Source organism: Ochotona princeps, chromosome 22, assembly GCF_030435755.1.
Source record: "Ochotona princeps isolate mOchPri1 chromosome 22, mOchPri1.hap1, whole genome shotgun sequence".
NCBI classification, from domain to species: Eukaryota; Metazoa; Chordata; class Mammalia; order Lagomorpha; family Ochotonidae; genus Ochotona; species Ochotona princeps.
The window spans coordinates 20,901,995-20,971,907 of NC_080853.1; the positions used below are offsets into that span (position 1 = coordinate 20,901,995).

Sequence of the window (69,913 nt, forward strand, 5' to 3'; positions counted from 1 at the left end):
ATATTCCTCGGCCCAGCTCCACAGAGGAGGTGATACCATTATTATGTCCAGTGTACAGATGAGAAAACCGAGACATAGAGGTCTCAGTTTCTGTTGCACCACACTGCCCTGGTAGAAGATGGCAGAGCCAGTGTTTGAGCCTGGGGAGGATGCCAGACATGCCTTATTATCGCTCCCACCCCATCCATAGCCTAAGGGGAAAGGAAGAAGCATGTGGGGAACTCCTGGGAGCATGCCCAAAGGGGAGGGCACGTGCATGGCTGCGGAAGCACAAAGGGACCCAGAAAAGTGAACTGGTTGGGAGAATCATCTTAAAGGACACCTTGAGAGTTACGTATTGATGGATGAGTAAGAGTTCGCCAGCAGGTGTGGTGAGAGCAGTGCTCTTGGCAGAGAGCAGGGAGCAACAAAGGCGGGGCAGGGTGGAGGGGGATCAGAGACCTAGGTAGGAGGTACGAGGGTGGAGACTTGCCAGTGTGCAGGGTGGGCAGGGCTATGCCCTGAGTGCTGTGGCATCCTCTCCAGTGCCCATATTTGGCCTTGGCATGGGGCAGGCACCCTGTTCAGAAGCAGTCCTCTTCCCTGCATGCTGCCCTGTCCACGACAGAGCCATGCACACATGTGAGGCATTAAATATACCCTGGGCCAGTGGTGTATTGGTGCTGTGAGGTCCTGGGACAAAAGCTGCCAAAGGGGCCTATCCTCACCCCTACAGATCCACCTGCCACCCTCTACTCCACCAAGAGAGCTGCTAATGCAAAGCCAACAAGGAAGTAGGGTCTGGGGACTGGGACCTCGCAGATAAAGCCCTTGGGACATAGTTAGGGTTGGGCCAATCACTGGGGTGCAAGTCCAGACCCTAACTGGACCCCACATAAAGATCACACAGCCTTCCTACAAGTCTACAGAAGGGGATCAGGACTGTGTGCAATCATCTGCAGGTCGAATGCGCAACCCCCCTGCACACCATGGGCCCCTTCCACTGGTCCTCGCATTTCTCTCTACTGTGCCTGTAGCAAGGATAGGCGCCACCATAGCCCTGCCTTCGCTCAGCAAAACAACTTCCATGGCCGGAGCTCAGCAGGGATTCCTAGAGATGGGAGATGAATAGGAGGGTGGGAGGGAGAAAGGGCCTGTATGGTGTCTAGCCCCCTGGGTTGGAGCCTGGAGCAGGGGTGGGAGAGTCACGATGGACTGGATGCTCATGGGGGGGATCTGAGCTGCAGAGCAAGCACCAGCATGAAAAGGGCTTTGCATCAGATAATGGGTAAAGTGTCTTGTTATTCCATTAACTGCGTAGCCACGCTGCTGCAGAGGGAGTGAACTGGAAAGCCACAGGGTGGGCCAGGGCTGAGGCTGCTGGCTGCCAATCAGCAGGGAGGCCTGGAGGATGGGCAGGGGTCACAGGGATCACGGGGAGCAAAGTTCCAAGCAGGGACCCAGATGGGATAAAATCTGTGCTCGCTTTGGCAGCACGTATACTAAAATTGGAACAATACAGAGAAGATTAGCATGGTCTCTGTGCAAGGATGACACACCTAGGTGGGATAAAATCGAGAAGCACAAGAGCCTGTGGGGTGTGGATTCCCAGGGCTTAAGGGCTCTGTGGGCCACCATGGTACTCAGGCTGCTGAATGAAAGCTGGGTGCTGAGCCAGTTGGATGCGGCTTCGAATCCCAACTCCACCATTTCCGAGGCAGGGAGTTGTACAGGCATTTATCCTGGCCAGGCCTTCCAAATAGGATGCTACATCTCACACATGGAGGTGTTGCCTTGGTCCCCTTGCAGAGCCCATGGTGACCATGTTCTGTGCAGACACCTGCCAGGTCCTGGATTCCAGTGGACAGTGGTCACAAGCATGGCAGTGACCACATGAGATTGTGTCTGTTGGCCAAGGGAGTATCTGACTTGGCACCCTGTGCCCAGCGAGTACTCAAGGCACCCTGCCCAATGCTGCGTCCCACTCAAAGCAACTAAAGCAACTGGTGCTGCAGATCATAGGGTGGAGTCGGGTCTATTTTTTGTTTGTTGTTGTTGTTTTCTTTCTGGTTGGGGCTGGTGACTACTGAGTAGAGAATGGTCGCCCATCCAGCTGCATGGGCTCAGGCAACCCATCCTGTGGTCCCTTTCCACCTCTGACAACTAGGCAGTCAGAATGGACCCAGCCTCCCCAGGCCTGCAGGACCATCTCAAGGGTCAGATCAGTCTCCATCACCACCTCCCATCGTGGCTGCCTTGGATGGATTCCCCATCCTTGTGCCAGCTGAGGCAGGGAACCTGTGGGAGTTCCACATCCACCATGGAGCCACTGGTCCCCATGAGGAAGTCTAGGCCATACCTTTCCTGCTGGGACACAGCCCAGGTGGAATCCCCCTTCTGTCCTCACTCAACTCGGAAATGAGTTAAGGAAGTCCCATTAACACTTTTCCTCCCCACCCTTACCCTCTGACCCAGTGCTACACAGCAGGTGAATGAGGGGAAGCCCGTTGGAGCTAATAGTTAACCTGCCTCTCTCCTGGAAAGCTCACCCAAGGAGTTGCAAGCCAGTGGGTATCCCTGCTTCTGGCTTCCTGCTGGTCTCGGCCCCAGGACTCTGGTTTTGTGCTTAACCTCAAGGCTGTCGGTGCCTTACTCAAAGCCAAGTTCAGACAAGAGGCAATCAGGGGCTTAAGTGGCTGCCAGAGAAGCCAGTCGGCTGATTATTAAATATTAAGTGGCAAGAGCTGAGGAACGAGCGATTGCAAATGAGACCCCGAAGCAGATGTGGCCAACAGCCTGGACCAGCGCTCACAGTTAGGATCAACAAGGGATTTCAAGTCACTGAGCTGGGCTGCTGGCAGCTGCTCTGCCATTACTGGGCACCTGCTGGGTGCCAGGCCCTGGATTGGATGCGGCAGGTAGACGGATTGACCAGACGTGCTGTCAGCTTCCAGGTATTTCCTGTCTGGTGAACGAGACAAAGTCAGCAAAACCTCTTGGCCCCAGGTGATCCCAGTGATGTGGGCCTGGGGAAAACCTGGGAGGGCTCTGGAATCACAGCTTCTGCAGAGAAATGAGCTGACTTTAAAGTGATGCTGTTCGTCATTCAACAAATATTTGTTCAACATGTACCGTGTGCCAAACGCTGTAGGTTCTGGAAAGTAAAATACTCAATAAGTTGAATTTTTTTTTTCCTCTGGTGATGTTTACACTCAAGTGGGAATCTGGATTCCACGGAGGAATAAAGCTTGTACCGTGAAGAAGAGGCCAAAAGGAAAGAGTTCATGCAGAGATTAGGAGTTGTGGAGAAGTAAAGTAGCTTCCAGGTGAGTAGGCAGGTGGGCGTGGCTGCACATGTGTGCAGGGAGGGATGAGGGGGTGGCTGGCAGTCAGGGCCTATACTAATGTAATCAGAGTTGAGATGACTCTTGGGGTATTTCAAAGCACCCTGGAATGACCTCCCTCAAGCACAGTCCATGACTCCCCAGGACCCCGTGGAGAAGACGTAACTGCCATGCTAAGAAGCACAGCCCAGTGAGGACGACTGCCAGGCTAGCTGCCCGCCCCCAGGCTCTGAAGCACTGAACCCGCCCCTCCCATCTCACACACCTGCAGCCTGTTACACTCTCTCCACTACTCCCTTCTGGGCTGGAAACATAGCCCAGAAACATAGGCCCTTTGTCTTTGCAGGAACTTGTTCCCCACAGAAGGCACTGGGAGAGTAACATGAGATCCAGGCTGGGCAGGCAAAAAGTGCCTGCCAAGCGTCAAGGGAAGGCTCCAAGTCCAAGGCCTCCAGGAATGTCCCAGCTGGGCTTGGCATCTGTCTGTGCTGTTCTGCCTGGAGCCAGAGAGAGGTGGGATGAACTTTCAGGGCCATTCCTTGGCGGACATTCTACACAGAGACAAGGGAAACGGAAAGACGGAAAGCACTGTGATGGCAGACACTAAGCTCCCAGGAGGGCCGCAGCCCTTGCACATGGCTCTAAGTCTAGAAATGCATTCAGCTGAGTTTAGAGTCTAGAATCTAGGGTCCAGTGCCCAAATTCCAAGCTTCCACTATCCTAAGATTCTAAGACTTGTACAGCACCCAAATCCCAAGCTTCCACAATCCTAAGATTTTAAGACTCTGACTTGATTTAGGGAAGGAAAACATCATAGCCACTGCCCCAAAAAAACCCCATGCCTATGGAGAGAACTCACAGCCACAATGCCAAAGTTACGTAGGCTCAGTTTCCCTTTTGGCCTTGACGTTGTCTTCACCATCTTCAGTGGCTGCGTTGCTGCACCCCCACACAGGCCTCTGCTCCAGGCCTGGCAGCCGCCCATTTGCCATCTGCATGGAACCCGGTGATTAGCACAGCTGAGCAGGAGAGGAGGGGCGTGAAGCCCGTGCTGCCTGCTAGTCAGACGGCCTAAAGTCCTCCAGGCTGCAGGAGTCCATCCCAGCACCACCACCACCCCCCACACACACTGTGGCCCTGCCCCCATTGAAAGGACACAGCAGAGGACAGAAGACACACCCATGGCCACTGAGAGGCACCCTCAGCGAGATTCACAAAGGAGGACTCCCACACAGACACACAGAGCTACAGAGACATGCACGCCACACACACACATCACACTTGGTGTGCTTCACTCACACACAGAAACAGGGACCCACATGACCCTAGGGTGACATGCATCTGAACACCCTAGACATGCAAAAACACAGACACATACACACATGGGTATAAGACAAGTAGAACTATGCAGATCCACTCTCAGAGTGGCAGGACCCACAATCCCCTGGGGGACATCAACACTGAGCTGGGAGCATGTCCTCCTGGCGAGAGGTAGCAGAAGGCAGACTCTTCCTTCCCAATGGGACAGCATTCAGGACTTGTGATGCACACAGCTTGGCATGGCTCTTGGGAGAGTCCAGGGCCACAACACAGCAGAGAGGGAAGTAGGGGCTTTGAGAACTAAGAAGCAACCAAAATTAGATTTAGGAAACCATTCTGAGAACTGCACACACACACACACGCACACACACACAATGGGTTGCCCAGAAAGGTGGTAAGCTCCCCATCTCCGAAGGAAATCTAGTGCAACAGAAATGGTAATTTAAGTGTGTGTGTGTGTGTGTGTAAGAGAGAGAGAGAGAAAGAGAGCAAGAAAGAACACTCCCTTTTGCTGTTCACTTCCACAGATATTCCAACAATCAGGGCTGGACTGGGGCTGGAGCTAAGAGCCAAAAATACAATCTAGGTCTCCCACTTGGGTGACAGAAACCCAACCACTTGGGCCATCACTGCTACCTCCCAGGTCCACCATGGTGGGAAGCTGTAATCCAGAATCAGAGCCAGGAACAAAGTCAGGCACTCGGGTACAGACACAAGTGTCCTGGCCACTGGGTTAACCACCTGCTCCCAGCAAAGGGTCTGTGCCAGGAGAAGGAGGACAGGTATGGGGGCATCAGAGACCCTGGAGCTCAAAGTCAGTCCCTATGATTTCTGATTCTATCCTCTCTTTAGGACTTCCAAACAGTGGCCTTGTCAGTTTCTGAATCCCATTCCCTATTAGTAAGAGTGTTTTTAACACCTCCCCATGCATGCATATTTATTAATTTACAAATGTACTTGCATTATGCACTGCTTGGACTGACGGGTTATGTACTTCATAGAACATATACAAAAACAGAAAGACTTCAAACAGTGGAATAAAAACACACAGCTCACTATCATACAGGATGGGTAGGATTGGAGGGGAAGGGGTGTGACATGTCTTGACACCCCACGTGTGACAAATTTTGGACTTGTTATTGCTATGAATCTTCATCCTGTTCTGGTTCCTCCCTTCCCCCTTTTTCCAGATAAGAAACAGAATATCCTTCACCCTCATTCGTGTCGTCAAATTCTACAACTGGATTTTGGACCCAAGCGGGCTAGAGCCCATTGCCTTACTGTGATGTCCTCCAGACCGTCAGGAAATGGGGTGGGGTTTGTCTATAAGGCTAAAGAAAGATGCATGGAGTTTTGGTGCCCTCCATTGCAAGGTTGGGGTGGCCTGACTGAATGGAGGAGCTAGGGGAGGGGGAAGCTGAATGGTAGGTGTGACTCCTGCCCACGAACTGTCCTGTTGCTCTTCAAGACCACCCTAGCCCCCTCTCCAACCTCGTAACCCCCTCCTCTCCTCTCTCTCACTCTGCCTTTCAAATATAAACAAGTAAATATAAACAAGTAAATACATAAGTTTTTTAAAGATGCGGGTGCACCACCTTGCTTTTCCGCTTAGTGTGTCACCAGCTCAGTTCCCCCTCCACCTTCACAGAGCCTCTGTCCAACTGCATGAAGGGCACTGGGGAGTGAAGCAAGGGAGCAAGTTCCTGCCAGGCGAAGCTTGTGTCTGAGCACAGGATGGCCACAGGACCTGGGCAAATTGCCTTCCCCCCTTTCTCTCTGCCCCTGGTGGAGGACGAGGCTTCCTGCTCACAGGAAGTGAAAGCAAAGTGGTGCGAGCTGCTTGGGCTTTGCTTGAAGGCCACGCACTCTGCTGCCTGGGGATGGACACTTGCCCCTGGGAGCAGGAAGGAGGCCAGCTGGAGCCTCAGCCTCCCTGCTTGGCAAGGCAGCTGGCAGTTCACTGAGGACACCTGTTCCTAGAAGATACTCAAGCCAAGCCAGTCCCTGGGGCACAAAGGAGTCTGAACCCCACAGAGGCGCTACCAGTGCCCTGGTGGACAGAGCTGCTTCCTGCTCTCTACTTGCTGCTCAGTTCCCTGGTTCAATTTGTCTGCACCTACTTCCCAGGGCTCTGCTCTGGGTAGGCATAACTCCAGGTGCTGGAGAAGCAAGAGCCACCACCCCCCACCCCAGAGAGTAGGAGAGGCCTGGGTGCCCAGTGAATAGATCACACTGGCGTGCCACCTGCAGCAGCAGAGGGGCGAAGAGATGGGAAGAGATGCGACAGTTTTAGATAGGTAGTCAGGACAGATTTCGCTGAGGAGGCCCCAGGGAGCGGAGGAGACCTGAAGGTGAACCCGCAGCCTACTGGGGGAGAGGAATCAGTAAGTGCAGGAGTCCTGTGGTAGGTGTATGCTGCACGTGTTCATGAAATCTTGAGAGGACGAGTCTGACTGGAGGGCAGGGAAGGAGGGTGGAGGGTGGACATGAGCCAAGGAGGGATCAGAGGTGGGGAGGGGGAGACCACATTGAGGTTGCTATGGGCTGTACCAAGAACTTGGGATTTTCATCCCAAGTGATGAGGTGGGAGTCTGTGGGAAGATGGGGGCTGAAGGAAGGACAAGGCGAGGTGTCAGGCAGGAAGGGGGCGGTGCTACACTTAAGCAGGTGAGCTGTCATGAAGGGGCATGGACTGTAGGTGGCAAGGAGAGGTGGGATCTTGTTTCCTGCGAAAGCAGAGCCAAGAGGAGTGGCTGACAGGACCATGGGCAGGCAAGAAGAGAAAGACCTCAGCCCAGGAGGGGAGATGAGTGCCAAGCTGAGGTGGGGACCCTGGGACAGAAGCAGCCAACCATTTCTGGCAACCCAAAAGGGTACAGCAGTTAATGTAACGATCTTGGTGTGCCATGCATGGATTTTTCCCTTGTGTATGGTCCATGACCTTTCTGAAGACTTCTTGTAAGTTTGTAATTTTCTCTCTCTGTCTCATTGATTAATCTTTGCCCTTAACCTGTTTTCAGATAAGGAAACTGGGCCTGCCCACACCCCAAGATCACACAGCTAGCAAGGCACACAGCCTGAAATGGAAGGCATCACCCCAGTGCCTGAGCTCCATGGTCCCTTCTGAGCTGAAAAGTGAATCCACTGCCTGTTCATGATTTCATTCCCCACATCCTTGTGTGCCAGTGACCGGTGAGCAGGCCCAGGGCTTGGCACCACTGAAGGCCCTGGCAATCAGGCCAGTCGCTTGGGGCAGGTAGAGAATGAGAAAGTACCATGAGATGTTTGAGTTCAGAGAAGAAGTTAGAAATTGCCAGAGCAAGTGCTAGGGAAGAGAATGCCTGGAATCAGAGCTGTGTGCTCTTGGCTAACCTACTTTGTCCTCATTTTTCTCATCTCTGAAATGGAGATAAGAACTGTGTCCCGCCCCATAGGGGTGAGGAGTTATGAGGGAGTCTGTGGAAATCCCTCAGGACCTGGAAAAGGGTGTCTGCACTTGAACTGTGATCTGTGTTCTGCTTAGGGAATCAGCCCTCAGCCCTGGTCTCCCAGTGCTTCCTGAGACAAGGAGTGCTTTGCCCTGGTAGCATCCCCCCAGCAGGGGACCCCTACCCCAAGTGAGCAGCGGAGGGCATCACAGCTGAGCACACCTGGGCTCAGCTCTGCACAGAGCCAGCTCCCCAGAGCCGGGGAACAGTGTTTAGGGGATGACAGCAGGTCCCACCCATGACGAGCAGAGCCAGGCAAGCTGCCTGCCTGTCTGCAGCTTCGCTTGTCCCGAGAAGCGCTAATTACAGCACAGCTCCCCCAGGCCCTGCCTGGCTCACTGATCTGTCACAGCCCCTTGGCGGCAGCAGCGGTGGTGGCAGCATGGCACCAGCTGCAGCCTCAGAAGGGCACTGTCCTGCTGCCCTCTGCCTTCCTCCTCTTGGGGGATAGGAACCAGGGGCATGGACTGACAGAGGGGCTCAGGAGCCAGGCCCTCCCACCCTGACTCCAACAGGAGTCTGTTCCATGGTCCTCACTGTGTAGTCTCCAAGCCAGCAGCAGCGTGGGCCTCAACCTGGAAACGCCTTAGGAATGCAAATTCTCAGGAGCCAGACACTCCAGGGTTAAGGGCCCTGGAGTTGGCATTTTAGCCAGCTTTCAGGGAAGGGAGGATTACAGGTCTGATTCCAAGTCAGCTGGGGTGGAGGGTGGGGACACACTGAGCTGAGGGGTCACTTCCCAAAGCTCACACACATTCATTGATGACTTGCTGTTGACCAGCAGGTCCTGGGGCTGCAGCTCCAGGACAGAGCAGTGGCTAACCCTGACATCCTCCCACCCATGGATAGCAAATAGCTGGGAAATGACCCAGGCTTGGTCCCATCACCTCCAAGCCTGGATAAGTGAGACAGAACTGGGAGGAACTTGGCCTGAGGGCAGCTAGACTGAGAGAATTGGAGTACAAACCCCAGGACCTGCTTGTAGAGTTGCCCTCTGGGCCACTGGCTGCACTGACCTGGAGACAGGAAATACAATGACGATGTGTGATAGGCACAACAAGTGACACAGGCTAGGAAAGATAATAGGACCCAGTGAGGACAGCTGGAGGTGGCTCTTGGGACAGGGTAATCAGGCAAGGCCTCCCTGAGATGCTGCCGGTGAATAGCAACCTCCACTTTCCCATCTGTAAAATTGGAGATTTTCCACATGTCTGAGAAGTATACCTTGAATATGTCACAAGAACAGCTTGGGCAGCCAGCAGACACTGAACAATAGGGACTGCTGCTGGGTTTGGGGAAACTGAGTTTAAATCCCAACTGGTCTAGTCAGCATGTCCTGGGCAGCTCAGTCCATCACCCCATGGAGCCTCAATGTCCATACCCACAGAATGGGACCAGCAACCACACTGAAGGAGCAGCATACTTCGTGAGCCACAGAAATCAGCCATGGACAGCTTGGAGAACGGCTCCGCAGCTCCGTACATTCTCTCCCCTCTCAACCCCCAGCCTGCCTTCCCTCCAGCCTTGCCAGCAGCAAGCTCCTCCGAGGTACTCAGGCCCCTTGTCCAGGCTTCCCCGGGAATCCAGGCTGTTTTTATTTTGATCATTCTGGCTCCACAGCTGAGGTCTCTAACTCCAAATGGCTCCTCTTGCCCAGAAAAATAGGTCGTTGGCAACTCCAACCTCCTGCCAGGCCCCACACAAAGGCAGCCCCATGGGCCTGCCTGCTGACGCCAGCCCAGGGCCACGGGAAGAAGCAAGCGGAGCCTGGGCAGGGCTGGGTCACTGCAGGTTGGTGCGTGCCCCAGTGTGACAGCCCTAACCACATACTCTGTCTCTGGGTTTGTCTTCTTACCTGTGGGATCCCAGGGGAGTTGGTGGGGCTTCTGGGAGACAATGTGTTGGGGTCCTTCAAAAAATTCAAGGAAAATGGACAAAGATGTTGCTTTCCATTGTAAAATGTGCATCTGAGGGGGTCTGTCAAAAGCTCACAGAAAACTGCATCTAAAGCTATGCGTGGGTTTCCAAATGTTTTCCCACCAAAATATACCCATCTTGTCATTCCATTTCCTCCAGACCTTTGCAAGCAAACACCCTTGTGTCCAGAAGGGCCTGGCACCCTTAGGGGCACCACCACCCTTCCAGGGACATGGGGACAGCATCAATAAGGCACCCTGGGGAGATAGGGGTGCTGACCAGATGGGAGTCCCAAAGGTTTGGTTCTGCCTATGACAGAAAGGCCTAAACCCCAAAGACTGCCCTACAAGGGTCCTGGGGGAGTCAAGGGGCCCCTGTGGGATGGAGCCTGCCTCTTACAACCTAATTTCCTAATTTATTTTCTTTACTTGTAACATCTATTGACTTGAAAGACTTGAAACGCAGAGTTAACACCCATAAGAGAGGTGTTCCACCTGCTGGTTCACTCCCCGAAATGGCTGCAAAAGCTCAGAATCAGCCAGGCCAAAGCCAGGAGCCTGGAGCTTCTTCCACATTGGTGCAGAGGCCCAAGCATTTGAGGTCCTCCTCCACTAATTCCCCAGGCCATAAGCAGGGAGCAGGAGCAGGAGCAGCCAGGAATCAAACCAGCACCGTATGACTCTAATCTCTGTTTGAACTCAGGCAAGTAGAATGCCCTCACTGCCCACTGGTCCCTAATGACCTCTCAGCCCTCTTGGTCAGCCACAGGTGATCTTCATGTGGACAGAGGACAAGGTCCAGGGATGAAGGGGCCCTGTGGTGGAAGCCCCACTGAGAGCCTTCAGACAAAGCTGCTATTTATAACCAGCAGGTGGTTCCATTATTATCTGCCCTAATCCCCTGGCTCCTAATCCCTGGGCAGATTTCTGTGTGGATGGGGAGCAGCAGGGCCTTCTGGGAACCAGGGGCAGAAGTCTGGAAGACTTCACCTCACGAGCAGCCCATGCCCCAATCTCCCACTCCAGATATAGCAAGGGGAGTGGCGTCCACCAGAGCTTCACTGGTCACCTTCAGGGTCCTCACCTGCCCCCCTCCCCTCAGCTGCAGGGTGGGCCTCAGAGCCATGCTTCTCCTGTCCAGTGCCCTGATGCCCTGATTGTGTGTCCCTCACTCCTGGCCCCTCTTCACTCTAACATAACCCCTCTACCCCCAGACCACAAACTCCCCTGTCCCACCTCCTCCAGCACTTCCAACTCACACGCTACCTAGGAGTCTTTAATTAAAAATTTATCTCATTAATTCTTCCATCCCCTGGTTCGCTCTCCAGATGGCCACTCCAGCTAAAGCTGGTCCAGTCCAAAGCCAGGAGGGTGGGACATTACTAAGGTCTCCCACGTGGGTGGCAGGGGTCCAAATATTTGCGCCACCTTCAGCGGCTTTCCCAGACGCATGAGCAGGAAGCGGGATCAGAAGCAGAGCAGCAGTGGCAGGCTTCATCCAAACACAGCCTCTTTATTTGGGCCTTTAGGACCTCCCAGCAGGACCATCCTTCACTCCCACCTGCTGCAGAACTGGTCTTGAGGGGCATAGTGGGGGGTGGTAGGGACTTTATCTGTGGTGTCTGTCTTCCTTGAATATGCAGTTGCGATTCAGCTGCCGTTTTCTCAGGAGGATGAACTCACCTCTTCTCTCCAACCTCCATCTTCTGGAGTCCATTGATGATTTCTACACACCTGCTTCTCCGTCTCCCGACTGGATTGTAAGAACCTGGGGGACAGGGGCAGTGAAAGGGGTTGCCGTTGTCATCTTCCACTCCCACAGAAGCGAGTGTCCGCTTATGCTGCCCAGAACAGTTGTCAAGTGCCTGGGCCTCCATCAGATGCATTCCTGGCACCTGGTTCGGTGCTGGGCTCTTTCGGGTGTTGCTAAGAGTATTTGTTCATCTGATCCTCTCTGTGAGCTTTGTGTGCTCACACTCGCATTGATTTTGCTCCAAATGGGGGAGCTGAGTCATATTTGCCAGGGTTGCAGAGCGAATTCGGAAGAAGTGGACAGAGGACTTGAACCCATCACAAGATCAGGCTCAGCATTGGCCCAGGAGGTCAGCATGGAAGATGGGCCTTTGTGCAATGGTCTCTGGCCAGAGAATCAGAAATTCAACTCTTGGTCCTCCCCTAGATCTTGCTGTGTGGCCTTAGGCAAGTGTCCCCCTCTCTGGGCCGTAACCCTTGGGGTACAGAGGCAGGCCTCACTCCACACTCATTGGCATCCTCTCTACTGCCATCTGTGAAACCAAGCCTGCAGCTGGCAATCTCTTGGCTCCTTTCCAGTTCACAGACCCTCCAAGCAGCAAAGGGTCATGAACTTCCTTCTGCCCCACAATGCCAAACGCCCCGTCTGCCAGATGACCCTCTTCAGACCCAGCCAGGCTCAGTGTCCCATCCACTCAAAAGACTCAAGCCAGGGATGCTCCATCCTAGCAAAAAACAGGCTCGTGGCTCCAGGACCTCTCCCTGTCCCGCACAGCCTCCATACCCCTCACCCAGCCCCTAATAGCGTGACTTTTCGGGAACCCAGGCCTCCAGGTCCCCTACCGCCTACCCTGAATCTGCCATCATCCAGAACCCAGAGCACCTGATCAGAGGGCACCCACCTCTTTGGTAAGGGCCCGGACCGGCCTCTCTTCTTGCCTGCCCCTTCTCCCCCATCTCCTGCGCCGCTCTCCCAGGCGGCACTCGAGTCCTTCCTACACACACGCTATTTTTGTACCATCATCTCTCCTTTCCTTCCCCTTCCCCCTACACTCACTTCCTGCTTTTCCTCCACCTCGGCCAGGCTCCGAAAGATTCGGGTACCCCTGGCTCAACCCCAGCCTCACGTGGGGCCCTCAGCTTTGGGGCAATAGGGGCAGGGCCTCTTGGGGAGTGGCAAACGGCAGAACGTGTCCCCTGCCCCGCCACGGCTCCATTCCGCCGCCGCTCGGCTCACAGCCTCCCGCGGACTTCATCTGTGGTCAGAGTCCGGAGCAGGGGAGGGCGGCCGCAACTTCCCCAGTCTACCTTAAGAGCACCGCGTAGCCAGCTCAGCCAGCTCGCAAAGCCGACCTTAGAAAAACAAGTTTGCGCAAAGTGGAGGGGCCCGGCCTCTGGGCAGCCCCTCGCTGCGCCTCCCCAGCCTTCCAGCCCGGCGGGTGGTGCAGGTCCGGGGCTGGCGGGAGTGGGAGGCACGGATGGGATGGGAGGGGTGGGGGCCGGGGAATGAGCGCGCGCGGGCCTCGGCCCCTGCCATCCCTGGGCCGCCAGCGTTGGCTTGTGCGGTCCCGATCCCGCGGGCTGTGCCGGGGGCTGCAGCCCAGAGCCCGCGCGGGGGTGCCGGAGCCCAGGCGCTGCGCAGCGCGGGGGCCGCCGCTGCCCTCCGCGGCTGGGCGCGCGGCGCGCAGCCCTCGCTCGTTCCCTCCCCCGGGGCGCGCTGCTGGCGGGGGGGGCGCAGGCGGGCGATCACCGAGAAGGTGCCGGCGGGGCCCGAGCCCCGTAGCCGTGCCGGGCAGGAGAGCGGGCGGGCGGGCGGGCGGGCGGGGAGCGCGCGGGAGGGAGAGAAGGAGGGAAGGTGGGGGCGCCCCCCCACCCCCACGCGCGCTGCCGGGAGGGCGGGGGTAGCGGCCGGGACTGCGGGACCCGGAGAGAGAGAGCGAGCCGCCGGCGCCTCGAGAAGTCCGGGCGGGGCGGGTGGGCCGCGGCGGGGGCGGCCCCGCGCAGCGGGTTCGGCCGCTGCCCCGCGCCCTGCGCTCCTCGCGTCCCCTCTCCCGCGCTGTCTGTCTCGCTCTGCGCCGCCCCGCGCTCTCTCCCTCGCTGGCTCGTTTGCTCGCTCGCTCTCTTTCTCCCCCTCTCGCGCCTCTCTGTGTCTCTGGCCCTCTGCCTGGCTCCCTTGGGTCTGCTTTTCGCTCCTGCCCCTCTCGCCGGCCGTCCTGGCTTCGCTTCTCGCGCTCTTGGGGTCTCTTGCCTCTTCCCCCCGCCGCACCCCCCTCCCCGTCTCCCGATCTCTCCTGGGGAGGGCGGAAAGGTGGCTCCTCCGAAAATCGCAGCGGCGCCGGGGCTCCTAAGCCACTCCGGGCGCCTGTTCCGGGGAGGAGGGGGGGAAGCCCGGCCGGGCGGGGGGTGGGGGGGAAGGAGGGGGGAGCCTTAGTCATTTCCCTGCTCCAGCCTGTGCCCGCCGCCCGAGCGCGCACTCACGGCTGCTCTCCCTCCTCGCTCTGCAGCCGCGGCCCATGGAGCCCGCCGGCCCGGCCCCTGGCCGCCTCGGGCCACTGCTCTGCCTGCTGCTCGCCGTGTCCTGCGCCTTGTCAGGTAAGCAACCCCCCTCCAAGCTGCCCTCCGCTGCCTTCCCCAAACGGCGGCGCTCAGGCCTCCCAGACTCTGTTGCCGGGAGCCACTAGGCTTACGTCTGGCAGCACTAGTCAGGAGAAAGAACTGCTTGGAACCAGGGTTACAGGTGCAGAGAGTGAGGCCCAGAGAGGGCCAGCGACTTGCCCAAGGTCACACAGCCACAGATCGAGCTGTCCCCGTGGGCTGTGGCGGGTGCCGCACAAGGCTGGGCACTGGAACATAAGGAGGAATTGATTCACCCTGGCTCTGCCCCACCGATCTCAGAGCCGGGCTTGTGGGGGTGTCCCAGCTTCACGAGAAAACCCTCTCCTTCCACTTGTCTGACTTTGGGCTGGGAGAGTGAGGTTGGAGGCAGAGTTCTGGGAGCTGCCTGGAATGGAGCTGTTGCAGTGAGGGGAGAGTGAGCTCTCCCTCCTGTATTCAGGGTCAAGCCCTGTTTGTGTGTGCATGGGTGAGAGAGAGCCTGGCAGCAGAGGGGAGCTGCTGCGACCCCTTGAGCCCAGGGGGAACGCAACCACTTGTCCCTGTAGTGGCTGGAGCTTCTGGCTGTCTTGGCTCCCTCCACGCGGCGCTCCGGTCCCCCATTTCCCTCCTGCTTCTCCCAGGCTTGCAGGCAGCTCCCTGCAGCTGCGCTGCTGTTACCTGTGGCTCTAGCACGCCTTTTGGGTTGGCCTACATCATGCACCTGGCTGTCCCCCTGGCAGGCGGGCTCCTGTCTGTGTTCTCCAAGGGGTGAGGTCACCATTCCCAAGTCCTGCTTCTTAAAGGGGTTTTGCCAAACCCTAGGGCTCCTGGGAGGGTGTGGACTGGAGGGGTGATGAAGGGAGGCAGGGGAACATGGGGAGAAGAGTGAGGATCTTGCCCGGCTGCTCCTGGGAGCTGCAGTCCAGGTCCTTTCATCTCCCAGCCTTGAGAAAGGAGGTAGAGATGAGCTCAGTATCCACCCCACCCCCGTTGTTGGGTTTGCCGGGAGATGGTAACCATCTGATAGCAGTGAGAAGGAGAACTAGCAGAGTGGGTGGAAGCAGAAGTGGGGGCTGCGCGGCAGCCTGCCCTGCAGTTTCCCATGAAAACTCTCAGGATCCACACGCTTCCCCTCCTCCCCCCACTAGCCCAACCCCATCTCAGTTACAGTTGGGCCTTGGCCAGGCAGAAGGAAGCCCTGATAAATTCCATGTGTCTCTGGTGAGTGACATCTCGGATCCACTCCTTCCTGCCTGGGCACTGGCCCTGCACAGCCTGTACAAGTCCCCAGCCACTGCCCTGCTGGCCTTCCTGGCTTGGAGTGGCCAGGGTGCCTGTCACAAGTGCTTAATGTTTGCAGAAGCAAGGAACCGGGCCCAAGTTCATTTCTGCAAGTCTGTTCCAAACCCTTTTCCAGCCAGGCCGCTGTGATGCTGTCCCTGGCTGACTAGCACTGAGCTGGGCAGCTGGCCTCTCCCAGGGCTGCCACTGCCACCCTCCGTGTGAGCAGCTCTCCCCCTTTGCCTATAAAAACAATCTATAAAATGGTAAAGATTGGGCCATAAAACTTCCGTTCCAATCTATTCAGCATCAATAGCCTGAAAAAGTGGGAGCGGCAGAGGGGCCTGGATTAACTTGGAGATAAATAAATCTGAGGAGGTGAGAATCAGTTGCTTGGTTGAGGGTGATGGGGAAGGGATGGGTTGTGGTCCTAACTGCTGGAGCTTCCCAGCGTCCTTGAGTCTGTGTTCTCTGGAGCCCTGCCCCTCCACCCCAAGGGGGGTCATGGAATTCACCTGTTTTGGCTAAGGGACGGAACTTCAGGTCCCCAGCTCTCTGCAACTCAAGGCCTGGAATTTACAACAAAGCAGAAGAGAGCAGATAGAAACGCAAAGAGGTAGAAGAGGGAAGTTGTCCAATTTTCTAAGCAAATGGATTTGTTCGAGTGAGAAACTCAAATGTCAGATTGAAAAAGGTGGCTGTGGATTGCCTGTATTCCGCGTCTCTGGCAGCCAGGGGCGGGAAGAGGGTGGGGGTGGTGGTGGGTGTCACGTGACTGCTGTGTCTTCACATGATCACCGTCTGGGGGAGAGCTGGTCATGTGAATGATGCTGGTTGGGGTAGAAGTTTCTAAAGATTGCCTTAGGCATGAATGCTGCCAAAAGGAAATTCTAAAAAGATGCTGGTGAAGTCACTACCCCGTGTTCACCCAGCCAGCGCGAGGCCTGTTTCCTCAAACAACTGCACTGGGGAAAGAAGTGCCAGGGGCCGGGGCTGGCAGGGGGACACCTGGGCTGCAAGTATCTATCCGTAGGGCCTGCCACTGCACCTGCTTAGGGTCCCAGCCTGGGACCTCTGAGTCAAATTCTTGGTTCTTCCTTTGCTGTGGTCTGCAGGAGACTTGGCCCAGTCAAGGCTGGGAGAAGAGGGTGGCAGGCCCCCCAGCTGGAGTTACGCCCTTTGATGGAGGCAGCCTGCTGCCTACTTCGCCTTGCTTCTGGACTTTCCTAAGTGGTGATGGTAATCTCGCTTCCTCTTTCATAAGAAGAGAGGAGGGGTTTGGCTCTGCCAGGCAGAGGCTGTTGCAGGTCCCTTATAGACTGTCGTGTTCTCCCGGTACTTTCTGACTGCTCGTAATGGCTTTACGGGCTGTGTCATGGTGTGGTCATTCCTTTACTCGCTGGTCATTCAGCACGTATGAGGTCCTGATGTGACACACCTATGGAGAGAAGGGGAGATGAGCCGAGGGTCATGAGACAGTCACCTGCGTGCCAGGCCGGGTACTGGATGTGCAGTCTTCTTGCTGGAGTCTGTTCTTAGCCCCCTGGATGATAAAAAGCGAGTCCCAAAATGAGGTAGAAACTTATCCCAGGCCTTGGTGCCTGGGGGGCTGAGGGGAGAGATGGACCAATAGGATCAGGAGGACTGGAGCCAAGCTGGAGGGGTGGAAGGGAACTCCCTGCTGGCTCACGTGGAAGCTCAGGCTCCAGGCCCAAGTCTTCACCCGTCTCCCAGGCGCCTCTCAGAAAAAGCCCATCGCGGATGGAGGCAGGGCCAGGCCCTGCAGCCTCAGAGATGCCACCGCCCAGGTGCTGGGGCTCCTGTAAGAGTCCCCAATCTGGGCCACTGAGCCCCTGGAATATTCCTCTATACATCTTCTTGGTGCCCTTTGCGACAGATGGAGAGGGGGTGTGCGAGAGGAAGGGAGGCTAAAAGCGTTGTACAGATCCCACACGTCCCTGCTCACTGCTTCCAATGGCTCCGTGCGACAGGTTCTTGTCTTATTTGTGGTCTCGGACTGATGGAAGGCACCTCCTCCCTGCCTTCCTGCATGCGCTCAGACTTCTGGCTTGTCAACACGGCTACATCATGTCACTCTGCAGCTCAGAATCCTGGAGTTGTTGGCTCGCCTGCTGCCTGCTGGCCTTGGTCCTGCTGGCCAGCCATGCACAGTAGCACCTGCGAGACCCCCAGCTTTCCCCTGCCAGGCTGGGCCATTTACTGGCATGTTCCTCCTGACCATCACGTTCTGTCAGGGTGCTGCCCACTCACGTGCAGCCTGACCCAATTTGGGAAACACTCTTGTTGTGCAAGCGCATGCCCTTGGCTAAACTCTCATTCCTGTTCCTCGGCTCCTGCCATCCCTGACAGCTGGGAATGCCCTTCCCTGCCCCTCCTTTTGTGCCCGTGTCCGGATTCCGCTCATCCTTTGAAGTTCAACCCCTGTGCCTGCTGCCCCAAAGAGTTGCACTTATCTCTGTCACCTCCCCAGGCTCTTATCTGCCCATGGTTGGGGCTCCTAGTGACTTCCTCCTCACTTTGTCCCCACAGACATGTGAGTTTGGCTGTCGCGTCTGATTGTGCAATCCAGGCAGCTGTTTGGCCTCTGCATGTAGAAGCTAAAGACCCTTGGGTGTCATTCCCAGCCCTCCTGCCTCCTTGGATGATTTTATTGAACTTCTCTGTGCCTCAGTTTCCTTATCTGTAAGTCAGGAGTCCATTAGGGGTTAGATTTCAAGGCAAAGGCAGTGAACGCACACAGCATGCTTGAAGCCATGCCTTGTAGGTTGTCAGCACTTGGTCCACACCAAGCAGCATAACGTCATGCACATTTTCTTCTGTTGGAGTTTCCCAGTCTGGGATTTGAGGCTGACTCCTGTGAGGGACCTGGCACATAATGCGCCCTCAGAAAACTATATGAATCGGTAGCAACAGCCCTTCTTCAACTTGGGGTTTCGCCCCTTAGTTTTTATGCTGGGTTGGCCCCCAGCTGGTATGATTCAATTCCCTGTCCTTGGGAGTGAGTGTTGTGATCCCAGCCTGCCTCTAGGTGTCTCTATCTGGATCCATGGGTCTGGAATTATCCATTCCAGAGCCTTGGAAAGCCGAGAAAGCTGGGAGCTGCAGAGAGACAGGGACTGGTGGAGCTCATCCAGCAGCATCTCCGGGGGCTGAAGGTAGGGGACACGCAGCACCCCGTGGCCCAGGCCCGGACTTAGTAAAGCTGGGCAGCGCTGGAGGATGTAGCTATTGGAGGCAAGGATCTGGCAGGCTCCCAAATTCTGCAGGGAGTAGAAAGCACTAATGGGAACCATCATTTCTGGCTACTCTGTGGGCTCAGCACTTCGGGGGGTATGCTCCCAAGGGTCCTCATGGCCACCCTGGATGCTGTGCATAGCATGATGTGACCCGTCGACTGATGAGGAAATTGGGGCTCAGAGACACGAGGCAGTCTGTCCAAAGCGGCACAGGAATCAACAGGCTCGGCCACCAGATCTCCTCACGTTGTGTCCACTCCTGTCTTGTGTTGTGTGCCAGTGGATCCATGCATTCATTCTCATATTCTCTCTCTCTCTCTCTCTCTCTCTCTCTCTCTCTCTCTCTCTCTCTCTCTCTCGGGAGCTGGGCAGCAGGTGTTCCCACGACCCCCTGCTGAGGCAGGAAGCGAATGTTTTCCCAGCTGAAGCTGCTGCTGCTTTCTTGCTCACATCGGGCTGGGACTGGGGCCAGTCTTCTTATGGAGCCCCTGCAAGATGGATTTTCCCTGCCAGGGGTCTGAGCAGGCCTTTCAGTCCAGGGAAATGCAAAGCAGCAAAGGTGGAAGTCAGGCACGGTGGGGGGTGGCCTTGAATTGGTTCTTTGTGTCTGTAAGGTTTCCTGGTCCCTTCTCTGTGGGCACAAGGTGTTGGAGCTATGGATTAATGCCAGGAGCCTGGGCAGATCAGGTGTTCTGATCAAGAGCCTGGAGTGAGCCAAGAGCTTGGCAGCCGTAAGGGACAGTTGGAGTAGGTGGGTGGCAAGGCAGGGGCCGCCTCCAGTGTCCCTCTTCGCCAGCCTGTTGGCACTCTCAAGGGCTGGGAGACCCAGGAAGAAGGAAGCAATCAGCGGAGCACTTGGCATGCGTGCGTGCGTTCCCACTTTCTTATCTCTTTCTTTGGGGGAGATATCAAACATATGGGCCCTGAGAAGGGGTGACGTCATGTTCCCAGCCTCCACATGGACCAGCTCTGGTACCAGCCAGTCCTGCCTACCTCTTGCTCCGCCTGTGGGATGTACCAGGCACCACTTCCCCATTGCACCTCTGATGCACTACTGTTGGTGGGCACTACCCTCTGGTCCATGTGTTGTACTAAAGCGCCCCGGGCTCACCCCCAAGTGCTGAGCTGGGCTGCTCCCAAGGCTGCTTGGCTAGAGAGAGTGAAAGCCAGGATCCAGCCTCCGCTTAATCTCAGCACTTTGCTGGCCTTCTTCGAGATATTTCTTGGTGAATATTCATTCAGCAAATACTTGAGAACATGTCCCGTGGGTCGAATGTGGCTCTCAGGGTTGGGGAAAGCTGCCCTGAGCAAGCTGCAGAGACACCTGCTCTCTGGAGGGGCTGGTGTTCTACTGAGGAAGCCAAACGAATCCGAATAAACACTCAGACACAAAGTCAGGTAGAGACAGTGCCAGGAGGAAGTCAGAGCAGGATGGAGGGCACAGGGGAAGAGCTGCCCTTACATTAGGAAGGGCCGGGGGGCGGTGGCAAGGCTGCAAGCCCTTCCCATGTGTCGCTGAGATAGTGGGGAGGCCCAACATGGCTGGAGTAAAAGGAGACAGGTGGCAGTGGAGGGGAAATGGTCAGCAGAGGCCAGAACCGGACCTGGCAGGATCAAGTTTGCCGAACACTTCAGGCTGTGTGCCCAGGTCCTTATGCTTTCTCTTATTTCATTCTGTGACATCTGGAACTACTGCTGTACCCATTGGACAGATGTGGAAATGGATCCTCAAAAAGACCCAAGGACACACAACCTCTAGGCACAGAGTTAAGAGTTGAGCTCCAGCCCCCTTTTTGCTTCTACCCCGGGTCTCTTCACCCTCCTCCCCCATAGCACGTGAGCAACTCACAACTCAGGTCATCCTTGGGTTTGCTGCAAGCCTTGCAGTGGCTGTCCCTGAGAAAAAGCATTCCTAGCCAGTGGTGGCTCCTGGACCTGGCTCTCTGACGTCCTCTCTCACCATCTTCCCTTGCCTCCATGGTCTTCAGCCTCAATGAGCCACCTCCTGCGTCCTTCTCCACAGGCACCAGCTGCTTCGCATCTCGGGGTCTTTGCACTTGTTGCTGTGGCCCCTACAGCACTCCTGAGCCTTGCCCAGCCCCCTAGGATACTCTGTCATAGGACACTCTGGACACTTGGCTTCTGCTCTATTTGCCGCCTCCCCAACCCACCCCTTACTCCCTGCCAGCAGGTGGGTGCATCTGCTAGTTGAATGGAAGAATGAGGCAGGTGTGAAAAGAGCAGACTTAGAGCCAGGAGGTCATGCAGGCAGTGACCTTGATCTGAAAGTTGAACCTGAGCCCTGGCTGCCATGCATGTCTGCCTGTGTGACCTGGATCATACCCCCTGGGCCCTTGCTCCATGTGCTACCACCAGTAAGTGCCCAGTGAGGCCAGGAGAGGTGGCTAGGAAACCCCCCAGTTCCTGCTTTAAATTCTGCCAAACACATCAGAATGAATGCACATGGGGCACATTGTTAGTTGGCCGTAGTTAGAGCCAGCTTCCTCTAAGGGGGTAGTCACAGCACAAGGCTGCCACGATAGAGGGAGGTGGGGGTCAGACCTCGTTGAGCCTGGGGCTGAGCCCTGGTGGAATGAAGATGGTGGGGTCCCCAAGGAGGTTCAGGGAGGCATGGCATGCCCCAGGGCAGGGTCAGTGCCGTTTCCGTGATGGCTGAGTTGCCATCAGAGTGGGCGGCGTCTCTGCTGTATCATGTAACCCCCAGTAGAGACCTGTTCCCTTGCCCCTGCAGCTCAGCCTCCCCTTCCGACACAGGAGGCTCCATTTTGCTGTGAGTCCCTTCCCGCTCGGCCTCAAGTCAGGTTCTGGTCTTGCTCTGAATCCTGATGAGCCGAGGAACAGGTGTCTTGCCTCAGTCTTCCCACCTGCAGAATGGAAGTACTGCCTTGTTCCTCCCTGCACAGGGGACCTGTGGAGGGTTAGAATGAGGGACAGCCAAGTAAATTGCTTGTCCGGAGCAGCAAAAAGGAATCCAGGAAGGGTTTGGGTGAGGTCACAGCTGGCTGGTGCTTGTCGCCTGCTGTCTGCGGCAGAGCATGAAACCTTGAATGAACACATGTCATTTTTATGGGAGCCTTCATCTCAGCTGGGAGACCTTGGGAGTCCGGTTGCTGGACAGGAGCCTGTGCGTAGGTGTCTCCAGGCTCCTGGGTCTGTGCCCTGCCTCCCTGGGTCAGAGTCTTTGCCCTGTGCTTCTGCTATGAATGCCCAGCCGCATGGTAACAGCTGCTCAGCTCCACTCTTGACATACTTAGCCCCTGTCAACTGCAGGACAGCCCTGGTGCTGTTGGTGAGATTGTCACATGATTCCCATTCTACAGATGGGTGACAGATCCAGAGGGCTGAGAACATCTGGGGGTCCCTGCGGGGCAGAGTTAGAATCCAAACCCCCATGCACATTGCCAGGCATGTGGTCATGCCTGAGGGCCTGCTCGCAAGGGACACATGCCATTCTGGGATAGGAAGATGGGTGCTCTGTACTTAACCAGGGAATGGAGGCTACCTCTAGTGGAAGGTGATATGGAGCAAAAGAAGCTGAGTCTGAAGGAGTCAAGGGAGCAGATACTCAGGGGATGCCACGTCATACCCCAGAGGACAGGCTGTGTGGGCCTCCTAGCCCCAGGGCCCAAGCCCTGTGCCATCTTAGCTCCCTGAGGTTCCTGTGGCATGGAGGGGGCCCCCAGGGTCTTTACCTCCTGCAGAGGTGGGCCATTGTGCCCAGGTCTCAAGGTGGAAATGACCAGGATCCAGCGGGAGCTCCAACTTGCTTCTCATGCCACACTTCTCCCTATTTGTTTCAGCCTCAGTGCAGGTGGCCGTTTGTAGCGCAGCTCCAAGGTTGTTTCCACCCAAAGGTGTATCCAGCGGTGCCAGCAGAATGCCCGAGCAATGACCTGCCTTTGGAATGGGCACCCGACCAGCCTCAGGCTAGCTGCCCAGCAGCATGCTTAACCCACACACACAGCCCAGAGACCCCATCCTCATCCCAGATTGCACAGGGCCCTGGTCTTGCTCCTGCAGCTTTATCCTCACTGCTCTCCTTATCGCCTGACTCTGCCAGCCTTCCAGCCCTAACTCAGGAAGTCTTCTCAGATTCTACTCCTCCTCTGAGACCCCAGGGCTCCTCTCACAATAGTGATGGTCCCTAGCGTGATCATTGCCCCTGTCCAAGACTGCCTCACAGACAAAGCAGATCTCAAGGACTAGGGCCTGTGGCATCCAGGCAGTGCCCAGGGAAGTTTGCGAGGGCAGGGAGGGCTCAGGCCCACTGAGTCAGTGCTGTCAGAGCCCCAAGCTACCTTAAGGGGAGCCTCTGAGTTCACGGGCAGCCCACGGAGTGAATACGGCTCCTGGGACCCTCTGGCTCCCTGTCTGGATCACAGGCCCTGGTGGGCAGTCCTAGGCTGGCCCATTCACAGCTATGCCCTGTGTTTAGCACGTGGTGAGCAGGTGTTCTAGAAAGGTTAGAGTCCCCTGTGCAGAGTGGGGACTGTGCAGGGCCTTGAGTGCCAGGAGCTGACTACAGGCTTGAGTGAATTGTCTTTCCCACCCTCCCCCTCTTGCCACCGCGTGCAGGGAGACCCCACCATGATGGACAGTCTCGCAAGCAAGGATGTGTAGACATGCAGGTGCATAACAGGTCATAGCCTCCCTGCCTCCCCACCTACCATCCTGCTCTCGTCCACACATCCTTGCACTTACATTCATGGGGACAGCATGCCATCACTCACACCCCCACCAGCACACCTCCCTGAACACACACACATTCACGTGCATGCCACCCCTGCAGTCACCTTCCCCCTCAAAAACTCACACACATCTCCATGCTCACACCCTGCTGGGCATCTGTCCCTATTCCCACGCATGCCCAACTCAGATGCTCTCCCCTGTACACAGCACACAGCCTGCGTGCTTGGGCACACCTGCTGCCTTTTGGACACACCCCTGTGCTGCACCCACAGGCCCACATATGCACGTGTCCTCAGAAGTGCAGATGCTTAAGTTGTGTACATGGTTGTGCATGGACCTCAGTCACGTTCACACGTGGACTTCCACGCACTCTCAGCACTGGCACTCCTGTATCTCCTGTACACTCTGCCACCCGTTGTGTGTCCTGGTTCTCTACCCTCTAGCACTCCGGTGTCCCTGTGGCCTTCTGCACACTCCCATATGTCACTCTCTCGCCCACAGCCACCAGACTGTGATCAGATGAAACCAGAAATGGCACTTGATGGGCGGTGTCAGAGAAAGGGGTGCCAGGCTGTCTCTCTTGTTCCGGACATCTGGGGAACGCAGATATTGGGCTCCTTGAGTGTGGGGACCCCAGAGGGTCCCTCCTGCCGTGGTGTTTCTGGACAAGCTCCTGGGCCAGATAGTGTGCAGCCACCTGGGCCCAGCTGGCTGTCGGGGTGTGTCTGGGCCAGCTAGGCTCTCCCTAGCCCAGTCAGGTGGAGCCTGGAAACTTCACACCCTGGGTGTGCGGTGGCACGGCTCCTCCCTGCAGCTTCTGCTCCAAAGTTGCCTTGGGTTTTCATTAGGAAATCATCTGTGCTTATCTTCCCACTCCTTAGGAAAGCTGTTTCCCACCCCCCCTTTTTTTTTTCTAATCTCAAAGCCACATTGTGGTTTTTGTTTTGTTCTTGTTTGAAGATTCATATATTTGAAAAGCAGAGTTGCAGAGAGGAGGGAACAGAGAAGGAGAGAGATCTTCCATCTGCTGGTTTACTCCCCAAATGGCCACAATGACCAGGACTGGGCCAAGTGGTGACAACGAGCCTAAAGCTCCAGCTGGGTCTCCCATATGGGTGGCAGCAGCCCAAGCACTTGGGCCATCTTCTGCTGTTTTCCCAGGTGCATTAGCAGGGAGCTGGGCCAGAAGTGGAGCAGCTGGGACTTGCATTGTTTCCCATATAAGATGTGGGTACCACAGGGAGTGGCTTAACTTGGTGTGCCACAACACCAGACCCTGAACATGATCTTTTTTAAAAAAAATCAAAGATGTCTAATCCCCATGCTCTGTTTTCAGAAATGCTACCTTACTGCATCTCTGGGTGGTGTTTCACACAGGCTTGGCCAACTGAACAAAAGGAAAGGAGTGTTGGGGGCAGCTGGTCAGAGGGCGGGAGGTGGGGGCAGAGACACGGGCTGGTGCCGCCATCTCTGGGCAAGCTGGGGTTCCTTGTAAAGCAGTCACTTGCATGATTTCTTCCAAGTCTGTCTTCCCACTTATGTGCAGGTGCCAGGGGGACAAAGGTACAGCAGCTACTCTGTAAGCCCTCACCCAGGGCCTGGTATGCCCCGGGATACACGTGCCGGTCCCTGGCCTCCCTATGACGTGGGATCCTGGGATTTGTGTGTGCTGGCTTCTCCAGCAACAAGGTCACACACAGGCGGTTTCTATTTCCCTTAGACAGTGCACTTACGTGTCTAATTTCATTACTTTGATTTTTTCCAAAAGCAATCAATATTCACTGCAAAAACAAAAACAACAAAAAAAAAACTTTGGTGGATTCAGTGACGTAATGAGCACATATGCTTGCCCCAGTCCTGTTGCTGGGCTGAAACATCATGACCTAGAGGTGTCTGCCTTCTCATTCTAGACACTTTTCTCTGCACATGTGGTTGGTCCTGCAGCTAGTAAGGACTTCCTAAACATCTCCCAAGCAAAGTGTTAGGAGCTGGGGAAAAAGCAGCAAACAGACAGGCTGTTCATTCCAACAGTTAGCACATAGGTGACATGCATATTGCTGGTACACAGTTTTTAATACAGTGACATACTGTGAATACCCTTTCATGTTGATGCAGTTTAAAATATCTTTAAAAAATACTCAACATGGTGGGGGGGGGGAGAGAAGAGCCCCATCAATTATAGGTTCACAGCCCACAGAGAGTCACATTTTATAGCTTTGCATAGTGCCTTGCCATTGCTCATGTATAGCTTTATTTTACAGTCAATGAAAGCAGAGTTTTTCTTTCCGTTTATTTTCCTTGCACAAGTAATGCCAGCAGAAAACAACCCATAAAAGCAAAATCCCAGTTACTCTTACCACCTAAAATTAACCACCACTCATCCTTATGTGATTTTCTTGGTAAATCTGCCCTCGGTTTGAATCTGCCCCTTGCTGACCAGCTCTGGGCTGACAGTATGTTTCCAGTGCCATTCTGCCCCATGACCTTGAGTCCTTGGGCCGAGTCTTCCTCTCCCCAGGACTGTCATTGTCCAGCATCAGACACCACAGCGATAGACGTGACCGTCACACAGACTCACAACCCTGCTGTCTCTCCCTTGCGTGATAGAATATTCCCAATTTCTCAGGTTTTGTTTGTTTGTTTTTATTGGAAAGGCAGATCAGATTTATGGGGAGAGAAGGAGAGACAGAGAGAAAGATCTTCTATCCCCTGGTTCATACTCCAAATGGCCATAACAGCCAGAATTCAGCCCATCAAAAGCCAGGAGCCTGGCGCTTCTTCCAGGCCTCCCAAATGAGTGCAAGGTCCCAAGGTTTTGGACCACCCTCCACTGCTTTCCCAGGCCATAAGCAGAGAGCTGAATGGGTAGTGGAGCAGCCAGGACTCGAACCGGTGCCCATTTTAGGATACTGGTACAAGATGAGGATTTAACCACAGAACCATAGCTGTTGCTCCAGGTCCCTACTTCTTGTTTTGATGAGAACATTTCTGTGAGGAAAGCAGAATGTCTACACCCATCCCTGATGATCCAAAGGTGTGATTTTACCTTGTTTGGATTCACTCATGTTCTAACTAGCTCACATGAAAATGTTGATTGTAATGATCACTGATGATATGATATGAGATTATTTTGTTTCTATACTTTTTTTGTTATCTCTAAATGCTTTGCGATCAACGGCTTTTATTTACATAACCAAAGTATAAGTTTAAATTATAGGCTATGAGAAACAATTTTCCATATTAGCCACAGTCAGAATAGTGGCTTGGTATGATGGTCGTCATCCCAGGGAGGGAATAGGCCATGACCTACTTAACCATCCCCTATCCTTGGGCATTCAGGTTTTCCCCAGTTTTTTCAAAATTATGCAGGAAACCACGTGTGTGAAGTAACCCAGGGAAAGCAGGTTACTCCACTCCTGCAGCCCAGCCCGCCAGACGGCTTTCCGCTTCAGGGCCTGGGAAAGCCTACCTAGCTTCCCTCCACTCCAGGAGATGGTTCTGTCCCCTTGAACAGCCGCTTCGCACTGCCAGGAAGGAGAGAAAACAGGAAATGGTTTTGTTGGCGATGCTGGCCCAGTGACCCCGGATCCGGACCACAGGAGAGATTTTTAACAAGCCCAGTTCCCAGAACAGAACCTGCCGAGAGAAAGAAAAGAAAGCAGGCAAGGAAGAAAAAAAAAAAAAAAAAACCTCCCTGCTGGAAAAAACACATACCAAGATTAAAATAATATTTGGCACTTACGTCGCACTTTTAAAATTCTTCAAACGCTTTATAAACACTAGCTAATTAATTAAGCTGCCTAAATCTGGCTGCAGTTGGTGGAGAGACTGAGGAGCTGTAAGGAGCTGGAGTGGAGGGAGGCGGAGTTTGGGGGTGTGGAGGACAGCATCTACTGGATTGCAGATTTTATTGTCACCCACCGGGAGTGTGATTGCAGGCCCCGGCTTGCTCTGTCCCGCGGCTCGCGCTCCCTCTCTGACTGCTGACTCATGGCCTGGTGTGGTATTATTGATAAGGATAATAATAACCATGCTCTGCTCCAGGCCTATGCCAACTCCCAGATGTGCCAGGGTTAGCTCCATGCAACAGATGAGGAAAGTGGATCAGAGAGGGTGTTCACCCAGGGTCAAAGGGCAAATAAAACCCGTTTCATTCACTGAGCAGTGTGTCCACATGGCTTCTATTTCTTGAGGACCCAATATGTGCCAAGATGCTGCTCTGAGCAAGAATAGCAGGGGCTGACTCTGTCATGGGGTGACCCTGTCCTGCTACACGAGGAATACAGGTGTGTCACAGTAATGGGATTAGGGGGCAACTTTTTAAAACTTCATTTATTCATTAGAGCAACAGAGAGAGACACACACAGAGCTTCCATCTGCTGGTTCTTTCCTCCAAATGGCCACTATAACCAGGTCTAGGCCAGACCAAAGCCAACAGCCTGGATCTCCATCCAAATCTGCCCTGGATGGCATGGGTCCACGAACTTGGGTCATCTTCTGCTACCTTCCTAAGGAACTGGATTGGAGGTGGAGCAGCCAGGCCACAGAACCTGGGATGGTGATGTAGCAGACAGAGGCTTAAACCCCTGTGCCACATTTAAGCAGCACCTGTGTAGCAGGTGCGCCTGCATGGCTCTGTCACAGTCCTCAGGTCTGCTGGGGTGGATGCCAGCACCCCGCTTTGGATGACAGAAGGGAGACCCAGAAGATGGGCATGCTCTGCTACCTGAGGAGAGCCTGTACTGCCCAGGATTGCTGGCCCCAGCAAGTACCGTTTCAGGTTCATCCAAACCACCATGTTCAAGTGCAGGGCCTCTGCTGTCCCTGGGTGGCTGCCTGTCCCTTCAGCATGCTCCTCGCACCATCCCTCCCGACCCTGGCCACCAGCCCCACCCCTCCCGGGGCTGGCTGACACTGGCTAAGCCCCTACCCTTTGAAGGCTGGGGTTGCTTTCTAGTACCCGCTAAGGCCTTGGCAATATAGGGTTTGTTCTTGGAGACTCCATTCAGCTGCCAGGAGAACCAAGCCTTAAGGGTGAGCCTTAGCTGGGGTGGAGTGGAGCGGTGGAGGAGAGAGGCAGGACCTGTCTGGAGGCCCTGAGTGTGCCCACGCTGAAGGCAGTGTGGGTGATGGGCCTCCCTCCCCTTGAGTACTCACGTTGGCCTGAGGGATGGTGCCAGTCCACCAGGTGATAGGCACCTGCTTGGGCAGTTCTCTCCTGCCCGACTAGAGCCAGTGGGGACATCTGTACACACCTGACTACACCCAAAGTGGTCCAGGACAGGCAAGACAAGGGCACATGGTAGAGTCAGTGGAGAGATCACCTGTTCCCTTGTGTACCAGTCTACCACTCTGTCTCCCCTTCCTTCTCCCTCACCTGTCTCCCTCTCTTTGTTTCTGTGTCTCTTTGTGCCTCTATATCTGTGGGTTCCACATTACACATTCAACAAAACAACTCAAAGGGGGCCCGGCGCAGTGGCCTAGCTCGCCTTGAACGCACCAGGATCCCATATGGGAGCTGGTTCTAATCCTAGCAGCTCCACTTCCCATCCAGCTCCCTACTTGTGGCCTGGGAAAGCAGTCTAGGATGGCCTAAAGCCTTGGGACCCTGCACCCGCGTGGGAGACCTGGAGGAAGTTCCTGGTTCCCAGCTTCGGGTTGGTGCAGCACCAACATTGCGGTCACTTGGGGAGTAAATCATCCAATGGAAGATCTTCCTCTCTCCTCTCTGTATATCTGACTTTGCAATAAAAATAAAAATAAATCTTGAAAAAAAATTGAAGGTGTCGTTGGGCCAATGATGGTCATGTCTGGATGGCATTTTTCCTTGTTATTCCTCCCTAAACAGCACCATGTTACAGTTGTTTACATGACATTGACGCTGTGTTAAATATCACAAGCATGCGCTGTCACAATGGGAGGGACATGTGGCTGAGGTGTGGGCTGTGCTGGATGGCTTTGTGGATGGGCATCTGTGATGCTCTCATGGTGATGTCCCCACAGTGAGGACAAGTCTAACCCTGTGCTTCCCCGACCTTGCATCCCTGTTGTTGGGCAACATGGAGCTGTGGCCCAGGGACGATTCCAGGTTTCAGACAGGAGGTGTGGGCTTGGTACCAACGTCACACTGCTTCCTATGTGGGACCTGCCCGACCTTGCATGCGGTGTCTACAAGGGACCTGGAGTCTGTCCCCCGTGCATCCAGAGGGACAGCTGTGTCTTTCACCTGGCTTATTACCCTCGGGTCTTTCTCCCCCGACCCCTCCTTGTTTGGAATCAGGAGCCTGCCTGAGCCTCAGAGGCTGTCGCCTCGCAGCCACCGTCCACACCCCCACACCATACCCCAAGCATCTCCTGCCACCTCGTCCTGCCTGACTTCTCCCTGCATCTTCCCCTCCACTCCCACTCTGTCTACCCTGGGGTCCTGTCTCACCCACCCCGAGAGTCTTCCACCATGGGGCTTCCTTTCTGTAGCTCACCTGTAGGGCCTCCTTCCAACTACACAGCTCAGAAACCCTGGGGGCCTGGACTGGGTGCAGCTCCTATGTGTTCCTACTGTCGGGGACAGGCCTGACTTAAGAGGCCTCAGTGAGGGTTGCTGGAGATGCGGTGTGAGCCACAGCCTGCATCCATGCATTGCTTGTACGATCGTGACAGCCTCCCCCGTCATGGTTCAGGGCCAAGGGCTTTGTTTCTTTCTCCTTGTCTTTCTTTCTCTCTTCCTTCCTTCCTTCCTTCCTTCCTTCCTTCCTTCCTTCCTTCCTTCCTTCCTTCCTTCCTTCCTTCCTTTCTTTCTTTGTTTTCTTTCTCCTTATTCCACCTTCCTTCCTTCCTGTCTCTCTTCTTTCATTTACTTGAAAGCCAGAGTTACACAGTGAGAGAAATCTTGCATTCATTGTTCACACTCCAGATGGTCACAACAGTCAGAGCAGAGCCAGGCCAAAACCAGGAACCAGTAGCTTCCTCCTGGTCTCCCAGATGAGTGGCAGAAGTCCTAGGACTTGGACCGTCTTCCACTGCTTTCCCAGGCACATCAGCAGGGAGCTGGGTCAGAAGCAGAGCAGCCAGAATGTGAACCGGTGCCCACATGAGGGCTTGTATTGCAGGCACTGGCTTTACCTGCAACACCACAGTGCCAGTCCTTCTGGGATCTCGTTTTGATTTCAGAACAAGGCAGGAGGCTAGGGGGTGTCCCACCTATTTATAGATATAAAAACCGAAGCTCATAACCAGTGCAGAAACTAGGGTCCCATGGGAGTAAGGGGTAAGCCAGGGTTTCAGACTAGATCTGGTGGCTCCTAAGACTGGACCATTGTTTGTGACACTTCCTCCTCCAACCCGCAGCATGTTTGCTGTTCCTGGAGCTTGGTAGTGTTGGGCTGTGTTACTGTGTCACAGATGGGGGACCAGGGCTGTGAGGTCTGCAGGGGCCATGCTTTCCTTTGCGCAACAGCTGCCATTGTTGGGGACACTGTTGCGTGTCCTGGAAGCATCTCGGCCACCTGAGAGGTGGCCTCAGGTCTCACAGCTGTCAGCCTCCAAGCCCTGACTCAGGCCCACTTTTTCCTCTTTGTCGATACATAAAGGACATAAAGGCCACACTCAACCTTCCTGATCAGGTTCTGCTTCCTGAGCCAGGCCAGGAACAGATGCCAGTGCTTTGGGGAACCCCTGACACATCAGGCCGCTGCCCACTTCCATGCCTTGCCCAGGCTGCTCCCTCTTTTAGGAACAGGGCCTGCTTCATGCCGATTAATGCGGATTTGAATCCTACCGCCCAACTCAGACATGGCTGTAGTCTCAAGGGCTCAGCACTCAGGGTACCTCAGTTTGCTCATTTGTATCACATCTTGGCCCACAGGCCCATGAGAAGATTAACTGAGATGATAAGTGCAGTGTGCTGAGTGTGGGCTGTGTTGGTGAGTCTTACTGATGCACATGTACAAGGTCTCTGTCTCCTCCCCCGGCAGGGGCAGCAGAGGAGGAGCTACAGGTGACTCAGCCTGACAAGTCCGTGTCTGTGGCAGCTGGAGACTCGGTGACCCTGCACTGCAGCGTAAACACCCTGCTGCCCGTTGGACCCATATACTGGTTCAGAGGGGCTGGGCCAGACCGGAAGATGATCTATGACTTCAAGGGAGGCCAGTACCCCCGAGTCACAAACCTCTCAGATGCCACAAAGCGACAGAACATGGACTTTTCCATCCGCATCAGTGACATCACCACAGCAGACACCGGCACCTACTACTGCGTAAAGTTCCGGAGAGAGGGTGTAGGAGACGTGGAGTTTAAGTCTGGACCAGGCACACAGGTATCTGTTCAAGGTGAGTACAGGCTCTTGGAATTCACCCACACACATCATGTGTGCTTGTAGGGGCACGAAGTGTTTCTGCCTGCTAGGGCCTATGGTTCCTGGCCCTTGGGAGCTGCTGGGAAATTAACCACCTCTGCTTTCTGGGATCTCTGACCTTTGTTTTCACCCCACAATGGGCTCAACAGGAGATTCCCCTCCCTTCCCAAGGGGCCACAAGGCTGGGCCCTGCTGGGATGTTTGTGGAAATGCAGAGTTGTTAATCCCTACAGGGAGAGCTCGGGATAGAAGCTAGACCCAGGTTACAGGAAGTTTGTGGTGTGCAACATTTTGGGTGCTGCATCTGAGGGCAGCAGTGCTGAGCCACTGCCCCGCAGGTGCTTCTGGAAACACCTCCCCTAAAGTGTGCAAGATTTTCAGGGGCGGCGGCTAGAAAGAGTGATCACAGAGAGAGAGAGAAAGAGAGAGAGAGAGCAGCCTACACAGTGTTCCTGCACAGGGCTGGGGAGTCAAGCCTGCAAGGAAGGACTGGGACCCAGACTCGAGTACCCTGCCCCTCACTCACTGTCAGACCTAGAGCCTCTACCCCCCCACTCCCCTCTATGAACCAGAACAGGGCTTGCCTCCCCGAATGATTAGAGATGTGACATTTGCATTCCTTGCCTGTGGCCACCACGGTCTCCATGATCCTATTTCCTGTCGGAATGCTCCTTTTGTAGCCAAACCTTCCCAACCTGAGGTGTTGGGCCCCACAGTGAGGGCAGCCACCAAGCAGACTGTGAACTTCACCTGTAAGTCCCATGGCTTCTCCCCCCGCAACATCAGCCTGAGATGGTTCAAGAACGGGAATGAGCTCTCTGCCTTCCAGACCAGCGTGGAGCCCGCAGGAGAGAGTGTTTCCTACAATGTCTCCAGCACCGCCCAGGTGGTCCTGTCCTCTGGGGACGTATATTCACAGGTCATCTGTGAGGTGGCCCACGTCACACTTCAGGAGGGCCCTCCTCTTCGTGGGACTTTCAACTTGTCTGACACCATCCGAGGTAGATACCATGCCCCTGCCCATGCCCCAATCTGGTCAGCATGCCTGTTCCCTGCCGGCTTTGCTTGGGGCCTAAGATCCTGCATCCAATTCCCAGCACCCTGTCCACTGACCTTGCACCTAAGGGTGCTGGTCATTTCCTGTCCTCTCAGTGACAGCTGCCATTGAGCACCTGCCGTGTGCCAAGCACTATGCAGGTGACTCACTCGTCCTATGATAGCAGAGTGTTCTAGCAGAGCACCTGTGCAGGCCAAGGCCCTGTGCTTGTGACGTCACTGCGAGGCTCTTCCACCTGATTCCAGGATTTGAGCTTGTTGCATCACTCAGTGGCACCCTGATAGGAACTCCCTGTCTTAGCCTTCTCCATGTGTAGTGATGTCACCTGTGTGTTGAGTCCCTTCCTGTTTGCGTGCCTACTGCATGCCTGGCCCTGACCCAGGGGTGCCCTCACCTTGGCAGTGGGAGCCCAGTCACTCAGCTCCTCCTCTCCAGCATCTGTCCGTGCTGTTTCAGTTCCCCCCAGTGTGGAGGTCACACAGCAGCCCGTGGGGACAGGGGCCCAGGTGAACGTCACCTGCCACGTGGACAAGTTCTACCCCCAGCGTGTGCAGCTGACCTGGCTGGAGAATGGAAACGTGTCCCACACAGAGATGGCCTGGACGTTAGTGAAGAACAAGGACGGGACCTACAACCGCACAAGCTGGATCCTGGTGAACAACTCTGCCCACAGGGAGGACCTGGTGCTCTCCTGCCAGGTGGAACATGATGGGCAGCCAGCGGTCACCAAAAGCCACACCCTGCAGGTTTCAGCTCAGCCCAAGGAGCCCGACTCAAACCCCAATACCAGCGATGGTGAGGTCACCCCTCCAGCTGGCCTGGCTCGTCATCCCTTTTTGTTTTTCATGTTGAAAGTAGTGATCATGCATATTGTAGAATTATCTGGAAGTTTGTTAACATGAAGGAGAGTTTTAAAGTCAGCTCCCCACCTCCAAATCCCACCCTCCAAGGCTGGGCACTTGAGGTAGCTTGTGTTTGCCCTCTGGCATAAACAGTTGTGACAGTGCGGGTGGGGCATGTCCATCCTGTTCTTGGAGTTCTCCCTTATGCTTTCTCCCCTAGCAGGTGCTCCTTCCTCTGTGTCCCTAGTGCACTCTAACCTCTAACCACTCTCCTGTGTCCCACTGCAAGGCTTCCCTGCTGGGAGGAAGAGGGGTGTTCTGGTTGTTGCCATGGGCATCGTGTGCCATGGTCAGCAGAGCTGTGGAACTCACTTTCTGGCCACAGGGCAAGCCTGTTTCAAACACATACATGCAGCTCCTCTCCCAGAGAGAGAGGGTGTCACAGTGTCGTTTTATCAGTGCCACTTCCTGCAACACCTGGGTTCTCCAAGAAGTTTGTGCCAAGTGGAATGAAAAGATGAGTTTCTTTGGATGTCAGTCATGCTGAAATCCACACATGCACAGGGTCTTCCAAAGATGGTGGAAATGTAGATCATGAAAAAGTTATGCCTGGATCTCAAACAGGCTTGGCTCTAATTCCATTTTCCCATGAACTGGTGTATCGCTCCTCCTGGAAGTGAAGCAGGCAGTCAGACGCTTAATGCCACCATGCCGTGGCACAACCTTGACAGTGGACTTGGAGTGGAGACTATTTTCTACCTTAATGCATCCTCGGTGTGCTGAAGCAGCCTTCTGATGTCCCCTGGGCTGCAGAGGGAGATAGGACCCATAGGTTTTCATTCTGGCTGTGTGGCAGACTTGCTGTGTGTCCTTGGGGAAGTCAGTGCGTCTCTCTGGGTCCCTTCTGGCTCAGGGTGATGTTAAAGGAGGTAAGTTTGTGACCCTGTGGGTTCTAATTTCAGCTGGGAGCGGTCCTGCCTGTCCCCAGTTCAGCACTGTAGCTGGGGGCCCAGCACACAGTAGGCACAACACAAATACTTGCAGGAGGGGCGAAACAAGTGATTAACTGGAGAACCCACCAAGCTATCCCAATTAGGTTAGATTGTTGCCGGGCCTGGAGAACCAGAGGATGCAGCCTTGGGGAGAAAGTTGCCTAAGATCACCGCAGTAGCTCAGGGCATTGCTCCAGGCTAGGGTCCTGTGCTCTGGGGTTGACCTAGCCTCTATCTGCAACTCAGGGGTCACAGTGCAACCTCCTGTGCTGACTGCCAAACCCATACATGTGGTCCCACACAGCGCAGGGTCAGCCCCTAAGGACACCGCAGGGTCCAGTGGACAGCCACTTGGCGCCACTGCCCTCCATCCTGTCCTCTGCTACTCCAAGCCCCAACACCTGCTGACTCAGAGTTTCAGGTGGCGCTCTGTGGTTTTCTCCAGGTGAGAAGGAACAAGTTTCGGTTCCTCAGGAGGCAAATCCCTGCCCACATCCTGTGTTGGGCTTCCTCCTGAGCCCTCAGCAGTAAACCTTTGCCCTGCAGCCCATCCTCGTCCCCTGCTCGAGTGGGTGGGGCCTGCAGGCATGCAGCTGCAGACCCTGTATGCCTGTGCTTGGGTATGCAGCCCCAGCCAACAAGTGCTCACTGCTGCCTCCACTGCCTGCAAGGTGGTGGGTTACTGGGGTAGGGGTCTCAAATTCTCTGTTGTTGATGTACATGCCTGAGGTCTCTTCTCCGTGTGGTCTCCAGGCCAAAATGACAGTTGGAGCATCTTCATTGTGGTGGGTGTCGTGTGCGCCTTGCTGGTGGTCCTGCTGATGGCGGCCCTCTACCTCCTCCGGATCAAACAGAAGAAAGGTGGGTGCTCCCCTTCTGTGCCCTAAGAGTTCCCCCACCCTTCCCTGTCCTGGGCTGTCCTGGTCAGAGGCAGTGGCCACAAGCTGCTAGGAGAATCATTGACTTTCAGTAACAGAAAATCAGAAACAGCAATGCTAGGGCTGCTGTTGGCAGCCTTGCCATGTTGGTATCTGGATGGACCATCCCATCTCTGCCTCCTGGCTCCCATCCCAACCCCAAGTTGGGGAGCAGGGAGCTGCCCGGATAGCAGCCGGGGACCTGGAGGTTCTTCCTACCCAGCTCAGGGGAAGCAGAGCTGTACCAGGAGCCAGCTGCATTCGGCTCTTCTGTGCGCAGTGGTCAGGGCTGGACCCTTGGCCTGGAGGCTAGACAGGAGTAGGGCTGATGACACCGCCTTCTGCCAGGGTTGTTGGGAGGCCTCGCTGAACGTGAAACATTAGGAAAGGACCTGGCACCTGACAAGTGCTTGAAGAATGTCCACTCCTTTGAGCATTGTTTGTGAGCCCAGAAACATGACCCCGCCATCCCAAAAGCCTCTCATAGGAGCAAGGTGCATGGCCTTTGATTTCCCCAGGAGGAAGTGCCCGCCTTCAGCTCAGAACAGCTTCCCTGTGTTTATGTGCATGTGTGTGAGCCTTTGCATGCATGCCTGAGTATGGAGTTGTTGTGCAGGGTGGGGTGTTGGGGGTGGGAACAGTATCATGACAAGGCCTCTGATGTTGAAACCAGGCTAACCAGTCTTCCAGACCCCTGCATATCCTCCAGTCCATATATTCAGCCTCCATTTCATCATCTATAAAATGGATTAAGCGAGAGCTGTCTTGGAGGATCATTAGGTAATACAAATAGGTGCTTGTGAAATGATGGTCTGACCCCTCCCAGGACCTCAGTCAGTGCACGTTGTCTTGCCACTGCACTCTTGCAGGAGGCAATTTTACACCATGTGATAGAAATACATCTGAACCCAGCATATACATACATGTGCGCACACACACACACACACATACCCTATATGCAGTTGGAGCTGGTTCTTTCCATCGTATCCTGTTCTCTTTGCTGTTGAAATTGTTGCAGTGATGCATCCCTTCTGCGGCCTCCCCCCACCGCCCTGGGTCCCCTTCCCCGCTGAGCTGGCCAGCAGGACACTGCCCTGAGAACATGGCTGAGCCTTTGCTTTCTGCCTGGGAGGCTGGAGTCAGGCCTGTTTTTTTTGCAGAAGGTTCCAGCTGTCCTGGCAGACCTGCCCTAAAGTCCCTGCAGACATGCATGGGAGGGTACTCTGAGGATGCATTAGTGGTAGCACCATCATGAGACCCCAGCCATGCTTCCCAAAGTTCAGCCCCAGACCCACGCCAGGCTCCTGACACATGTCAGCTCGTTACTGAGGCTTTGGCATCAGCACCCCAGTGCTGAGCGTGAGTCTGTGCACACAGCCCGGCTCTCACATGGGGACGTGCAGTGACAGCCAGCACTCCCTCGTGCACACACTGCTTGTGGTGCTTTGCCGTACTAACACCCCCGCCTACCCCTGGAGGAGCGTACCTAATCCCAATTTATAGGCAAGAAGACTGAGGTTTGGGAAGGTTAGGAAGTCACTCAACACCTCACAGCTGGTAAGTGGTGGGGCTGAAATTCCAACTCAGGGACCTCCTTCAGGACCCTTTGCACACCGCCTCCTTCCATTCTAACCAGGCATCCCTGAACAGGGCTGCCCGACCATGTGATATGTCCTACCCAGGCTTCTCTGTAAGAAGGGTTAAGTAACATCTGTCTTGGCACTAAGTCTCTGAGCCAAACCAATGCTTGCTAGTTTGGGAAACGGTGAGAGATACATTGATGGACACCCAGCCCAAGCCTGCAAGGTCTAGATACTCAGAGAGGGGACACGACCCACCCTGGGTCACCCAGCAAGTGGACCGATGGCAGGTCCAGGGTTCACAGCTGCTCCCCTGGAGGGAAGGGCCCCACCTGGACCCTGTGCTTGCAGCAAGGTGTGTGGCTGCATGAGAGGTGTGGCTACTGCAGGCCCCTGAGTGACTCCTGGGAGTTGGGGAGCAGCAGGACCTGAAAGGCAAGAGAACCCTCCCACACTAAACTGGGTTCTGTGGGTCTGATTTCAACCATTCCTTTGCCCTCACTAAGAATGTGACGGCACAAGTATATTCCTGGGTAAGCGACTGACTCGTGTCTCTTCTCTTCCAGCCAAGGGCTCCACTTCTTCTACAAGGTAGGTGCTTTCCTCCTCACTGTTGTCATCATCCCTCCCCCTAGTGTGCTGCACATCAGCCACTGCCCCTGCTAGTGTGTGCGTGAGCCCTCCTGTTGTGCCAAGGTCTTGGCAGGATGGCCCGGGGGAACCCCTGGTAACCTCGCGCACTTCCTTGTGAGCTCAGCGGTGGGTGTTGTGTCCCCCAGGGTCAGGGGTTTCCTGTGATCCATCCCGGGGCCCCTCAGGAGCCTCTGCACCTGTCCCCTACTATAACCCAGCCCTCTTGATGTCGGGGCTCATGTCCCTTAGACTCACAGCTAGCAACAACATGGCACTGTGCCCGGAATGGTAAAGGTTGAATGAACAGCACAAATGCAACCCCTAACCACTGGAGCAACCACCTCTCCTCTGACTCCTGAAACTCCATCACTGGCAAATATCTTATTTTGTTCTGTATTTTTTTTCCTGTTGTCATCATAGAAGACTTATTTCCTTATTTGAAAGGCAAAGTTATACAGGAAGAGAGAATGAGATCCTCCATCTGCTGGTTCAGTCCCCCAGATGGTAGCATTGACCAGGGCTGGGCCAGACCAAATCCAGGAGTTTCTTCCTGGTCTCCCATGTGGGAGCAGGGACCCAAGCACTTGGGCTGTCTTCTGTTGCTTTGCCGGGCACAATATTAGGGAGCTGAATTGGAAGTGGAGCAGCCGGGACCCAGACCAGTGTCCCTATGGGATGCCGGTGTTGCAGCCGGTGGCTTTACTTGCTATGCCCCAGCACCGATCCTGTGTTGCTTCTTATCTCTTATCTCCCTGATTAGACAAGATTTTTCCGGAAGCAGCGGGCAGCATCAGTAAATCATCCTGACAGCAGCCGTCACGGGGCCGTTGGTGGAGCGCCTGCGTGTTCCCTGCCCTCCCTGTGCCTTCACTGTCAATTAGCGCCTGGGTGACTCGCATCCTTGCCAGGACCCCTGTGTGCTGGCCCTGTTGTGTGGAGCAGGGCATCTCATGCTTGGCCATGCGCAGTAGATACCAGGCGGGTTGGGTCTGACCCAGGGTGCCAGGCCCCACCCCTGAAGCTCTGTTCACTCTTCTGTTTGGGGCAAGTTTAGGAGCGGAGGCTTCGTGGCCAAACCGCAAACCTGGGCTCTTGCCCCACCGGTGGGTTACAGTCCCTGTGATGTGGTTGGGGATGTGAAGCCACAGCCCCGGTCTCCGGTGATCTCGCCCCGGCTCCACAGCCTCCTGCCACCTCTTCTGCTGCCATTTTCAGCCTGGGTTTTATTTTTCCAGAGTCAGTCTGTTGAGGGAGCCATGGGAACGCTCGCTCCCTTTCATCTCTCAGCCTGAGTGAGTTCCAGTATGCAGGCCTGGTGGTTTCCCAGCCTCAGTGTGAGCTCCCTGCAATCAGATGCTTTTCTAGAGGATGCTGGCCTGCGGGATAGGCACACACCCAGCAAGTGTGCAGGGCTGTGGACAGAAGGGTCCACTGCTGTGAGCCCCTGGAGGGGGCTCACAGCAGTGGACCCGGCTGCTTATGACTTTCTGGGTGCCCAAGGTAAAGCAGTATCTGGCCTGTCAGGGTCCACCTAACTCCGATTGCTGCCTTATCCTGGACCTGTTCAGCCATCCTACGCTTTCTTGTCAGAGATTGGCTGCATTTATTCTTGGAGTATCCAGGGCTTCCCGGATTCTTTCCCATATACAACTTGAGCCCAGCTGAGTACTTCCAGCTCTCGAGCTTGCCAGGGGGGACAGGAGACATAATAGCCCTAGCCTCCTGGCCCTTAGGGTCCAGTAGAAGATGCGATTGCCCCTTCATTCCACAGAAGCTTATAGAGCATGGGCAGTGTGCCAACCCCATGTCAGGTGTTGTGGCCTCAGTGGCCAGTGAGATGGGTCTTGTCCCTCCTCATGTGGAGCCCATGGGCCATAGGGGAGACAGGTGACAGAAGACACTTGGAAGATCCAGAAGTGATGCGATGCGGTGACCGACAGAGCCACATAACAGGATGGAGCAGAGCTGGGAGGCGGAGTGCAGCGAGCAATCCCAGAAGGCTTGCCTGAGGAAGAGGCACTTTAGAAGACAGCTGAAGGGAGGCCAGCTGCAGCTGCAGAGCTATCTGGGGCAGGAATAGACAGAGGGAGGAGCCAGAGCCCAGGGCCCGAGGCAGGGACAGTTGGACGAGAACATGAAAAAGAGGAGGCTGGGGCAGCTGGAGCCCAGAGAGGGAGGGGGCGGCGACCTTGCCATGCCGGGCCTCACCTTCAGAATAGGGATGGAATCCGTGGCAGGCATGGTGAAAGAGCCAAGCTTTCTGAGTCAAAGATACTGTAACACTACTCCCAAGGTTATGTTTGTGTTTCAGAGTTTTGTATTTATTTGAAAGTCACCACAGATGTGTGTTGGGAGGGGGGCTGGGTCTTCAAGTTGCTAATTTGCTGCCCAGGTGTCTGCAGCAGCCAGTGCTGGGCCAGACCACAGCCAGAAGCTTCATCCAGGTCTCCCACATGGGTGGCATGGGCCCAAGGACTTGGGCTATCCTCCACTGCTTTCCCAGACCACTGATGGGACTTGGACTAGCCAGGCCATGGATTGATGCCCATATGGCACCACAGTCAGCAACTCCACGCACTGTACCACAATGCCAGCACCCACTGTTTCTACATTTTCAATGTGTGGTAGGGGTGGAGACAGAGTGGCCTAGAGGAACCTGGGGAGCCAGTAGGGTTGGGGTGACAGTGGCTGCTTGGTACTGTTTGGTGGATTTGCCATGAGTGCTGGAGGGTGAGGGGAGGAGCTTTGGGGCACTCATGCACTGGCCTCAGCATGGGAGAAACAGCGGTGGTGACGCTGGCTGAGATGGAACGATGGGAGGAGGCGGATACGGCAATGTGGGTAATGGACAGTCAGAACTACAGTTTACGAAGAGGAATTAGCATTCTGAGAACGGAATCCGGCCTCTTGGGGAAGCTTTTCCAGGAAATGATCATTTACAATAGGAGCAGGAGGGCCCGGCACTGTGGTGCAGTGGGTGAAGACCTATCTGCAATGCCAGCATCCCATGTAGACGGTGGTTTGTGTCCCAGTGGCTCCATTTCCTATCCAGCTCCCTGCCGATGGCCGGGGCAAAGCAGCAGAGGATGGTTTTAGACCCCTGCTGCCCACGTGGGAGACCTGGATGAGATCTTTGGCTCCTGGTTTCTGCCTGGTCTTGTGGCCTTGTGGCCGTCTGGGGAGTGACCCAGATGATCATTTCTATTTCTCCCTGCTTTACTGCAGCTCTGGTTTTCAGATTTTTAAAGAAGTCTTTAAAAAAAAAGAAAGAGCTGAGGGAAGAGGAGAGGTAAAGCAAATGACGAGGCAGGGAGGGCTGAGTGTGTAAAGGCCCTGGGGCAGTCTGACCAGCATTCCTCCGAGTCCCCTCTCCCCGTGGGTACAGCCTGGCAGACAGCCAGCTGCAGAAGCCACAGATGAAAATGTGCAAGGAGTTGTGAGATCATCAGGAAAAGTAGCCCATCCAGGCTGGCACCGTCAGAGAAGCCTAACATTGGTCTTGGATCCTGAAGGGTTTCGCCAAGGTTTCTGGAGGGAAAATGGGACAGAGTCATCCAGAGCTGCTGTTGAAGCCTGAAGTGTATGGCATTAAGACATCCTCTGGGAATACCGGGTGGGTGGGTTAACTAGGGAAGGTCACAAGCTAGACCACCCAGGCCTTCAGAGCACGGTGATGAGTTGGACTTAAGGCTGGTAGGCTGTGGGGAGCCCTTGGCAGGACTGTGGAATCTCTGCCCAGAACCATCCCTATGCCTGGAGAGCCCTTGCTGTGGCCACGGTGGCTGAGAAGAGGCATGTCCACACGGCAGGTCTCTGAGCCAAGCCTGGTGCCAAGTCCATTAGTAACCCTGTGCCAAGCCCCACTGCTCACTCCTGACCTAAGTCAGGCTCGCATCCTGAGGTGCTCACTGGAGACTCTCTGTGACCCCTGCCCAGCTGCTTATCACCCTGACCATGAACCTTCCTGAGCCCAGCCATTACCCCTGAGCACAGAACCAGGTACACAAGTGGCTTCTTTGATTAACCAGGACACCTTGGCTTTGATCCTTTATTATGATTATGATTATTATAATTATTTTGTTATGATTTGTTTGGAAAGCAGAGTGATAGATTTTCCATCTGCTGGTTCACTCCCCAAATGATTGCAGCAACCATGGCTGAGCCAGGCTGAAGCCAGGAGCCAGGAGCTTCCCATCTGGGTCTCCCACGTCTCTGCTGCCTTCCCAGGCACAGGAGCTAGGTCAGAAATAGAGCGGCTAGGACTGGGACCAGCGTTTCATGTGAGAGTGCCAATGTCTCAGGTGGCAGTATTACCAGCTGAGCCACAATGCTGGCCCCACGCTCTTCCTTTCAGTAGCAGTAGCACATAGACGTTTATAATAGAACATTTGGAGAATAGGGGAAACCAAAATGAAGAACATACCCACGAAGATCATGATTGTTGTTAGCATTTTGCTGTTTCCTGCTGGCGTTATCCACACATTTTTCATAATTGAAATCACCTACAGAGAATGCCGCTTTTCCCACTTATCATTTTTAATGTAATCATTTGCAAGTTTTTAAAATCTCATACATTTTTAAAAATCTTTATCTGCAGGCATATCCCAGTTTCCTAAGCCAGCCCTAAGTATCAGAGCCTGAAGATGTAGCCCTCCCTCCCTTCTCCATCCCTTCCCCTCTCCCCCTCACTTCCCCAGTAACTGGGATTTCAATAGAGCAAGCTTTTGTCTCCTTCCAGTTCTGCCCAGTATCTTGCAATTACAGGTCAGACCTCAAGACCCCTCTGAGTCCTTGACTTTGGCCACTGCTTCCCCGAAGGCTTGCCCTGGCTGTGTCCCTGGCCAGCAGTGACCAAGTCTCCCAGTTAACTTTCATCACCCCTAACCTCAGCTAAACTTGAGGTTTGGAAAGATGGTGTCCCTGCCAACCCAGCAGGTCAAGAAATAACCATCACCTTGCTTACAGTCCCTCTGTAGCAACAGCCACCTCCTTGTCCAAACAATTTGCTTGTGTTTCTGTCAGGAAGCATTCAGCCCTGTCCTCCCCAGCGCTAGGAAGTGAAGCCTAAATGTTATTCTTATCAATTTGCATGAGCACTCGAGATAGTGAGGGTATTTTTATCTGCATGTCTCTTTCCTTTTTAGGTTGCATGAGCCCGAGAAGATCGCCAGAGAAATAACCCAGGTACGGTCCTCTGTGAGACACCCCTCCTGGGGACAGCCCGGTGGCGTGATGTCCTGCTGTCAGCTGGAGCTACAGATCACCGTGCTAAATTAAGACTCAGTACCCAGGGCGGGAGGGTGGCAACTGCGGACGAGCCCTTAGATTCCTCCTTCCCCAGAGTCCTCTGCCTGTCCCTACCCTCTGCTCCAGTCCCAGGGTGTCTGTGGCAGTGTCCTCTACTCCACGCTACCATTGCACAACTATAAGGGATGCTCTTCACATTCCCAGCCTGGCCCCTGGGAATGCTGTCTTCCCTGCCTCCAGGCATCTGCCCAGGCTAGCCTCTCCGCCTAGAACCCCCATCCATTCCCTTTCGTGGCCCTGCTCCAACATAGAACAGCCCAGAACAACCTGGTGCCTTTGCTTTGACAGTCTGCACTGTGTCATTGGTGACCTCACACAAGGACCGCCCCCGCCCCCCTCGCCAAGTAGGTTTTCTCCTGCACTTGCAGGCAGCGTGGCCAGGCCTGCTTCACTGTCAGACCTCAGAAGCAGAGGGCTCATGGTGTCAGGCCCTGCTCTGAAGCCGGCAGCCGGAAAGCGACAGCTGTCCTTGACACGTTTGCCCCCTCAATTGTCCTTGTTTCTGCTGCTAATGGGCTGAAGGCGCGGGGCTGGGGAGAGGTGTCTGGAGGCATTTGTTGGGGTCTAGAGGCATTTCAAGCCGGAATGCCTTGGTTTGCTCTGCTGACCTTGGCTGCAGCAGCCCAGGGACATGGGGCCTCTAGTCAAGAGGGAGGTAGTCCTTCTCCCTGGTTATTTTGCCTGTGGTCTTCCTCCTGGAACCTTCTGGGGCAAAGGAGGATGATGGAAAGAGTTGTTCCCTGACATCTGCTGAGCCCTGCTCATTGCCAGGACCTGGGCAGCAAGCAGGAGAGGCACAACCCCGTTTCTTGGGGCCTGGCGGCCTTCTGCCTGGCATACCAATGCCAGATGCCAATGCCCACCAGGTACCTGTGTCCTGTTCCTGGGACTTCCTGCACAGGAGCTTGTGCGAATGCAGATTGGATACTGAGAAGTTGTGCAGGAAGATCACCCGATAGACTTGGGGTGACATTGATCGAATCGAGCCCCTGCCCCAGGTCCCAGTGGCCTTTCCTATAAAGTAACTTCTTCCAGGCAGGGCTGTGGTGAGGCCCAAGTGAGGCATCCACGTGACACTGTGGCACTCACAAGCCCTGGGGACAGAGGTCGGCAGCTGCTATCATGTGATACCTCAAAGCTGCGAGCATGGCATCCATGCCAGGTGCAGGCGTTGAGCCACACGTGAGGGGCGTACTTGGGTTTGCTAAGTGTTCAGGGGTTGCTAATCCTTATGGAAAGCAGCGCAGTCCATGCCAGGCTCTGTTTGCAGTGTTGGGCCTGGCTTAGCTCATTGGAGTCTCAGAGCAATACTGGCAGGAGATGCTGTCATTCTCCCCACTCTTGTGGTGGGCAGACGGAGGCCTGGAGATGTTACATGAATTGCCTAAAGCCTCTGCAAGAAAGCAGGACAAGATTCAGGCCCAAGGTTCTGACTCAAGAAGTGTCATCTGTGATTGGCAGGCAATGGTCTTGGTCTCTCATGGACGCCAGGGGAAGGGGGACAGGACACCTTCAACAGACAACAGGGAGCTTGAGGGAGGGCCACGGGGAGACTGAGGCATGGTACCCCATTAATGGGGAAGCCCCTCTCTTTTCAGATCCAGGACACCAACGACATCAATGACATCACCTATGCAGACCTCAACCTGCCCAAGGGGAAGAAGACAGCTCCGCGGGCCGCCGAGCCCAACAACCATACAGAATATGCCAGCATTCAGACCGGCCCTCCGGTCACCTCGGAGGACACCCTCACTTATGCCGACCTGGACATGGTGCACCTCAACCGCACCCCAAAGCCGCCGGCCCCCAAGCCGGAGCCGTCCTTCTCTGAGTACGCCAGCGTCCAGGTGCAGAGGAAGTGAATGGGACTTCCGGCTGCTCTTGGTCCTGTCCCCAAGAGCTTTCCTGTCCCGCATGGAGCAGCCATGTTGCGGACAGCCAGCCCAGGTTCCCGGAGGGCCGGGCGGTGGGGCTCTTCTGTCCTCAGCCCTTGTCTCTGCAGGGCAGCCATGGGCCCCCATTCTTGCCACATACCGGAAACTGGAGTTGCTGAACTAGTCAATGAGATGGACCAGAGCTGGAGTTCTCCGTGCCTCTGTCCTCCAGAGCGTGTGTCTGAGTCATGGTTGTGGGGGCCCTGGACAGACCTCGTGCATCTTACAAAACCTGATCTTCCAGGGGGCGGAAATAAACACCCAGCTTCCCACCACCCTCCCCAGTGAGTGGCTCAGGGGAGCTCTTTCCTTTTAGCTCTCTTGGCCCCACCCACAGAGAAGCTGAAACAAAACTGATACTTGGTGGGGTTGCTGCCCCAAAGCCTCCTAGGAGGATGAGCCACACGCCCTGGGGGAGAAGGGGCCCCTCGAGGAACACTCCAGTTCCCCGCCCCCACCAAAGGACCTCAAGACAAAATCCCCTCTTGGGGAGCTCCTCCGCACTTCCCCAGGGACCCGCGGCCCCACCCTGCCTTTCTCAACCTGAGCTTGCTTGCTGCAGCCAGCACTAACTCAGCACCAACTCACTGGGGACGCCTGTAAATTACTGAGAAATGTGAAACGTGCAATTTTGAACCTGAGCTGTTAGAAAACTTGATCTGTGCTGTTGCGTTTGAGTTTGGTTTTGTTTTTTGTTTTTGTTTATTTCTTTCTTGAAGCTGGAGCAGCATTTTCCTTGCTCTTTGTCCTGTGTTAACGTCCATGGTCAGATCTTGTGCAGTCCGAGGTGTCGCCATTTGTCATCCTAGAGGGATTTTTCTGATGGCAAAATCGCAGCCTTCCAGAGCCCTGAGTAGCCGGAGGGAGTGCTTGTTTGGCCGCTCCGTGGACTTGACAGTGACCCCACCAAGCTGTGTGCTGCTGCTTTCCACAGCCCCATTGTGCTTAGTCCAACCTGCCCAGGGGTTCTCCAGGCCACCTCTGTCTTGGCCAGAGCTGTTGCCTCCTTCTGCCCGTGTGTAAAGAGGGGAAGGGGCAGTGATGCCTTCCTAGCCATCCCTCACCTGCAGTGTCGGCCTACAGACTGCAGCACCCTCCCCTTCCAGCTCTGCAAGTGGATTGCTAAAGGCAGAGCCTCCCATTTGTGCTCTCACACCCTGTTGGGATCACACTGCACCAGGTACCAGGTACCACCAGGGCTGTGCTGCTGAGCGCTAGGGCCAGTCTACTTTCTATCCCTGTCTCAGGAGGTTGGGCAGAAGCTGCTACCCTCTTACCTTCTGGCCCTGTGTGTTGGGTGAGGCCTGGCTAGGCCTAGGGCATGCAGTGCTGGAGGCCCCTGTTTATTCTGTCTTGGGCACCAAGATTCACAGCCCCCCCATAGCACAATGCCCAAGAATTCCGTTCAGGCTGTTAGAGCAAGAAGCCAGCTTCTGCTCATGGCTGCTCCAGCTCACAGGGGAGGCCTGGCGGGTCTCATCATGGCACCGCCGCAATAAGTTAGCCCAGCCGGCCAGTCGCATGGGCAGCTTCCACTCACGCATGGAGACCAGAGCTCAGTGGCCACAAGTAGCCACAGGGACCCAGCCACCTGCTAAGGCCACGTCCAACATCATCTCCCTCCCTGCTGCTTTCTAGACAGCACACGCCTGTGCATGCGCACATGCGCACATGCGGGCGTATGATGTACACAAAAGGATTTTCCAGGAAGGTTTTCTTGGTGCCATTTTCATTTTGTTTTATTTTTCATTTTTGGAGGGGGGCGGGATGAGGGGAAGAAGACCAAGCAAGACAGAAAGCTTTCGCCTCCGCCCGACAGCCTGGGAGAGTCCCAGCACCTTGTGTATGGAAGCCCAGGAAGAGGAAGAGGTTAAAGGAACACTGCGGAAGGAGCGTGGTTTGGGGAGTTTATTTTAAGACCGCTGGGAAGGAAACAGGCCCCGTTTTGTATATAGTTGCAACTTAAACTTTTTGGCTTGCAAAATATTTTTGTAATAAAGATTTCTGGGTAACAGGGACTCCCTCGGGTGTGAGTGTCCTTCTTGTTGTGTGTCTGTCCTGGGGGCTTCCTCGAAGGCTGGCTGTCGTCCCCCACAACAGCGGATGTGGTCCCAGGGCTGGGGATCCAGCTGCAGCATGGGATGCCCTCTGGACATGAAACATCACTTCCTCCAGCTGAGAGAGCTGGCGCAAGCATGCAGGCAGTCACGTGTGAACCTGGCTGTGCCGCTCTGTGGCTGTGGGAGTGCAGACACCTCACTGTCCCCTCCTCTGCATGATGGGACAGCACCACACCCCTCCCAGTGCCGTCACTGTAGGTTCTGAGCCCCAGGCTTGGCAAGTGGAAAGCCCTCAGCAAGCTGTGGGACTTCCTGCCTGCACGAACCCTCCACAGGTGACTGCCTGCCCCTCCCACCAGGTGCTCCTCATCACCACACAATCTAGGTCAAGTGTGACTGACACCAGGTGCTCGGTGGATGTTAGTGCCCTCCTCCCCTCACCCCCCCCCCCGCTAAGAGCAGAGTCACAGTGCTAATTACACCATCCTGTTCATGTGTCCACAGCTCATTAACAGTATCTCGTGCTGACTGCGTGTCAGCACTTGACGTGGTCTGACTGCGTTTGGAACCCTAGAACTTGATGAGGTCAGTGATGTGCAACATGCAAGGCACAGAGAAGTGGTGCAACTTAATGCAGGGTTGCACAGCTGATGAGTGATAGTGATAAGACATGAAGTTGCTGTCTGACCTGGGTGCCTGATGCCCACCCACAGAGCTAACGGTCCATACACCATGAACAGGGCACTGACTACGTCAACAGCGAGAGCCAGGGCAAGGGATGTGCCACGTGATCCACAAACACTAATTTGTCCTACCACCACCAAAAGTCAGCTCTGTGTGGCTTACAGGTAAGCACACGGACACTCACCTGTAAGAGAAGCCATTCCGCAGGGTTCCATGGCAGAACCAGGCTTGGAAACTAGAAAGTCTGCCTGTCCCACCTTGCCATTCTTACTGCCTCATTCACTTCTAACTACTGGCAGGCCATGGTTGTGCCAATTCTGCAGGGAAGGAAAGTCAAGGCGTGGGAAGCCTGGCCTTACCCAGTGTTATCTTGAGTCAGGTTGGTTGGGTTCAGTTTAGACCCACAAAAGCCCAGGGAACTTGTCCTCGGCCTAGACCTTATCTGTGTGGTCAGAGGCTTCTAACTTTTGGAATTTGGAGAAGTCCCTCATCTTGCAGGCAGGACCTTGGTCGTGCCCAAGCACTCCACAGATTCCCAGCCTTCAGCCGGAGGGTGTCAGGGTGTGGAGGAGATGAGGGGTGCATCACTTATCCAACACGTGGGCCTCCCTTCTCCACAGCCCAGATCTGCATGACTAAGAGGCCCAGGCAGCATTTGCCCTTGGTTAAGTTGCTCCTTAAAGTTCCCCTTGTGTAAAGACAGCGAGCCTCAATGTCCTACCCAGGGAGGCCAGACTGAGGCCTGCCCACTTTCCCTGAGGGGCAGCACCTGCCAGCTTCCCATGCCCAGCTGTCATGGCCTGTGTCTTCTAACATAGTCCCAACATTTGGGCAGTGGACCAATGGATAGATCTCTCTCAATCTCTAGTTTTGCCTTTCAAATAAGTTAATCTTAAAAAAGAAAAAGAAGATGCATGCCCCCAAGGTTCAAAACCAGACAGAATCTGGTGTCACACATACACAAGCTCCTCCCACTGCACACTGAGTATGTGCACATTCTCTGGCCAGTGCAAAAGTCTGAGGACACAATGTTGACAGCAAAGTGGGCCACACCCAAATGAGCTCATGGGGACAAGCAAGAGCTGAGGCATTGGCAGGCAGGGACAGGGACAGTCACACAGCATGGGCCAAACACAGGAGGAACCCAAGGACTGCAAGGCAGCAGGACTATGAGCTGGCTCCAGGACTGAGACAGCATTTACAGGCTTTTGACAAAGGAGAATGAGAAGAGAACTTTTAGGTTAGACGTAAAACTGGCTAATGTTCTGCCAGACACTAAAATCGTATCTTCTAAGTTCTTTCTACCAGAGAGAAATGGATTGCCCCGTACTAGGCACAGAACTCTACACATTAGTTTGCACGGCAGCTGGCTTGGTGAAGCCGAGTCCCTAGCCCAAGAGCCAAGCCAGGCTCGGGGGTTTGCCTCGACAGAAAGAACGGCTCTTTCAGCGATGTTTTAGACAACACCCCAGTACAGCAACGAGAGGCAAGACCTGTTGTCTGCAAGCTTCAGAAACTTTTTTCTTATGGGGGGCAAAGTGCCTATATGGGGCAAAGTCTCTTAATGGGAAAATCCCTCCACTGAGATTGAAGGGATGCTGACAAATGAGTCAGAGAACAAAGGTATTAGGAACTGGCACTCAGCAGAGACCTCCCCTGTGTGAGGCCCAACTCACCCCTGCACCAGTGACACACCCTGCTGGCAGAGTGAAATGATGCCCCAGGGCCTTTGCACATCCCACTCCTGCTGCCTGGAAGGTCCGCTGAGTCCTTTCTTTCTTTTCCTCCATAAAGAGCCGGGCCATGGGGTGTCTCTCTCTCCCTCCTCTTTCGAGAGGCACCCAACCTCCCAGCTTTCTCTCCAGAGATGCTTTCCCCTTCCCTCACCCTTCCCTGCTCACCTGGTTCCTTTGCAAATAAACTTTTCTGTCTGGAAAAAAAAAAAAAAAAAGAGTCTGGCCATGGCGCTTTGTTGAACGCTTCCTTGCTGGTCGTGGGCATTTTGAGGAGTGAACCAGAGGTTGGAAGATCCCTTTCTTTCTTTCCCCCTGTATTTCAAGTAGATGAAGAAATAAACATTTAAAAGGCATATGTTAAAACTCAGGACAGGAAGGATGATGGATGGGGTGGGAAGGAAGAGGAGGACAAGAGACAAGAGGAAGAAGAGGAGTCGCCAGTATGTCATCTCCAGGGCACCCCAGGAGTTCCAAGAGCCCTAGCCGTCAGGGTTAGAGCTAGAGCCAAGCCCCGGGCCATCTGACTTTTCCCACTGAGATTTCTGCCTTTCCTTGCAATCCTAAGGTTTACAGCGATCACTTGCTCCAACAGGCAAGGAGCCCACAAAACTGCCTGAGCCTGTGGCACCGCCTTTAGAGAAACCAGGGCAGCCAGAGCAGCACAAGGCAGCCGCCATGACTGGCAAGCCTGGAGCAGCCTAACCTGCCAGCCCAGTGCTCCTGCCCCACGTCAAGGAAGACAAGCCACTTCTCCCCAGCCCCCTGCCCCACCTGCCCCAGCCTCCTGCCCTGGGCAGGAGGGTCAGCTGCCGTCACAGCCCCGCCGTATCGTGGGGCCAACAGCCTGGGTCAAGAATGAGGCTGAGTGAGAGCTTAATGGAGAGAAGGCTGCCAAAGCCTGACGGAGGCTATGGGCCGGGTTGTGCCACGGCTCCCTGGGTGCCAGGCAATGGAGCCTGTGCCCATGCAGATTAACGCATTATTGCTAATATTATGTGCAGGATGCGAAGGCGCGCGGGCAGCCAGGCCTAGAGCTGCCATTACCGCGGGACCTTTTGCCGGGGATTTTTTTCTTGGGGCAATTAAACCTTCAGCTGACTCCTAGCAGGGAGTGCCAGCTTGCATTTTAATTATCCTTAAAAGAGAGAAGTAGGGGAAAGGACACAGGCGAAGAATTAAAAAATAACAATCTGCTTTATAAACATGTCTACCCTCTTGTGGCTACTGGTGAGCACTCTCCCCTTCCAATCTCCCTCTCCAGCTCCACCTTGACCTTGGCCTTCAGACCCCCTGTGAGGAAGAAGGTGGTGGAGGGAGCTTTGTTCTCCAGCCTGGCATTAGGGCTGGTGTGGATAGCAGCAGTGCCCAGATTCTTCGGGCTGGAGACGATTTGCTTTGGAGCTCACAGAGGAGGCTGTGAGACAGAGAAAATATCTGGAATAATTTGAATGATTGCAATCAACAGGAAGAGACGTCCGGCACACGCACAGCCTAAGGTGTCACACATGTTGTGGGAGGTTCACCTGTCAGCCTGCTGACTCTGCTCCATGAGCTTCTGGAATCAGCTCGCCACATGGACAGGTGCCCAGGGCAGGGAAATGGAGCTCACCAAAGGGGCAGAGGAAACTCCTGAGCAGATGGAAAGGCTCTTTCAGAAAAAGAGAGAGAGAGAGATGGGCCTGGCACCGTAGCTAATTGTCTCCTTGGAAGTGCTGGGATCCCATACATGTGCTGGTTCATATCCTGGCTGCTCCACTTCCCATCCAGCTTGTGGCCTGGGAAAGCAGTGGAGGATGGCCCAACGCCTTGAGACCCTGCGTTTTCATGGGAGACCTGGAAGAAGCTCCTGGTTCAGATCTACCTAACTCCAGCCACTGCAGCCATTTGAGGAGTGAACCAGCAGTTGGAAGGTATTCCTCTTGATCTTTCCTTCTCTCCATAAATCTGATCTGCCTTTCTTTCTCTCTCTTTTTTTTAATATTTATCTATTTAGTGAAAAGTCAGATATACAGAGAGAGAGGAAGATCTTTTGTCCAATGGTTTACTCCCCAAGCAGCCACAACGGCTGAGTCAATCCGGATCCAGGAGCCAGGAGCTTCTTCTGGGTCTTCCACATGGGTGCAGAACATCAAGGCTTTGGTCCATCCTCAATTGCTTTCCCAGGCCACAAACAGGGTGCTGGATGGGAAGCAGGGCCTTCAGGATTAGAACTGGTGCCCATATGGGAATCTGGTATGTTCAAGCCAAGAACTTTAGCCACCAGGCTATCGCGCCGGGACCCTGATCTGCCTTTCTAATAAAAACAAATATTTTCTTTAAATAAATAATAATGTACTGAGTTAATACTGATCTAGAACTTAGCACATAGCAGTCCTTGTCATGTTTCCTGGGTCTTCAGTCCTTCTGCCCCCATGCCAACTCATGACCTGGGCCCTGAGAACACCCCGTTTCCCAGATGGGGAAACTGAGGCACTGCAAAGTTCAGCAAGGTGTCAGGCACCCACAGAGAAACAGACACGTCCCAAGCCCTTTGCCAGTGGGACCATCAGAGAGGCAAATAGATGAAATGCACTGGGCGACAAGCACTGGCTCACAGACTCAACATGCACTCCACATTTGTCTGAGACCACACCCACCTTGTGCTTGCGGGCCAAGCTGAACTGCGCCTCAGCGTGCACCAAATTCTGAGTCACTTGCTTCTTGTTTCACATTCCTTTCCAGTGCATTCTGCTGGGACAGGGTGGTAAGGGTCTGCCTGCAGGGCATGTGGCCAGGCCTCTCTGAAGTCCTTCATCCTGCTCTCAGCACCGCGTACCAGGCCCTGCTGTTTCCGAAATGACCCTGCACATGCCGCTGGCGGGCTGCCTGGAGAATCGCATTCCAGCACCCTGGAAGCAGCAGCAGGGGCGACAGCTGGAAGAGCCAAGGCCCTAGGGAAGGACCACGGCCTGGAGCCCAGTCACCACCAGGTCCTGCAGAGCCCTGTGGTTTTGAATTAAAGGCTCTGGGGCAGAGTCTCCAGGTCTGCTGTTCTGAACATGGATATCTTGCACTACTCGTTTCCATGCCCTGAGAGCCCCAAGCTGGGCACTTTCGGCATGTCATCTACCCCTGTTCCCAGCTGAGCACAGAGAGGGGAGGCCGCTTGTGCCAGGCCACACTTTATCTCCTGGCATCATGGCCTGCTAAATCGAGCTCAGCCCTTCTCCACCTCTGAGTTCGCACTGTGTACCATCTGAGAAATATTTCTTCAGAGTATAGATCCTCCACACTTACTTCCTGGCTCTCTCATTCCCCAAAGCACATCTCTTCACCTCTCTGGGTCAGTTTCCTCCTCCAAAGCAGAGTGGGTCAAGCTAGCACTGAAATTGAATGGAACCAGCTAGAAGATGTACAAGTGCTTGGCACTTGGTCCAGGCTACTAAATCCATGGCTGTTCTCACCATCTAGATTTTTCTCGGGCACACCTGCTCATGTCTGGCCAGTTTGTATATCTGGGTTTCCTTTCAGAGTAAGACCCAGAGGCCTATTTAGTTCTTAACAGCTTTCTGTTCGTTTACAGTCTTAACAGTCTTACGTTCATTTACCAAACTCGTTCATAGCGCACAGCACCTCCCATCCTTGATGTCAGCCAGAGTGGGAGAAAGAAGTAATACACGCACGAGAAGATGCCCACGATGATCTCACCGTGAGTCAAGTGCTGCAGAGACAATCAGAGGGGCAAAGCAATGAAGACAACTCACATGGTGGCCGCAAGTCACCCTGCCCATGGAGATGGCATGGGGACTGTCCACAAGGGAAGAGAAGGCCAGAGTCCGGAGTGGGACAGCTCAGGAGCAGGGCCAGAGAGCACAAGGCTGGGCAACAGGATCGAGCTTGCCTGTTTTGGAGAGGCCGGGCTTGAGGTCCTTGCGATCACACTGGGCACTCTGGCTGCTGTGTGGGCATGGATGGGAGGGGCAGAGAGGACTGAGAAAAGCAACCAGCATCCACAGAGGCACATGCCAGAGCAAGAAGGAACTGGGGCACAGCCTCTCAATCAGAATATGCCCCAGTGGTAGGGCCCACGAGACCAGTGGATGAGGAAAGAAGTTGAAGGATAAAGAAAAGCAAATTGATGGGGTCAGATGTCACCATGCTAATCTAATTAACAAATTCCCTATTGTGGCCACTTTGGGTTGTTCCTATTTTCTTCCTACTTGCACATAATTTTGCTGTAAATCATCACTGCGTGGAAATTCCCACAAGTGAGACGGCTGAGTCAAAGACATGAACATTGAAAACATTTCAAAATGTATTTTGTTTGAAAGGTAGTTAGGAAGCACAAACAAGTTAACTTCCATCTCTTGGTTCACTACCAAATGCCCACAGCAGCCAGGGTTGGACCACACCAAAGCCAGGAGCCAGGAGCTCCACCCAGGGTTCCCCCATGAGTGACAGGGACCCCAAGTGCTTGAGCCATCACCTGCTGCCTCCCAGGGTGTGCGTTAGCTGGGAGCTAGAGTCCGGGGTGGGAGTTGAAGCAGACGATCCAATAGGAGGTGCTGGTGTCTCAAGTGGCATTGTTGGGACTACACCAAAGGGCCGCCCCAAGGGGCCTTGCAGTTTCAGCTCCAGCCCTATACAGTCTGAGGGCTCCGCCCCGCCTGCTCTGCTCCTGGGAACGCACGCACTCCCTCCACCTCCTGCACGAGCCCTCGCGGCGGCTCCGATGCATTTGTGTTTCTTGTCGCAGTCTGGACCTACGGGCTGTTAAGCAGAAAACCTCAACACCGGGCTAAGTGGCTACAAAGACCGCCCAGGGGCCTCTTTGGCGGCGGCAGCAGCCTGAGAGCAGCCTCCGACGCAGTAAGAGGACCAATTTCCCCCCATTCCTTCCAGCGCTGAGCATTTGCTTTCTTTCCTACCAGCTCCTGAAAACGAGGCCCCGCACTGAGCGGACTGTGGCACCAGGCCCTGAAGTGGCGATGGCTGAGGGGCTGGCAGCAAAACTCAACACCAGGCTAGGGTGGCAGGGAGCTGCATGGAAGCTGGGGAGTGTGCTGTCCTCTGCCTCTCCACGCCCTCCCCCCACCCACCCCTGGCCCAGCCCGGCTCCCTCCCTGCTCCTGTCTTGTCAGCATTCCTGGCAGTGGCCACCACCTGCAGGCTGACCTCCGGCTTCCCCTCCACACCCGTTCTGCTGCCAGTTTCCTTTCCAGTTTCCTCTGCAAAGAAAATATTTTCTTTTAATCTGCAGCCACTGCATCTACAACTGTGGAAGTGCAGTTTCATTATGCCTACCCCCCCACACACACACTTGGGGTTTATTCATTCCATTTATTTTGGGGAAGGCAGAAGAGGAGCCGTGATTTCAAAGTCCTCGGGAGCCTGCTGGCGGGATCTTATTTGAATGCTGGCTGCTGCAGATGCTTTGGAAGATAGTGTTACTGTCTTCTCAGGAGTGACCGGGTGAGGGACTTAATTGAAATAGGATTTGCAACATTCTGCAAACACCCTGTACCCCTTTGACTTCCCCCCAGGACTCCTTCCCCCTGCATGCCTGGAGCTGTGGGGGCACAGACCTCTGTATAGGGTGCCCTTTCCCTTCACAGGCAAACCTTGGATAACACCTGACTTTCAGAATTAGACACAGTCAGAGATGCACAGCAATCGCTAATGATAAAACAGAACAATTATGATAATCAACTGTAATAAATGTTGAGTGGTCTCTCCCTTGGAAGTTTCAACAGATACACCAAACTTTCCAGACCCTGGGAGCCCCAGAAACCATGGTTGACCTGAGGACCCCAGAAACCATGGGGAGGGAAATCAGGGGTGAGGGGGACCTCCTGTGTCTTATCTTTGCACACAGATGACTTGTTTTTCGTAGCAAGATAGAAGGATAGCAAACTCCTGCCACAAATAGTGATTAGGATCAATTAACTGCATAGGAGGTGTCAGCTGCTTGCTGAGTTGGGGGTGGAGTAAGGCTTGCCTGCTTGCTCTCAGCCCTTCTGCCGGAAAGTGGAAGTCTTGCATGGGTTTTACAGGTGAGGAATCTGAGGCAGGAAGTTGACCAGGAACTACCCCAGGTTACAAAACTGTTCAAGACCCCACTCCTCAGAGCCTTGCCTTTTTCTAACGCTGGCTTTCACGGTCCATGGGGGCCAGGATGGGGTCCACCAACTACTTAAGCCCAAGTTGAGTCTCCCAGAATTCCTTGCTCCCACAGGGTCCTGGGTGGATGCTGACCACGTGCAGCATTTTGGCCAACGCTTCAGAGGCACAGGTGGATTGCAACATCACCAACTAAACTTCCAAGGCTCCAGAAATAGAGGAGGTCCTGGTGGCTCCCCCTGTCGGCCGGAGGGTAAGATGGCGCTCGGGACATCCACAGCCTGTTGCAGAGCGCCTGGATTAACTTCCAGTTCTGCTTCTCAGCCCAGCTTTGGGCTCACGCACACCCTGGGAGGCAGAAGGTGCTGGTTCAGGTATCTTGGGTCTCTGCTGCTCACCTAGCCGACCCAGGCTCCTGGCTTCTCCTTGTTCAACTTTGACAGCTACAGGATTTGGGAAGTAAACCAAAAGATGGGAGACCTCTTTTTCTATTTTTCTTCTTTGTCTCTCAAACAAATAAAAAGATTTTTTTTAAAAGATGAGTTTTTTTAGGCTAGCAATATAGAGGGTAAGATTAAGGGTTTAGGGTGGATATTGGACTTGGCAGTTAAGACGCCAAACCAGACACCTGTCTCCCATGATTCAGTGCCTGGTTTCAAGTTTTCTCCCAATTCCAGTTTCCTGCCAGTGTTCACCCCAGCAGGCAGCAAGTAAGGAGGGCACAAGTGCTTAGGACCCTGCCACCCATATGAGAGAACCAGATTGAATTACTGGCTCCAGGCTTTGTCCTGGCCCAGCTCTGGTTGCTGCAGACATTTAGAGAGCGAACCAGTAGTTGGAAGAATACTGGCCTCTTTATGTCTCTGCCTCTCCAACACAAATAACAAAACAAAAGAAAGGCCAATCTAACAAGCCTGACTTACCTTCAGTTCTGATTCCAAGCTTGGCCGCCTATTGGTTTTATAACCTCAAACTAATGGCTAATGTCTTGGTACCTGGGGACCCTCATCTGTGAAAAGCGTATTAGGAGAATAAGTTTAAAACCTGTGAGGCGCTCACAGCAGTGCCCAGCACCCATTACGATCAGGTTGCATCACCTCTATAATCTGCCCCAGGCCATGGAGCTCCACATGAGGAGGGGCACCTGCTCCCGTGCCACCAAAGAGAGCCCTAACTGTGCCAGACTTGGTCGGAGAAGAGCCCTTAACCTCCCTTGCACCCTGCAGGCTGCTGAGTATTTGTGAAGGATGCTTCCTATTGTCCACCAGCGCCTCCTGAGCTGACTCCATTGAATCATAGCCTCAAAGGAATAGACCTGCCAGTGAGTCCTGGGTTCTCCTTCCCGTGGTGCCTTTTCTGACTGCGTGACCCCAGGGCACATCCCCTGCATCTTGCTTATTGCATCTGCCACGTGGAGACTGAGATGCCCACCTCTCAGGGCCAGAGGAGCCAACACCTGGGCCGGGACGTGCCACGTGGCGGATGCCTGCTTTTCACATTTGTTGATCATTTTGTTCTTCAGATATCTGCTGTTATATGACAGGTGTCTTTCTCCACTTACACACAGCTGTCCCCACAGTCTGGTACCTTGGAGGATGGGGATTAAGCTCCAAGTCAGCTCAGATTCCCAAGATCAAGTCTGGACCCCAAACCAGGGTGGGGGAGGTTGCCCAGACAGGTAGAAAGAAGGAACATAGGAAGGAAGGAAGGAAAGGAGAGAGGGAGGACCAGGGGAAGAGATGGTAAAAGAGTCAAGTCCTCTTCTCCTTTGGCTGCCAGCTTGTCTGACAGCAAGGGTCGGAGCTGAGGAAGGATCACCAGGCCCATTCATTCTCCTATCTTTCTGGAATCACAACTTAGGTTTGTAGCTGTCTAATTTATTATTATATGGTGCAGTGCAGGGTAATTATATGCTGTGGTATAATTTGTTATAACTTGGGCTGAGGCCTATAACTGTATAATTTATTATTATACAGTACCGTGCTGAATAATACGAAGAGCATACAATTTATTTCAGGCTTACGAGCCTAACCTGTAATCCAACTGCAGCATGGAGCCCGGGTGGATCTGTTCATGTGCCTACAGAAACCTCAGAGGGAGACAGATATGTCTTCATTCTGACGTCTTCCCTTTGGGCCTTGATTGAACGCAGCCTGGCCCGCAGCGCTAAGCTCCCGGTACTCTGTGTTCTAAGCAAGGCTGATCTCAGACTTGAGGTCTTGAACTCCGGGCTGAGGCTACAACAGGCCCGGGATGAAGCTGGCTGCAGGGGGTGGGAGGTGGGCAGAGCCCGGAACAAACTGCCATTTCCTGGGACCCCAGCAGGATCCCCGACTTAAAACACCTCCATCTGTTTCTTTGATAACTATGTTCCATAGAGTGTTCAGCACCGCAAATCTATCACTGGGCCAGCAAACGTCCTCCCACTCCTGCAGTTGTGTTCTGGGAGTTGAAAGCCTCCATCTATCTCTCTGGTCCCTGTTTTCTCAACGTGTGGTCCCAGGAGACCAATACCATTAGCTGGGGGAGTTGGCTGGCATCTCAGCTACACTGACCTTGACCAGCAGGGTCAGAATTTGCATTTCAACATGACCCCCTGCTGATGTGCATGCTCCTTTGGGAAGCACCTGCATGTCTACTGTATTGAGGGCCACAGCTCCTTCTAAGCTTCCCTCCCTCTGGACATCCTCACTCCTCCCTGAATTTTAAAGTGGATTTCTTTATTTTTGAAGAACATTAAAAAAAATGCTGATCACAACCATTCATTATGTACCTTTTAGAAATGACGAAACATCACAAAGAACATCAAAATACCCATAACCCCACTTCCCAGAGGTGACAGTCTGAGTATTTCATGACTAATCTGTTATGTGTTTGATATGCATATGTCCATTTTTCCCCACACATTTCAAGAAAAGCTGGAACTGTGTTACACAATGATTCTCAACCTGCAGTATGTGTCCACCTGTTTGGCTTATGGAATCCACACCCCAGAGCCTCCCATCAGAAGGCTGGAACCAGACCTGGGGACCATCATTGCTACAGATGTCAGGTGATGGCAGGGACACCTCCTGAGGGGACCACAAGCATCAGGGATACCAGGGATTGGAATCCCCGTCAGCCAGCAGGAAGTCACACTGTCCCTCCGTGCTGCCAGCACAGTACCTGCCTCATAGGATTACTGTAGGGTTACATGGCTAATTAAATTAGCAGAACACAGAGGAAGCATTAATTGTGATGAATATGCATATAATTTTGTAATCAAGATTTCTTAACAATTACTCATAAACATTTTTCATGTCATTATTCTTCCGTGTATTCATTTTTTATTTCCTGAGAGAGAGAGAGAGAGAGCAAGAAGAGAGGGAGGGGGAATGAGCTCCTGTCCGCTGATTTAGGTGGGAGATGAGACCCAGGTGCTCTAACCATTAGGCTAAACACCCCACCCACCCACCCCCTCTGGCCCAGGCCTCTGTATTTGTCTTCAGGGGTTTGGGGTTGGTTGCCTTCATGTTGATGCATGTTTCTAGCCCTGGTCTCTGACTAGCAGAAGCAGTGGTGAAGGAGTATCCACGCAAATATTGCCTACCCTCTTGCCCTGCCACTCCATGTCTCCTGAGGACAGAGCGCATCTGAGGAATCTTGCAGGAGTGTGCTTCAGGCTTTGGGGCCATTTTGCTAGGTGGCCTTCCAGAAACACCGGCCAGTTTAGGAAGCCACCAGCAGCAGCTTTTGCTTACACTCATTCATTTTCCTCAGCTTATTGGCTTTGCAAACAATCATGCAGTATTTTCTCTTTCATTGTTTTTTTTTTTTAAATTATTTTATTTTTACATGAAAGGCAGATTTACAAAGACAAAGAGAGAAAGATCTTCCATCTCTGGCTTCCTCCCCAGATGGCTGCAATGGCTAAAGCTGAGCTGATCCTAAGTCAGGAACCAGGAACTTCCTGCAGGTCTCCCATCGGGTGCAGGGGTCCAAGGGCCTGAGCCATTCTCTGCTGCTTTCCCATGCCACAAGCAGGGAGCTGGATCAAAAGTGCAGCAGCCAGGACACAAACAAGTGGTCATATAGAATGCTGGCGCTTGCAGGTACAGGATTAGCTCACTGAGTGCAGTATATTATTCTTGTGGATCTGAAAGTTTTTCCTGGCTCCTAAGATTGGATGTGCCCCCACCCCAGCCAAGGACTTATGACTTGCAAAGAGGAAACCCAAGATGCTCTGTTTTGCCATGAGGCTCCACACCCCTCCTTCCTGAGGGCACGGAGGTGGCAGTCTCCCCAGCCCTGCAGCTGCTTGATTTGAATCCCACCTGTGCCCCAGGTGACGGATGTCCTGCTTAATAAGCATTGAGAGCTGGAGGAGGCTTGAGGCAGGAAGAAGGCAGACAGAAAAAGAGAAGTCCTTTGTGTTAGTTATTTAAAAAGATGGAGAGTTCTAGTCCATACGATATTCCGATATTATTACGCGCAGCTAATTCCCACAACCTGGTTCTTTACCGTGAGCTGAAACACACCAGACGCAACGAGGTATCTTAGGAGGTTTATTCCAACGGGGCAGGAACGGGTAGAGTTGGTGAAAATCAGGAGGAGAAAAGGGGAAGGGGAAGGGGAGAGAGAGAAGAGAGAGAAGAGAGAGGGAAGAGCGGGGTAAGAGAGCGAGCCGCACCTGGGGAGGCCTTTTTGTCTGCCAGGTGTAGGGGGTGGGGATTGGGAGGGATTGAGGCCAGGCCCCCAGGGGATTGGCGCCTGCAGGTGAATGCCTAGGGATGATTGGCAAGTGGGCGGAGTTGGGGAGGGGGCTGGAAGATGGGGGTGGGATTCAGGTGGAATGCCAGGTTACATCTGATTGGTGGATGGCTGGACCGGCGGGAGTTTCGTGAGTTGTGAGGAAGAAGGAATGGCACACCAGGTCCAGGGAAGGATATTGGAATAACTCCTTACACTTTGCTTGACAGAAATTTCTTTGCCAGCTCCCATGGGCAAGCCCTCTGCTGAATGTGCTGGAGGCCAAGATGGAAACTCAGGGACCTGGGGGCGCGGGGAGGAGGCTGCAGTGAAGACCCTGGAAGCCTGTGAACTGCGCCCGTGCAGACCAGGGTGATGGGAGGGGCAGGGTTTCAAGGAATGAATGGTTTTAGTTCAAAGTCCTAAGGGACTTGGGTTCAAATCCTGCCTTTTCCTGATCCTAAAGTTCTTTCTTATTTTTTTTTTTGTAAGATTTAAAAATTTTTATTGGAAAGGCAGATTTTACAGAGAGACAGAGCTTCTGTCCGCTGGTTCACTCCCCAAGTGGCCACAACGGCTGGAACTGAACTGATCTGAAGCCAGAAGCCAGGAGTTTTTTCTGGGTTTTTCAAGTGGGTGCAGGGTCCCAAAGCTTTGGGCCATCCTCGATTACTTTCCCAGGCCACAGGCAGGGAGCTGGATGGGAAAGGGAGCAGCCAGGATATAAACTGGCACCCATATAGGATCCCCGTGCATGAAAGGCAAGTATTTAGCTGTAGGCCCCAGTCTCCCAAGGGTTAACTCCATAGCTTACCTAGTTTCTAAAGAGTAACAGGATGGGCAATCTTGGCCTAGTGCATTTTAGCCGCTGGCTTGACTGCAAGTTCCTCTTCCCTGCTTCCTCTTTTTTAAGATACCCCCAGGGGAGCTTAGGAGTTGCTTGAGCATTGGGATAATAGTGGGAGGGACTAGGCAGACTATAAAAGATGCAGGCTGACCCCAAATAAACGGCATTCTGTTTACAAGAGTGACCCACTGCGTGTTGTCTTGTGTTGTCTTGTGTGTTGTCTTTTTGTAACCCTAGTCCCTCCGCTCGGCTCGGGGTATGCGGCGACATTTAGCCACTGAGCTATCAGGCCAAGCCCAGCTCCTAACTTCTTAACCTTTGGACAGAAACATGGAGAGATAGTCCATTTTGAAACTTAAAGTAGTTGAACCAGCAAGCCAAAAAGGAAGTCTGGAAATGGGTACGAGTGTCGCTATGGCAAGCAAAGGGTCAGAGAAGGCCTGACCAAAAAAGCGCTTAGCGCTTTGGTTGAGTGGTTCTCCATCCTGTTTGTCTAATAGAAACTTCTGGATACCAGAAGTCTAGACCCAGTCATTGACTTCTTCCTCTAGTCAAGACAGAGTCATAGAGAATTCATTCTCTTACCCCAAAGAAAAAGCTGAGCGCAAACCTGAAACAAGAGTTTTCAGGACATTAGACCTCAGGAGCAGCTGATAAGACAGTACTCAGCACATCTCTGTCATATCTGAGCAGGCCTGCCAGCTCTGCTTCCAGTTCCAGCTTCCGGCCCATGTGCACCTTGGGAGGAAGCAATGGTGGCCGAAGTCCTCGAAGCCTTGCCACCCTGGCAGGTTTCGTCCTGGGCTCCTAGCTTTAGCCTGGTCCATGTCCCTGGGCCCCTGTCTCCATGGGAAACTCACAGAAAACTCCTGGTTCCAGGCTTTGGAGCTTGGCTCTAGTCTTTGTGGCCATTTGGGGAATGAACTAGAGGAGGTAATATCTGTCTCTCTTTATCTCCCTTTCTCTTTCTCCCTCTCTCTCTCACTTTGTATTTAAAATAAGCAAATAGAATTTAAAAAAAACAAAATGAACTAGAGGAAAGATTTCTGCATGATTTGTGTCCATATACATGTATGTGTGTATGCATGTATGTGTGTGGGTTGCATTTATGTGTACATCATGCTGTGTGTGTAAACGTGTGTATGTGTTATATACGTATAGGTGTGCTTACCTGTATATTCTGCAAGTATATCTATACTGTATGATCTTATATATGTATATGTGTGCTCTATGCATTGTGCATGTATATGTGTGCGTACAAGAACATATATATGATGGGCCTTCAAGACGTTCATGTAACATATGAAAAAACTAGGTATAGATATCAAAATTGCTTCAAACTACATATTTTGCTGCAAAATAAATTTATTTTTTAATTCCATTTTTCCATGAACCGTTTCAGTCTTCCTTGTATATAAACAAATACGATGCCAGCTATAGACCCAGAGATCCTGAAATTCCGTGGCACATTCACTACCACCATCTGCCTCCTACCTGCACATGCCGTGAGCCAGCTTCACTTGACGGCGAGATACATGAGGCTCCCACAGCCGTATGCTTCCCTTTCTCCCTCCTAACCTTACAGAAACACTTAGAAAATGACACCAAGGCCGCTTATAATAAAGCTACTACAAAATAGAGATAAAGGGGAAAATTCTAAAAGCAGCCACAAAGACGAGCAAAACAACCATGTTACAAAGGACCACGTATGGGATGGACATCGGATCGTGCAAAGGCAACAAAGCAAGTAAGAAAGTTGTCACATCTTTCAAGAGCTAAAAGGGAGTCAGGAGGCAGCCTAGAATTCCACATCCAGCAAGAATATCTTCTGAAAAATGAATGCGGAAAAAGATGTCTTCAGATCTAAGAAAGCAGAAGAATCCATCTCCATATACCTGGTTACAGGAAATGCTAATGGAGTCCCTTAGGCAAAGGAAAATGATAGCAGATGGGAGGCTGGATCTGTTCGGAGGCATAAAGAGCGCTGGCAATGGTAGCCACTGGGGTAAATAAAAATTCTTTTTCTGTATTTTAAAAATAAGTTTTCAAGTAAAAGCGACTATTTAGAGTAAAATGAGAACAATGGGCTTTGGGGGGTTGTAATAAATGGGGTGATAAATCCTGCCACAGCAGGGGAGAGATGGGAACACAATGTTGCAAAACTCTGATTCTACCTGCAAAGGGGTGAAATGTCATTGGAAGGCAGACTGTAAAGAGTTAACAATGTGTAAACTTCCAACTGCCCAAATACTCAACACAGAGTTACAGCTGGGAAGCCAAGAGAGGAAATAAACAGGAAGCATAAAAATTATTCTGTTAATCTAAAAGCAGCAGAACAACAACACAGCAAAGGCCGGGAGGAGAACCAACAAGTGGGGCAAATAGAAAACCAGGAGTGACAGAATGGGTAAGAACCATATGGATTACCATATTAAATGTAAATGGTCTAAACACCCCAAAGAAAGGGCCAGAAACAGGAGCTGCCACTGGGGAGGTCAGACACTGAAGCTATTTCCACAGGGGCACCACACAGCCTGGAGTTAAATCTCCAGTGGCATGCGGGGGGGTGGGGGGGAGAGCCTAGACTTCTCACAGTCCCATGGGGCTGTTCTCTCAGAGCCAGCAGGATTGGGGTGGACAAGCCACAAAACTAGCCATCCTCAAGACACATGACACCCGATCTCAGAGCAACCCCTGAGAGAGGAGTGAATGTGGCCTGGCAGCCAGCCCAGCCTCATTGAGCGCCTGCTGGGCTCATCTACCTCCAAGCCTGTGGACCTCTCATCCCCTCTGATGGAAACCTCCACTGCAACCACCCCACCCCAGCTGGCTGCATGGATTCCCTGCTCTGTGACTTAGCTCCTTACCCTCTTGCTCACCCCAAGTGGTGAACACCTCAGAGGCTGGAACCAGACTTCGTGTTTTCTTCACTTTTGGGTCAGCAAGAGGCCTGAGAGAACTGATGGGCAGGTGGAAGGATGAACAGAAGAAAAGAGGGAGAGCAGACTGGTGATGGAAGAAGGGGTGGAAGAATGAGTGAGTGGAGAGATACACAGCTGAGGGTGTGGATCAGTGACATACATAGATGAATGATGGCAGGAGTAAGAGGATGAGCGGGGAACGGATAAGTGAATGACCATAAAATAAGAGAGCTGATTATGGAGTGGGTGAGTGAGTGGGCATAAGTGAGAAAATAATTAAGTAAACTCTTGTCAAAAATAAAGAACAAGTAGATGAATAAAGACTTTAGTGAACTCTCCAAGTGACAGGTGTACACTGTCATATTCGCAATGCAGAGAACTGTGTCTAATATACAGTAGGTACTCAGGAAACACTTGAAGACACGAGTGTTGGTAGACCAGTTGAGCAAGATCTGTAGCAACACTAAGGCTAGTGTAGTTTCTAGCTCTAGCCCCCTCACTCTTTAATACCATCACTCTGAGCTCAGCCCCTGCCCTCTCTGGGTCTCTGTCTCTCTCCCTGGACAGTGCGTAAATCGTCTCCACTTGTCAAAGCTCTCCTAAAAACACTGAGTCACAGGATAACAAGGGGGACCCAGACAGCTCACTCCAGCTCCTCCATCTCTTTTGTTCAACTTGAAATGCCCTCCCAATTTTTTTTTTCACTTTTATTTGAGAGGTAGAGACAGAGAGAAAGAGAGAGAGAGAGAGAGATCTTCCATCCACTGCTTCACTATCCAAATCTCCTCAACCCCCAGGCTGGGCCAGGTTGGAGCCAGAAGCCTGGAACCTGGTTCAGGTGAGCGTGGGAGGAACCCAAGTACTGCAGCCATCGTTTCCCAGGGTGGGTATTAGCAGGAAGCTGGACCTCACGCTGAGTAGTCAGGACTGGAGCCAGTCGTTTCAATGTGGTATGCAGGTGTCTCAACTGGCACTCTAACAACCGTGCTACATGCTTGCCCCTGGACTTCAAGAATACATTGCAAAATCCGCGTTCTATCTTCTGCCTCCCAGAAACCCACTTTTCTCAGTCCTTTTCTAAGCAGCTGAATGGAGTTAAAAACCATCTTCTGCCAAAATTGTAGTCAGCTCCCCTGGGCGGCCCTCTCTGCTCACAAACTCCAACTGAAGCAGGTTATAGGAAGTCCCCAGCCTGGGGCCCTGCCCTGCCTTTAGCACAATCCATCTCATCAGTGTAGCCAAAGACCACTGACCCTTGCTTCTTCCTGATTTTCCACCCAGTGCCCCCCTCAACTTGTCCTTGCTGGAGTAGACCTTGAGCCACCACTACCCAACTCCCTGGAGACCCTCATGGCGGCAACTCCAGTGCCAGGGGCCATCATCCCCTTGCTGTCTCCAACAAGGGTCAGAATCCCTGCTTTATCTCCCAGGCATGCACTCACAAAAGGCTCTCCCACTCACGCATCTCAATCTTACTGGAGAGCCCTCAGCATTTTACAATTTATTATTTGTGCCTTTATCATCATCATTATTATCTAAAATTTCCCCCTGGAGCGAGAGGCACAGAGAGGGAACAAAAATCTCTGTTTTTATCTGCATTTCTGAGTGGATGGGATGTGAGGGGGAAGAAGGTAGCCAGGGCTTTGTCTTCGGGGGAGGCTTCTTTTTCCGAGAGCTGAAGGTCCAAGCTGTTTTGGCTGGTGCCTGTGAGAGTCAGTGCTGTTTGCTTTGCTTCCCAATGAGCAAATTACTTAATCACCTGCAGCCAAAAGGAGCAGACAGCACTGAAGAATAGCACATTTTAATAGAAATCGCCAAGCCTTCTCATCTTAAATGTTAACGACCACCCATTTATATTAAGTGGGACCTAGAGTGGCCTCCTTAAATCCGCCTTTTCTTTTTGCCTCAGGGGCTAGAATGCTTCAAGAGACCACCTGGAGGTGGTGGGGGGGAAGACCTCCTGTCTTGTAGTTTGCCCTGTCTCTCCACCAGGGGGCGCTCCCAGATCAGACACAGGTGACTACCACCCACCTGCCCCGCAGCTGCCACCGCCCCAGGGTGCAGAACTGCCTCGCAGGTGGGACCAGGGGATGCCTCCTTCTCCATTGAAATGTCCTGGAAGTGCAGGTGCAGCCCTCAGAGGTGGAGACAGGTCACCACAGAAGAGCAGGATGTTCACAACAATCAGACTGGACTTCTAGGGACCCTATGGGAATTAAATTGAGGGCCTACCACGTGCTGGGCTTGTCTTTCACTCCACAGACACCAGAGCCTGCAGAGGAAGTCCCGGAAGAGGAGGAAGCTGAGGTCGACAGGGAACTTGACCTTCAGATGAATTTCTTGGCAGTAGGGAACATTTGGCGCCTGTTAACTAAGCAAGAAGCCAGTCCCAGCTGTGGCTGGCTTGATTCAGGGAGCTCAGGTGGGAACTGTGCCCCAGAAGGAGAGAGAGGAATGAGTCTTTGCTGGGGGTTTGCTGGTGGCATGGCAGGTTTGCTGGGGGCAGGGTTGGCTGCCTGAAGCAGTTTTCTAGAGGAGAGGCTGTGGCAGAGAGCAGTGAGGTCTCAGGCAACAGTGCACAGGTGCACTGGCCAGAACAGGCCCCTGCAGCATCTGCCAACAGTGAGTAGTGCCTGCTCTGGATTGACAAGACATCCAGAATTTATCCCTTCTAGGGGCACAAGAGTGTGTGTGAGTGATGGTTCTCAAAGAAGCCCCCTCGTCCAGGGCTCCCCTGATGACCTGGTGTTGGCTCTGATTCTTTGTGAATGACTCTTGGTTCCCCTTCCTTCACCGTGTGGAAAGTCTCTGGTAAATGTGGGCATGTGAGATCAGTGACCCAGGGCTGCCTAGTGGACTCTGAGCTCATGCACCTGTGCCTCACCTGCACCCGATCTATACCTGCGCCCAACCTACAGGCGCACCTACAGGAAGTGCATTCTCACTGCCTCCCTGTCCTTCAGGTGCCCATTCTACCAGGTCAGCCCCTCTGGTTCCCTTCCCAGGCTGGCATCACTGAGCAGCTGGGGGACAAATGAGGACATGGCGGGGGTTCCTCTCAAGCCCTAAGTTCCCTCCTGGAACTGGAGGAGTTCAGGAATGCCACTGGGGGGAGATGCGGATAAAGGCTCTATGCAAGTGTTTGTTAGTTGATGGACAGTCATGGTCCAACAGTAACTTCAAAGTCTAGTCATTCTGAAGCCAGTTCAATTTACAAAACTTACTGTTTCGATTCCATGCAGTCACGTTCAAAGGGCTTGTGATTAATGGTCAGTTGACTCAGCTAAATGATCCATCCCGTTTGCAAACTTGCTTAATTAAATTATCTCTCCCCTTTTACACGGGACTTGCTAATTTAACATATTCAATTTCCTTTTTTAAACACTTTCCTTGCCTGACCTGACATACAAAACTTTCCAAAGTTCTTAAACCACTTTGGAAAAAAATCTAATTTAGGAACTTTCACAATAGTGGCTCTCAAGATATCTTACACATTCTGATATCATTTGTAAATTTAGCCTAAGACGTGTATGCTTCTCGATGGAAGAACCACGAGTCTAAAATCAATTACACATTTTAAATTGGAGTCACAAGGCTAATTTGTTCATACTCTAATATGCAAGAAAATCACCTCAATTTTATGAATACTTAAATACCAAATACACAATAATATGCATCTGACTTCTAAATATTTGCAGAGCTGGAGGCATCTGCCCAGGAGGAGGAAGTCCTGTAGGTACAGAAGTTGATTGCTTCCGTCCCAGAGACTGTGAGTCCTCACTAGTACTCTTAGGTTCTGAATGAAATTTTGGCCATCTGGAATAAAGGTGGCATTTCCCAGCCTTCCTTACAACTAAGCGTGACCCTGTAACTAAGCAGAAATGTCCTATGGAAACTTCCAGTAACGTTTCTGTGCCCGTCAGCTGGCTCTGTACCCTCCCTGCTCTCTTTTAGTACTTTTTCCATCTTGCTTTCTGGCCCACGGGTGTGACAGTGGGACCTCAATCATGACCTTGGACCTAGAGGGTCAGGGATGCTGATGGGAGTTTGAAAAATTTCCCTCCCTATAGACCTAGTCTTCAGTTGTGACTTGTTCTTTTCTTTCTTTCTTTCTTTTTAAAGATTTATTTATTTTTATTACAAAGCCAGATATACAGAGAGGAGGAGAGACAGAGAGCAAGATCTTCCATCCGATGATTCACTCCCGAAGTGAGCCGCAACGGGCCGGTTCTATGCCAATCCGAAGCCGGGAACCAGGAACCTCTTCCAGGACTCTCACACACGGGTGCAGGGTCCCAAAACATTGGGCCGTCCTCGACTGCTTTCCCAGGCCACAAGCAGGGAGCTGGATGGGAAGTGGAGCTGCTGGGATTAGAACCGGCGCCCATATGGGATCTTGGGGCGTTCAAGGCAAGGACTTTAGCCGCTAGACCACGCCGTCGGGCCTGACTTATTCTTTTCAATAAAAAAAATGTATTGGAGAGGACGGCCCAAAGCTTTGGGACACTGCACCCACGTGGGAGACCCGGAAGAGGTTCCTGGTCCCGGCATCGGATTGGCGCGTACCAGCCCGTTGCGGCTCACTTGGGGAGTGAATCATCGGATGGAAGATCTTCCTCTCTGTCTCTCCTCCTCTCTGTATATCCGGCTTTCCAATAATAATAAAATCTTTAAAAAAATGTATTTATTCATTTGGAATGCAGAATTACAGAGGAGGGAAGAGAGAGGAGAGAAATGTATTTGCTGGTTCACTCCCTAGATGGTTATAGTTAGCCTGGGTCAGGAGCCTGAAACTCCACCCAGATCTCCTTTGGTCAGAGGCTCAAGCACTTGGGTCATTTTCTGCTACCTTCCCAGGGACATTAGCAGAGAGCATGATGGGAAACAGAACAGCCAGGACTTGAACTGGCACTCACTTGGGATGCCGACATCGTGGGCAGTGGCCTAATCTGTTGTGCCACTATACCAGCCTCTGATTTACTTTGTTTAAAAACTGCAGCCAGAGCCTGGCGCTGTAGCCTAGCAGCTGAAGTCTTCGCCTTGAACGCGCCAGGATCCCATAATGGGCGCCGGTTCTAATCCCAGCTGCTCCACTTCCCATCCAGCTCCCTGCTTGTGTCCTGGAAAAGCGGTCAAGGACAGCCCAAAGCCTTGGGACCCTGCACCCGTGTGGGAGACCTGGAGGAAGTTCCTGGCTCCTGGCTTTGGATCGGCACAGCACCAGCCGTTGCGGTCACTTGGGGAGGGAGTCAGGGGACAGAGATATTTCTCTGTCTCTGACTTTGCAATAAAAATAAATAAATCCTTAAAAAAAAAAAAAAGAACTGTAACCAAATCAGAGTTGGATGACGTCTGGCTGTCCCTCTGGGGTCTGTGCCACTCCCGTGTTTGCCCACTGACTCTCTGATTACCAATGTAGTTCACCCAGAGAGTGAAAGTCATCCAGCCTGGGCATTGGTTGCAGGCACTGGCATGGCGGGCTACAGCTGCGTGGTGGAGCCAAGGGGAAGGTACTGCCAATGCCCAGAGTGGAAACCACAAGTTGGGTCAGGCCTCCCACCTGTGGCTTTGTCGAGGAATCCAG

At 53.5% G+C, this 69,913-nt stretch overlaps 1 protein-coding gene and 1 non-coding gene across 6 annotated transcripts; both read left to right on the forward strand.

Annotated features, from left to right (window-relative positions):
- The first annotated feature begins 1,457 nt into the window (after nt 1-1,457).
- Nucleotides 1,458-1,564, forward strand: LOC118760221 (U6 spliceosomal RNA). Its single transcript, XR_004996657.2, has one exon. It is a non-coding gene; the product is annotated as a U6 spliceosomal RNA (small nuclear RNA).
- An 11,358-nt stretch (nt 1,565-12,922) lies between these two features.
- On the forward strand, nt 12,923-47,272 carry LOC101520581 (tyrosine-protein phosphatase non-receptor type substrate 1). Of its 5 annotated transcripts, XR_009247439.1 has the most exons (10): nt 12,924-13,247; nt 14,304-14,391; nt 31,613-31,966; nt 32,673-32,993; nt 33,506-33,844; nt 35,637-35,744; nt 37,947-37,971; nt 43,158-43,197; nt 44,919-45,431; nt 47,013-47,272. XR_009247439.1 is itself a non-coding variant. In XM_058679440.1 (9 exons), the coding sequence occupies exons 2-9, from the start codon at nt 14,313-14,315 to the stop codon at nt 45,180-45,182; spliced, it is 1,530 nt and encodes a 509-aa protein (XP_058535423.1). In that variant the 5' UTR covers nt 12,923-13,271; nt 14,304-14,312; the 3' UTR covers nt 45,183-45,617. The 5 variants fall into 5 exon arrangements, 4 of the variants coding, with proteins under 4 accessions (XP_058535423.1, XP_058535422.1, XP_058535425.1 ...); XM_058679440.1 differs by lacking the exon at nt 47,013-47,272 and having other exon boundaries at nt 12,923-13,271; nt 44,919-45,617; XM_058679439.1 differs by lacking the exon at nt 47,013-47,272 and having other exon boundaries at nt 44,919-45,617.
- Nucleotides 47,273-69,913: the final 22,641 nt, after the last annotated feature.

Coding starts and splice junctions, on each gene's coding strand:
- LOC101520581 (XM_058679440.1), top strand. CDS start 14,313: ATGGAGCCCGCCGGCCCGGCCCCTGGCCGCCTCGGGCCACTGCTCTGC. Junction 31,967..32,672: donor CACACAGGTATCTGTTCAAG/GTGAGTACAGGC, acceptor CTCCTTTTGTAG/CCAAACCTTCCCAACCTGAG. Junction 32,994..33,505: donor CTTGTCTGACACCATCCGAG/GTAGATACCATG, acceptor GTGCTGTTTCAG/TTCCCCCCAGTGTGGAGGTC.